At 42.5% G+C, this 67,580-nt stretch overlaps 1 protein-coding gene across 1 annotated transcript; it reads left to right on the plus strand.

Annotated features, from left to right (window-relative positions):
- The first annotated feature begins 31,383 nt into the window (after positions 1 to 31,383).
- On the plus strand, positions 31,384 to 59,924 carry Spart (spartin). Its single transcript, XM_051176964.1, has 10 exons — positions 31,384 to 31,462; positions 34,499 to 34,576; positions 35,947 to 36,767; positions 39,734 to 39,931; positions 45,374 to 45,541; positions 47,023 to 47,146; positions 50,378 to 50,572; positions 51,127 to 51,285; positions 51,437 to 51,527; positions 58,016 to 59,924. Exons 3-10 carry the CDS (start codon positions 35,949 to 35,951, stop codon positions 58,284 to 58,286), a joined length of 2,025 nt encoding a protein of 674 aa, XP_051032921.1. The 5' UTR covers positions 31,384 to 31,462; positions 34,499 to 34,576; positions 35,947 to 35,948; the 3' UTR covers positions 58,287 to 59,924.
- Positions 59,925 to 67,580: the final 7,656 nt, after the last annotated feature.

Here is a 67,580-nt window from a genome sequence, read left to right on the forward strand (position 1 = left end):
TTCCTTTGCCTGTGAGTCAAGCTATACGGACTCTCAGCTTCAACATCATGTCTGCCTGCATGCTGCCTTGCTTCCTGCCATGTCAGATGATAATGAACTAAACCTCTGAACTGTAAGCAAGCCATCTCAATTAAATGTTTGCTATATAAGAGTTGCTGTGGTCATGGTGCCTCTTCACAGCAATAGAAACCCTAAGGCAATTTATATATACCCAGCATAATGCAATCAAGGAAATGAAAATCTTTTACTTGAAAATGTAGTGTAGAGGTTTAAAGGAAATCTGTCTTTTGAGTCTTAGGAAGCAGATACAGGTAAGGACTCACCTGTGTTATACTCCATCTCTTATTGATCCACACTATTAACACATTATTACTCTGCTTTGTCATTCTGCACAGTGCCCAGTGTTGGAAAAGATGGGACCAGAGTCTTCTTGTAGACTGACAAAAGCAATTACTTCTAAAAACTACTGTGGCTAACTGTGTCTGTTGAGTTAGTTGATTTTCACTTGGGAAACTATATACAGTAGTCTGTGGTTCAAAATTAGTAGATAGCAGGATTGTCTTTGCGATAAGGAGTTAAATTGAAGTTGAACGCCCATCCTGAATGGGGTCCGTTGTTTTTAAAGGAGCAGATTAAGATCACCTCAAAATTGGTCTCTTGTCCCTGTGATCTAAGGGACATTAATTAGTATGACAGTTTGCTAATTGAATCTTTCAGAATTAATTAAATATGAAGCTTCATCTTCGCAACCGTTCCAAGCCATTGCTGCCCTCCTGGTACAGTTGATTGGGGTGTGCCACCCACTGCAACTCTGTGGGTCTCACTGATACATCCTGTTCTGACAGAGCTATTTAATTCTGTTAGTAACCAAACAATGTCTAAGACCAGCCAGACCTTTGTGAAGATGCTATATTTATGCTTCAAGCTCTAGGTGTCTGAACTTACGCCTCCTGGGAACATGAGCTCTTCAACAATGAAAAGGCTGGTTAAAGCTTAATAAAAACTGCCAACTTAATGAGATAGGTTCCTCTAGAGATAATTTCCCCCACTAGATTCTAGAAGTGCTATTAAACTCACTTTGAAATGTTTATCTGAAAAAGCTCTTCAGATCTGATTATAGCAGGGACATGTCATAGACACTCTGGGACAAATAGCTTAGAAAATGAGGAGGCTTCAGGTTCTGCTGGTGCTGTTGCTATCTGTTGCCAAAGAAAAGAGAAATATCTAGAACAAGTACCAACTCCAAAAAGCAACACGTCATCTAAATATTTTCTGAAAAAAAAAAGTTAAAAGAACATGTAGAGCTGTTTTGATATTATTTTTATTAATTGTGTGTTCTGCTTAAGAATTCTAAAGCCTTCATTTGGACAATTTAGTTGATAAAATACTTAGGTTTGAGATAAGCCACTATTCCAAACTGAAATGAAGGATGAAAACATCACAGTTATCCTTAAGAGACCAAGAATAATGGAAACAAGGTGGCTAAAAAAGTGAGCTCTGGGTGGCTGTGTAGGCAGGAATTTTTTTTAAACCTTCAACAACAGAACACTTGGATATCATTAACACACACACACACACACACACACACACACACACACACACACACACCATGTGAGCAGAAGCCCAAGGAAAGCAGATGGCTGTAAGCCTACACTGCCATGTGAGAGCTGGAAACCAAACCTGGGTCCTATGCAAGAGCAGCCAGTTGGTTTAACCACTGAACCATCTCTTCTGTCCTTAGGTGGGGATTTTTTAAAAAATGGTTTTCATGTTCTTGAGAATGCTTGCTGACATTTCTCCAGGGTCTTTGTGACCTTCTCTGGACTACAGAGTGGTGATGGATGTATCAGAAGCAAGAAGGCAGTTCAGTTCAACTTGGCTCAGTCGCTGGTGTTGACTCAAACTTTGAGAGTCTGATTGACCCTGAGTGGTTTATTTTAGGTATACTTAAGCACCACAAAATGTGTTGAAGACTTCCCTGGTGATAAGTAACTCAATCCCATTTGCACATACATAAACCTCCTTGAGGAACAAAGTAAGCTAACTAAAAGTCAGATGTGACTGCATTAGAAGTCTTTGAAAAGTCCATAAAGATGGGTTCTGTAGACTGACTGTGAAAAATAAGCTTTCAATAAGGGTCTGGGGAGGGTCCAGTGGTCTCTGGCCACACAGACAGCAGTCTAGAAGGTACATCTGCTCCCAGCCTTCCAGGCAGATAACAGACATTCTATTCCTTCCCTTGAAGGAACAACCCTGTGTGCTTAACGTTGCAGGTTCCTTTAGTGCTTACTTGTGAGCACAAGGACCTCCGTGTCACCTACAACATTTTATGGCATAATCATTGCAAACAGGATAATGTAGGGGACAAAAGAGGGTTTAATGTGACAGTCATCTGCCTTTATTCTCTGTTGGCAGGAAATAAACCTATGTGAAATGCTGCATATTAAACCTTAGGTTGCTCACATCAAATGTCCTTTACACAACAGCTCTTTGTCAAGGATGATGGAAGTTGGCCACACATGAATTAAGCCAATAGCTCCCCTGTGGGCAGCTTGCATTGCACCTATAGACATCCAGATGTCACAGATTGTTTTCCTTAACAGTAGCAAAAAGATACTTATGTTGTTTAAATTTAAGTAATGAAACACTATTGAGGTTCAAATTATACATTCAATCTTAACAACATAGAATTCCGTGACTTTTATCACACATCAAATAATTTTTAGTTGTTGAATAAAATGTTAAGAAAATCATAGGTAAACTTTTTGTTTTTAAATGATTAGTTTCTTTATATATTTAGTATGAAGTAGTCCAGGAGGAATGTCTGTTGTCAGAGACTCATTTTGGTGATATAACAACACAAAGAAAAAAAAAAAATCAGCTAACCCCACCCCACCCCCAACACACACAGAAATACATCTCAACAACATTTGACTATTATCTAGGAAGGAACGCATTAAGCCTGCAGAGTTATAATGGAAGACTTTAAAGGTTTAAAATTACTTGAAAGGTCATATCCTCACTAAAATAGTGGTTGTAAGCATTGCCTCTATTTTCCTCATGCCGACTCAATTCTAGAATGAAGGAATACTGGTGACTCCCACCTGAGAATCTTTGACCATGATAACTACTCCTACCCGCCCCCCCCACACACACACATACACACTTGGATTCATGATGCTCAAGGTTGCTGCAGCATCCAGGAAGCTCCAAACATTTCAAGGGCACCAGGTTTTCAGCACTTTCTACGAGAATACCTCTATCCAGGAATACCTCGCCGAAGCTCACTTAAACCTCTAGGAGAACTACAGTGTCTTTGTGTCAGTCAGATGAGCTACCTCCACAAAACAGAGCAACACAGTAGGAATGAGCCACTCCTGACCTCAAATGCAGTCCATTTTCTACAGCCTCCTGAGAAACTGGGTCTGGGAAGCATGCTCAGATTCTGACTGGCTTATGAAGACAATTTTTTAAAAAAATTTCTTCGAAAATACGCTCAAAGATTTTAACACTGGGGATTGAATCCAAGGCCTCCCAAATGCCAGGAAAGCATTCTCCCACTGAGTTACAAACCCAGCAAATCTCCTACCCCTACTGCCCATGTAATGGGAATACGGATGTGTACCACCACACACAGCTAACATTTACGTGTCTTCAGGTTTGTTGTATTATGTGGAGAGTTAAAGCAATTGAAAGTCTTCTGAACCTCATCAGTCCACCTTGTGAAAAAGCTGCCACTGCCTCATGCAATTACAAATGCTCACGTCACTCGTTGCCTAGTTATACTACAAAATCTATAAGAACCTATTGATGTAATGGGAGCTCGATGCTTTAAAAAGTTAACGAGCCTGAGGTCCTGTAAAAGCCAATGTTTAAGCAATTAATTATATTCCTAAGTTTTATATCTGAAAATAATCACTAGTAATTATTTTTCTTATCCCACAACTATGGTATTAATTAGCAGATACCAGCTGTTGGTTTGGCTTCTATCCCCCTCCAGCCCACCTCTTTACCTTCTTGCATGTCTCTGGGCTCCAGGCTGATAGAACCACCCTTTTATGGTAGAGCCACCATCATGTTTCCCAACTGGTTTAGTTGTTACTGGTTAACACCGCTGACATATTGTAATGGAAGTTTGGTATTGTAAGGATGGAAAAATTTAGCCTAATTTTCCCTAGACTCTGCCCCCTAGCAGTGAGTAGGTGAAAGGTCATTCTTGACTGTTTACAACAGGGCAATTTACCAACAGCACCTGTGAGTGAATGAGAACAGGAAATGAGCCATGCCACACTACCCAGAAGCCCTAGCAAAAGCAGACTTCCTGGGCAAAGCACGGGCTTGGATAGTTCAAATTGATTGGTCCACACTGGATGCTATGAGATGATTGGTTTATGATGCGCGGGCTTTGTTGTAACCTTTTAAAAGCTGTCTGAACCCTGTACCCAGGGTTCCCAGTCTCCTACTTCCATGTGGAGTGTGGCTGCGGACCCCAGTGCACTGGAATATAAAAGACCTCATGCTTTTGCATCAAGACCACTTCTCCTGAGTGATTTGAGGGGCTGCCTTTCCTGAGTCGGGGCGTGAGGGTCCACACCCTCCAAGGGTCTTTCAGTATCTGATATTATACTAGGACTTACGTAGAAATCAGGTGTTTTGTTTTGTTTTGTTTTGTTTTGTTTTCTTGCTGCAGTAATATACTCTGTTATTCTCACCTATGCCTGATATCTTTCCCCATGGCTGAACACAGCTGGAGTGTGAACAGGTGGCATGGGGTGAGCAATGTGTAATCCTTCTAAGCCTCAAGCATCTTTTGAAACCAGTTCACCCTGACATTGCAGGCAGTGGGATGCTGCCTGTCTTTTTAAGATCAAGTACAGATGTACCTCTTCTTTGGTTATAACCAGAAAGACTTCCAGGAAACTATCCAGCCAAAAGGGATTTCTACACAAGCATTACCTGCGGGTTTTCCTTCTCGGAATTCTTGAGAGCCACCATGAGGCCATAAAAACCATTTGAGCATAGAAGAAACTATTAGATCTGCTTTTGAGGAAGGTAAATTCCTCACCAGATCTGATAACAGCAGGAAGACTTAAGGAGGCTTTTAAAAGTCCTGAATCCCTGGTGAGCGAAAGGACTTTGGGAGCACATTCCCCATGGAGGGATACTCCCTTAGCCTACAGGCAGAAGGGAGGGCCTAGTCCCTACTCCAAATGACTTGACAGATTTTGATGCTCCCTCCTGGAAGGAGGCATCACCCTCCCTGTGCAGTTGCGGGGGGGATGGGATGGGGGAATGGGGGTGTGAGAGAGCATGGGAGGGAGGGAGAGGGAACTGGGATAGATATGTAAAATAAGAAAAAAAAAAGTCCTGAATAGGACTGAAGTGAAACAACTCACCACAAGAGGGCAACAGAGAGCTTCTGCCTCATAGGCATTCATTGTGTACTGTTGGCAGAGGTGTTCAGGTGCTCATCAAAAGAGATGGGTCTGGGGTAAAATTGTATTAAACTTTCTTTTCCAAACTCTTGACTTATATATGAGCCTCTCAAAGTTCTGAAGGCTCTAACTTCAGTTTCTCAAGCAACTTAACCATGTCTTCCATTGCTCTGTGAAATACTTTTCACAGTGACTTGAGTCTAATGTGGGAGTTTGTTTGTTCATTTATTTTTGTGGTATCAGAGATTGAACATGGAGCATCACACTTGTAGGTAACTGGTCTACCATTAAGCTACATCTAGACCCCCATGGACTATTCTTTAAGATGTTAAAGTGAACATGGTAGGCTTTGAGGCAAACATAGTTCTACCTTTGAGAAAAAATGTACTTAAGACATTATAATATATAAACAAGCAGGGTCTAATGATCAAGGAAATAAAAGATAATGAAGCCATGGGATTTCCAGATTGGTGAGGTGGGGAGCTCAAAAGATCCCTCCTCCAGAATGCAAAATATAAAACGATAAAATTTGCACAATAGCTGAAGGGGTCTCCCACACATTGGAGTGGGAGGCTCCCTTCAGACCCAGGATTAGGAGCAAATCACACCCAAACACTGTTTTCACAGAGAGATCCTTTATTAAGAAGAGAATAAAAGCTAAAGTGGCCGCTTTCTGACTCGGGCAGAAAACAGGAGCAAAAGTCCTGCCAGTTATAATTCTTAAGAGGAGAAGAAGGGAAGTCTGTGTTAGAATGGGCTAGGATGTGGTGGTAAAGGAGATGGGGGATGAGGGAAAAGGGGAAGGGGACAAAGGAAAGGAGGAATGGGCATCTGTCATGGAGGGACAAAGGACTGCCTCTGGACAGAGAGGAGACAGTTGTGGCACATGAGCAAATGGTGGGTTATAAAGGTAAAGGGGGCAATCCTGTGTTAGAATGGGATGTTTAATTTTAGTTGGGCATGGTAATTAGGTGATCCGAAGGGGGCTTCTGATAGCTGGACCTTGGTAGTCAGCCTTGGGAAGAAGAAGTGGCTAAATAATGGGAAAGACCTTGGTGGCTAGCTTTAGGAATGTAATCTAACCTAATGGATTTTAACAAGGCAGAGTGAATAGAGAAGGGCAAGGCCTGCCAGAGCCGAAAGCTCAAATGGGCTGGTGTCCTTCAATAAACATGTCAGCGAAAGTAATAATATTAGTAACAAATGAAGATTGGGAAAACGTATTTGATAATAGTTGCTGAGCAGTCAGTGAGTCTGTGGTATTTATGGTTGCCCTTATTCTGTCTAAGACTGTGCCACTTACCCTCAGGTCTCAGAAGCTCAAGCCAGTCACTTCCTGCTGCCTGTGGATCCAAACACAGAACCCTCAGCTCCTTCCCAAGCACCATGTCTGTCTGCATACTGCCATGCTTCCCACCATGAAGATAATGGACTAAATCTCTGAACTGTAAGCCACCCCAATTAAATGGTTTACTTTATAGGAGTTGCCATGATCATGGTGTCGCTTCAGTGATAGAAACCCTACCTGAGACAGTTGCTTTTGGCCATGGTAGTTTATCACAACAACAGAAAGGTAGCTGATAAACAAACTAATGCCAAAGTGAGCATAATAAATGAAATGATACAGAGTATATTCTAATACTGTAGGAGTTAAGGACACAGTATAGAATAAACATTGATGACTGAGGAACAGAGACTCAAGAATGAGCTGTTGCACTTATGTTCAGTATATTTTAATGGAAAAATATACTGAACATAAGTGCAATATTCCATGAAGAATGTATCACATTCAACAGTGAAAAGACTCTTCAGAAAATGATTCTGGGGAAATTGAATATCCACATGGAAAATCTATTAAACCTTGATTCACACCAATACTAAGCCCTAAAAATGGATCACAGATCCAAATATAGAAGCTAAAACTATAAAACTTCATGAATAAAATGTGAGAGAAAGTCTAAGGAGCAGGGTAGAGTTGTAGCTAGGCAACCTGAGACTGTCTATCTGACCTGGTGTAGGTTACCTGGAGACTGACAGAGGTGGAGATGAGGTGGGAGAGCTGTGTCGTATGCCCTCAGTGACAGCCACAGGCTACAATCATGCCTTCTGAGGGCATTGTGGTTTCTCAAGCAAAGAGAGATGCTAGGATATTCAAGGCAGAGTCTTCTGTGACAGTTTGAATTGGAAAAATCAGATGTATGATCCTACCAATGGGACAATTATAGTGGAATATTGCACCAAAGAATAAAGCAGAAATCTGTTTTATATGCATAGAGAATGACAACATAACAGTTACTGTCTCTGATGAACTTTACTCAACAAATATTTGCCAAATGCCCATCTGGTGAGCAGGATGCTTGCGTTCCTAGTTGATTTTCAGAAGGAATCAGACTGTCGAGTGAGGCCGAGTTTTCCAACTGTGGTGAGATTTCACAGATCTAGAGAGAGAATGCATTAACGCTAACATTTCTCCCATCCTCCGGGCTTGTAAAATGTCTTCTTTATTTCCTACTTTCCTCTGTTGGGGAAGTTTACAAAGGTAAGTCCCTGGCATGAGGTTGCCTGGTGTGGCAAGATGAATAACAGCGCCCTAGAACTCCCTATGTCCTCTCCCTGGGACCTGGGGCATGTTAGCTTATCAGGGAGGAGCTTTATAGTTGGGATTTAGCAAATAACCTTGACCTGGAGTCATCATAGTGTTTCAGCCATCATTTCCTTGATGAACACTTGCAAAGTCTGTCACATCAGACAGTAGATTTTCTAGCAAACCAAAGTCTTTCACCTAGAGGAGGCAAAAAGCTTCAATAAATTAGTTAGTTACGAAAGGTAATTTCTACTTTCTCAGCTACTCAAAGCTGCAGTATCACTGGCTTTAGAGAAGCAGTGATTTGACTGGTTTTCTTTTTAAGAAAAAGCCTTGAATTCCACTAAAAACTATTTCCCCCAAGTTCTTCATATGGGACAAAGTCAAAAGATCTTAAATTCTAAATTCCCTGCTCCTGGAAAATGCTGTGCCTTGCAGGGCTTGCCTTGCTCTGTGTACCTGCACTGAAGGGTTGACAGTGAAATGCAGACTATACCAATCATCTCATTCCTGCACCAACTTCCCCCAGTACATTCAAATGTGAGACTCAAATCTACCTTTTCCCCAAATCCCTACAGCCAATCTCCAATTCATGCAGCCAACACTGAAAGAAAATTGAATTTTTTTCTATAAGAAAGCTTACAAAACTGATTTCCCCAGTGCCTTCTGATTCACTAAGCCAAATTAATATGTACTTGACTTTAGGACTGTAGCCTTTGCTTGGGCTTCCCAACTCAGTTTCAGAAAGAGAAAAGATGAGCAGATGGTTATATTTTGGAAAGACACACTGTGTTATGACCCAAAGAGGGGATAGTTTTATCATTGTACCTGTGGACGGACCTCTTTGGGATCCACATGAGAAATTGTATCAGAGAGATTACTATGAAAGGAACAGACAGACTGTGAGTTCTTAAGGGCAGGTGATGGATCCCCTTGAGTCTTGCCTTCCTGCTTAATTTCAAATAACTTCATAAATTAGAGTTTTTCAAAGGGCCTGAGGTCAATGAATTTGTTTGTTGAGAATGGGTCTCTGGCTGTCCTGGAACTCACTGTATAAACCAGACTGGCCAAGAACTCACAGAGATCTGCCTGCCTCTGCCTCCCCAGTGCATGCTGGGATTAAAGGTATATGGCATCATGACCAGTAAGGTCAATGAAATCCTAAATACAGACCAAATATAAACTCTAAAAACAGAAAGGAAAGTAACCCCAAGACAACCTCCATTTACAAATCACTGTAACCAACTGTGTTCCTAGAAGATGGGGTAGGGTCAGCATTGGTGGAATGCAGACATCTGTGAAAAGGAAAAGGTCTGTCTCCCTGTCCCTGTTGTTCTCTAACTAGCATTTCCAAATGTAACTGGGCTCATTTACTAGCCAGTCACTAGTAAATTACTCTAAGCAAATATTTGAGATGTCAGGATTTGAGTGTCAGGGCACTTTGTCAAACAAAGAACATGTTCATTATTTACATATTTTCCTCAGAAGGCAATGCCTTCTCCAAGGGACTACATAACAGTTTGTTACTTATTAGTAATGAAAAATCCTATTACAGTCTGATTTGTCTCATAGCAACTGTTTATGAAGCCACTTTGAAGATTCCATTGTTTTGGGATGGAAATGACAGGAGGCATCAGGTCACTTGGGTCCAGGTGACATGTCACCAGGATAAAGTGTAGTTATCTCCAGTCAATAACCTCATGAGATGTTCACTAAAAATGACTTGAAAGTTTTTATTCATCTTTAATATGATAAAACATATGGTAAATGTCATAACCCGCCCCTTTGAATGTAAATAGTTTTCAAGCAGTGTCCCCAGCCTGTTTTCTTCAAGTGTGATAAATATGTGCAGGGCATCTTAAGGCTTGGGAGATGTACCATACACATATACCTTTGGTGCTGGTGATGGCAGGGTAGAAAAGCCCCTGTAGGATGAGACCCAAGCCAGATGTGCAGAGGTCAGTCAGTCAATAGGAGCAGAGGGAAAAAGCATACAAGAGGATTCTACAAGGGAGCTACAAGGGAGCCAGCAGAGAATTCAAAAGCTCTCTGCTGCTCAGGGTTCTGGACAGAGTTTCGGTGAGAGAAAACAGCCTTCCTTCTGGAAAGATGAGGTTGAAGGAATTTGTTTTTGTTTTTGTTATAAGTATGTATATGAACATCCTATGTGTTATTTGGGGAACGAATGTCAGAGAGAAATCAAGACTGCTTGAACCAATGTGACTGTGACAGACGTGGTCAAGGGTAGGAGGCCCTCCAAGGCTTCTTCCTGAAACAGCCAGCAGACCAAATTTCCACCCTCTCCTTTCTCATCATAGGGATTAAACTCCAACATTCTCCTCACAGGAGATAAACCATGATCATAGCATTTCAGATCTGAACAAAATGAGTGGGTCATGGTATCACAGTGTTTTATCTATAGGGAAGAGCACAGTCAACAAACCATTGGGTGTACTACCCAGACGCCATTTTATTCCCTTTTCATGTTTTAAGAAGAAATACTAATTAAAAGGAAATAGCATTCTTGGGACTTAAGGTGGATGGGGAATTCTGGCCCGTGGTGGCACATATCTGAAGTCCAGCTCTGGGGAGGAGGGTGCACAGGATTAGAGTTAAAGGCCAGCCTGAGCTAAGTTGCAAAGCTCTGCCAATAAATAAACATACAAATATCTCTAAAGCAGATCTTAGGTATCAAAACCACAGTTAAGGAATACAAGAGTCTTCTGAACATTTCATTGGAAAAAAATAATTAAAACCTTTTTTAAATGAGATAATAATGAATTTTATACACACAAGGTAGTGTAACAAGAAAGCTATTTTGATTCAGTAGTCAAGGGAGGTACTTAGAGGAATCTAATGTTCCCACTGAGTCCATGATGACAAGGAAGTTACTGCAATGCCCTAAGACAGGGACAAGGTGACAACCTGTTCAGGACAGTACGAGATGGCAAAGTGACTAAGAGTTGCCCACAGCCCTCATTCCATAGCTTACGATCCATGTTGTTATTCTCTTAATGATCAGCGTGTCTTTGTGAAGTGTCTATGTTGTTGTGAGCTGGTGAACAGCAATGGTTTGTCAGAAATTCAGTAAAGCAGCCAGAGGCTGTGTCATGGAGCCTTTGTCAGCCCAGAGGAAGGGTTTGGATATCACTCCAACTGTAAAGGCAATCTAGTGGGTACTTAAAGCAAGTAAGAAACTTGATATGTTTGGCACCACTGGAGCCATTTTGGAGAAGTTGAAGAGCAAATGTGGCCACAGAAACTCCAGTGTGAAGACTACAATAGTCTTCTGGGAAAGACAGGAGGGTGTCTTGAGCTAGCTCAGAGCAAGACTGAAAGCAGAGGAAGATTCCATACATGTTCATAGGCGGAAACAACAATACCTTTGATATACTAAATTTTATACATAGGAAAGAGGCAACAGGGTGTCCCTTGACATTGGCTTCAGCAACTGTGATGAGGATGAGTGAAGGCAAAGTGGGTCTCGGTGGTATGGTGTCTTGAAAGAAAATGCCATCCCCCCAAAAAAGAGTGGCACTATTAAAAGGTATGGACTTGTTGGAGGAAGTGTGTCTCTTTCTTGCAAGCTTCCCTTGTGTGACTGACAGTCAACTTCCTGTTACCTGCAAGATATAGGACTCTCAGCTCCAGCACCATGTCTGCCTGCAAGCCACCATACTTCCTGTCATGATGATAACGGGCTAAATCTCTGAAACTGGAAGTGAGCCACTCCAATTAAATGCTTTCTTGGTAAGAGTTGCTGTGGTCATGGTGTCTCTTCACAGCAAAAAAAAAAAAAAAAAAAAAAAAAACTAAAACAGGTGGAAACAGAGCCCCACTTGGTTATGTGACAGCATTGACTATTACATACACTTGCTGAAACTCAACCATCCAGTTATATATGTGAACACAGAAGCCCATGGAAATGTAGCTTTCACAGGCATCACTCCAGTGGTAAAGCTGAAGGCCTAAGAAAGGTGACTTCGAGACAGTGTGCTTCTATAGAAGTAATTGACATCTGAACAGAGCCTCAAACATTAGACACTGGGCAGAGAAGGGTGCCTTATCTAAAGACGCCCAGGAAAGCAGGGAAATGATACCTCATATGAGGGAAGGGAAGAAAATGTGTCCAGCAGAGGACCATGTTGTCAGTTGTAGACAATGAAGAAAGAATTCTATCAGTGAACAAGTCCACTACCTGAAGATTCTAGATCTAGCTCCAAAGGTTCAGTTTCCAATTTGTTGAACAATTCCTGCCAGTGGCCAGGCCATGGGATTGAGACAAATATTAGAATAGTTTAGACTTGACCAGAGAAAGATATGGAGGCCCAATATGGTCACTGACAGTCTGTTCAAGACTGCATGAAGATGGCAGAGTGACTAAAACAGATGCCTTCAGCCCTGTGCCATAAGCCACAGCTTATGATCCATGTGATCAGCTGTGTTATCCTCCGGAAGCAGACCTAGTAGCTCCATCTTAATACACTGAGCCACAGGAAGCATTTAATAGATGTTGTGGTAATTTGAATGTAATTGACCCCCCCCATAGGCTCATAGGGAGTGGCATTATTAGAAGGTGTGGCCTTGTTGAACTATGTATGACTTTGTTGGAGGAGGTGTGTCACTGTGGGTGTGGGCTTTGAGGTCTCCTTTGCTCAAGCTATGCCTAGTGTGGACTCAGTTTACTTCCTGTTGCCTGTGGATCAAGATGTAGAACTCTTAGCTTCTTGTCCAGCATCATGTCTGCCACCTGTCATAAAGATAATGGATTAAACCTCTGAAACTGTAAGCCGCCTCAATTAAATGTTTTTTCTTTATAAGAGTTGCCATGGTTTCTCAGAAAATTGGGAATCAACCTACCTCAAGACCCAGCTATACCAGTCTTAGTCATATACCCAAAGAATGTTCAATCATATCACAAGGACACTTGATTAACTATGCTCATAGCAGTGTTTTTCATAATAGCCAGAACTTGGAAACAACCTAGATGACCCTCAACTGAAGAATGAACAAAGAAAATGTGACATTTACACAATGGAGTATTACTCAGAAGTTAAAAAAAAACCAAAACCGAAACAAAAACAAACAAACAAAAAAAAAACAGTGACATCATGGAATTTGCAGGCAAATAGACAGAACTAGAAAAAAAAAATCATCCTAAGTGAGATAACCCAGACCCAGAAAGCCAAATATGGCAGGTGCTCACTCATAGGTGGATATTAACTGTAAAGAATAATCAGGCTACAATCCTCAGCCCCAGAACAGGTAACAGGTAACAAGGAGGATCCAAAGAGAGACACATGAATTTCCCTGGGAAGGGAAAATAGAAAAGATCTCCTGGGTAAACTGGGAGTGGGAGGTATGGGAACATGAGGGATTGATCTGGACAGGTTGGGGGCAGGAAAGATGAGGAGAATAAAGAAACAGAGATCTTGATGGGGACCATTTTGGGGTTAGAGAGAAACAGAGTACAGGGAAACTCCCAGGAATCCACAAGGATGACCCTAGCTAAGACTCATAGCAATAGTGAAGGGGATACCTTAACTGCTCTTCTGTAATCAGATTGGTGACTATCCTAATTGTCATAGAGAACATTTATCCAGTAACTGATGGAAACAGATGCAGAGATCCACAGCCAAGCACTGGGCTGAGCTCCAGGAGTCCTATTGAAAAGTGAAAGGAAGGATTGTTTGAGCTGGGGGTGGGAATGTGTCAAGGTCATGACAGGGGAACGCACAGAGACAGCTGGCCTGAGCTTGTGGGAACTCACAGACTCTGGACCAACAGCTAGGGAGCCTGCATAGGACCAATCTAGGCCCTTTGCATGTGTATGATAGTTATATAGGTTGGTCTGTTTGTGGGGCTTCTAGCAGTGGGACCAGGACCTGTCCCTTGGTACTTGAACTGACTTTTTGGGAACACAATCACCAAGCTGGGTTGCCTTGCTCAACCTTGATGCAAAGAGAGGATCTTGGTCCTGCCTCAACTCGATATACCATGATTTATTGACTCCCATGGAAAGCCTGCTCCTTTCTGAATGGAGACCAAGGAGGAGTGGATGTGAGGGATAGAAGGGAGATTGGGGGAGGGAACAGGAAGAGAGGAGAGATGGGAAACTGATCAGTATTAAAAAAACAAAAAAAAGAAGAAGAAGAAAGAGAAAAAAGAGTTGTCATGGTCATTGTGTCTCTTCACAGCAATAAACTAAGACAGATGCCAACCATGGAATGAATATAAACATTAAAGGGACAGGGGATGCCTGGAAGAGCTCAGAAAAATGTAGCAGAGAAGGAGATATTTCTTAGTCTGGGAAGGGCTGTTGAGCGTTGTGACTCAGGTATGAGGAGATATGCAGGAATTCCTGACAGGAGACAGAGAAGGCAAGAAGGAGCCAGGCCTTGAAATGTGGGACCTTGGAGAGGAATGTGTGGAGTAGTATGCCTATGCAGAGGCATTTGGCACAGGAAACGTGGAAGACAGGACCAAGGTTGGTTGGGACTAGATGTGAGGAGCCTCAGGTGTTGTGTTTGGGGCTCTTGATCTTTAGGCAATGAGAGATCAAGAAGATTCTTAAGCAAAGGCCTAAATGAGGCCTAGAGTCTACAAAAATGATACTGACAATTTAAAAAGAAGTGAAGCAAGTTAAGCCGCTGTGCCAGCAAGTTAGATGCTACAGGGATGTTTATCTATATGTGAGAAACACCTAGGATGAAAATATGAAACCAAGTTTGTTCTTGGTTTCATTTTTGGTGTGTGTATGGGGGTGTGCCTGTGTGTGTGCCTGTGTGCCTGTGTGTGTGTGTGTGGGGGGGTGTTGGTAGGATGTGTACATGTATCTTCCTCTAGAATGCTCCACCTTATTTTATTTTATTTTTGAGACTAGGTTCTTTGCTGAACCTGGAGCTTGTTTATGTCTTACCTTGAATGTGTGCTTTTATATATGTATGTGCATGTGTGTACATGTGTGTAAAGTGTATGTATGTGTACATGTAGATATAGGTAGGTAGGGGTGTGTGTGTGTGTGTGTGTGTGTGTGTGTGTGTGTGTGTGTGTGTGTGCATGAAAGAGGATGAAAAGTCAGTGTTGGTGCCTTCTTCTATTGCCTTTCCACCTTACTTTTTGAGAGAGGGTGTCTCACCGAACTTGGCCCATAATATAGAAAGAAGCTGGTCAACATTACAGAATCCAGGTGGGCCAGATGCATGAAATGAGGCAGAATGAGGCAGGACTGAGCAGCAATGGAATGGGAAGATAAAGCAATGAACAAGGAAGACGGCATGGGATAAAATGGTCCTGCATGTGAAACATCACCCATCAAACACCCCTCACCTGCCATGTAGGATATCTGACCTTCTGGAAGCTCAGAGTCTGATGTGTGTCTAAAGCACAAAGACAAAACAAATGGCCATAGCCAAGCTGCTGCACGCTGAACTCAGACACCAGCTTTTTTTTTCTGTAGGAAGGAGTACTCTCCAGAGAAAATGAAAAACCCAAGTTATGAGCAGGGAAAGCTATTTTATAGGACCCAGAAGTTCCTTCTCAGGTCCACTCTTTCATGAAAGCATAGCCCCAGAATCATCCTCCAGAAAATAAGTATACAGCCCCCTAGAAGAGAGTCTTATGCCAGCAAAGTAGGACCTTAAGCCCCAGAGAGAGGCTGGCACATGTCTTCTCTCCTCTCTCCTGAATAATGCTGCAATTCCCCACTAGCTTAGGGCAAGGGCTAGGGATTTGGCACAAATCTCCTCAACAGAAGCCTCAAATGAAGCCAGAACTTGGTGTTAGCATGGGTATTGGGAGGCAGGTAGAGAAGAGAGGAAGAGTAAGAAAGGCCCAGTGTTTGACTAGGGAGGAGGGAAGCTGAGTCGAGTCTGGGGGGCTCACTTTGCTTCATCACTGTCTTTCCCTGGGCTCATTCTGCCCTCTGCAGGCCAGGACAGCAGATGTTCTCCTTGGCTGTGTCAGTTGTTTCTGCTTACTGTTAACATGCCCGGCCCTACTTGACTCTCCATATCCATAGTCTATATCTATAACTCATCATACTGTGTTTCAAAAGATGTTCAAGGAATTATACTGAAAACATAAGGGACTTGTTTTCTTGTTGATAAATATAATATGCAAATCATCTGATCAATACAGTATGCAAAACATGTCCACACAGCTTTGGGGATTTTGTGTAGAGGCAATGAGACACTTTAGGGATAGGGCCCAAGTTTAAAGTGAATTTATTAATATTTTATGTGCAGCTTTAGATATAACAGACTGAAGGTATAGCAGATGTAGAGAGAAGATGGGAAGCAAGAGGTAAGTGGAGGGACTATGTTCATGGCGAGGGGGCACTTTTATCACCCACATGTGCAGATTGACAAAATGCCCACAGGAGAAGATGGGATGCAGTTCCCTAGTGGGGCAGAAATGACTTCCATAGTCTGCAAGGGAAGCTGGGAAGTGTAGTCCTTCAGCAGGAAGCTATCATTCCTAATGCTGAGAGGATATAAAAATTTCAGGGCAGGTGCAGTATAGCTGCTTTCTGTTGCTGATGGCCTTTGTCAGAGTGGGTAGGTAGTTCTGGGTCCATTGAAGAGGGGGTCTCCTGGTCATGGAGTTGGGGAGAGTCTCAATTTGATAGATCAGGCCATTGCTGTTCTGTATTCCTGAAAAGACTTAGAAAATTATTATTAGAGGGCTGTTAGCAATGATTTTGTTACAGTGTGAGGCTGAGAGATTTTTCTGGGAAGGTTGGGGGGGGGGCGGCAGACTGAGCCAGTGAGAGAAAATAGGCATAGGGTTGGGTTGACTTAGGGTGACAGTGACTGGTCCCATTGGCAGGACTGTTGTACTAAAATAAGCTAGTAGAAGTAGCAGGAAGCCTCAGAGCATCAAAGGGAGGGAACAGAAGGAAACAGAGGACATATGTGGTGGGGTGAAAGGGATGAAGGTCCCTATTAGCCAGAGTTTCTCCATGGCATCTAAAAGGTCTTTTTGCAGATGTATCAGATAAAAATGGAGCTGTTGTAGGGTGAGTACTATTGGGAAAGATTGCATGGAACATTGTGTTTGGGAATGGCATGAAGTCCAGCAGGTAAAACATTTAAAGGATGAGGTGAAAACAGGTTTGGGGATAACAAAGAGGAAAGAGTAATCAAGAAGAGGAGCCAGATTGGAAGGGAACCAAAAGGAATTTTTGTCTGGTTCCTGTGTCTTTAGTCTCCTTTAAACCAGTTAGGATTTATTCTTGTGGGGAGGGCATAGATCCCATCCTTGGTAGTTCTCAGATTTAGTCCTTTTTAGTTTTGGAGTGCTGCAGCCAACAAGGAGTCAAGATGGCCCTAGGGATATTAAGCTGATATGAGCTGGTGAGACAGAGGTTAAATGAGGAGAAGAAATCTAGCTATTTTAGTTTTGAGTCCCCAAAATAATTTCCAGAGTAGCAAGAGCAGAGATGAGTTAGATGGCCCATTAGTCCCCTTTCAGAGGCTTTAAGAGGTTTCAGGGCACCAATATCAGTAACTGCTTCACAGTTAACAGAAGGGTGGCAAAGGAAGGTTCAAAAGAGGTTTCATCCAATGTTGTGGAATATTAGTTTAATTACATAAAGATGTATTGCATTTATCTATTTTGGGGAATATTAGTTTATGTAAAGATGTGTTGTATTTATAACTATGTAAAAATGTGTTGCTTTATTATTTTTTTTATTTTTTTTACCTTGCCTTCCTTAAGGCACCCGATTGATCTAATAAAAAGCTAAATGGCCAATGGCTAGGCAGGAGATAATAGGCAGGACTGCCTGGAAGAGAGAATAAGTAGGAGGAGGAATCCAGGGTTGACAGAGTCAGATAGAGACAGAGGAAGAGAGAAATATGCCAGGGAAACACCAGGGAGATACCAGGGGCCAGACAGACAGACAGACATGGAGGAAGCAGGAAAGCAGTACATACAGAATGAAAGAAAGGTTAAAAAAAACCCAAGACAAAACATAGATGAATAGAAACATGTTAAATTGAGGTATAAGAGTAGGACAAGCATAAGTTTAAAGCTGAGCTTTCATAAGAAGTCTCTGTGTTATTGTTTGGGAGCTGGCTGGCAGCCTAAAGAAAATTCCAACTACAAACCAAGGGGCCATGATAAAGCTCAACAGTTGGCAAAGATCCAGAACACATGTCAGGAGGTAATAGCTATATGACATTAAGTTGCACAAGGACTTTCACATCAAGGTTAACATTAGTAAATTTACCATATGGTTAAATGTAATTGTACTGTACCAGAGTCCTGTAAAAGGATGAGGTAATTAGATGTTCATTGATACCATACTCTTGCACAAGGAACATGTACCTGGAATCTTTGTAAAAGGAAGTCATCTAAAGTCAGCATCCAAGGAAAGACTATTAACAGAAGGTGTTTCAAATATTCATAATGCCAGCTATTGCTTAATGAACAAAATGTATCTCAAGTAAAACACAATTTTTAGTTAGAAACATTTTGCCAGGGTAAAATGTTTAAAATTGGGACCATTACTTTAAATGACCACATCTAATAATTGGAAATATGACTTAATACATATTTAGATAGCCAAAATGCTTGCAGAAGATTAACCAGACCCTTATAGGGATGGAAATGACTTCTATAACCCAAAAGGGAAGCTGGGAAATGTGATCTTTCAGCAAGAAACTGTTACATTTATATAAAGTCTTTATTTAATTTGTAAAACTTGTAACAAAGTTTAGGTATGGAATTCGCTACTTTGAACAGCAGTGAGTGCTCAAAAAGTTTGTGATTTTTGGAATGATTTTAAATTTTCAGATGATGACTGTTTCACATGAATAAATACTTTAAAGATAACACGAAGTGCATGTATTGGGCCCAATGAAAATACCAAGCTGTTTCATGTGAGAGACTTGAGTAGCCACAGGGTTCTGTATCTTGTGAATGGCCTGGAGCTACAATCCTAGGTCTCAGAAGAAAGATTTCAATTTTAGGTTTAGATTGAGTAGATATTCTTGACTTTCTGTGTGGTTATTTAAACTGGCTCCCCTGTCCAAAGCCTGGGGTGGAGACCAGCCTCTACCATGCCCTCTTAAAAGGCCACCAGCTAGCAGGGTTATAATCAGAGCAGTGGGCCCCAGCTGCAAGGCTGCTTCTGCCAAGAATGAAAGGGCCTTTTCAGTCAGTTCCTTTGCTCCCTAAAGCCAGGTGCTGCATCTGCCCAGCCCTCTTCCCCTCGTGTCTAGTTCCTCAGGTCTGGAAGAAAGCTATATGTTAGTGGCTGTGGATGCTTCACCACTCTGGGTAATCTCACCATTACTATTGTTTTATTCAGGTCATCTGTCCCTTCCTTCAGGAGTCATTTAAGGAGGAGACTTCCTTAAATAACTACGAGGCTTCTGTCTTTAGATGGTGAAAGCACATGGTTAGACCTGGGTTTTCATATGCAATCTGAGTTCTCTAACTTGTACACAGTGAAGGCTGCATTCTGAATGAAGCTGAGAGAGTAATGACAATGGCAATATAATCACAGGGCATTTCATGGGTCCTAAGAATTCAGTCCTTTGCTTTTCTTTTACTTTTAACACACACACACACACACACACACACACACACACACACACACAGCACAATTGTTTGCTTGCATGTATGTATGTATATGTACCATGTGTATACCTGGTGCCAAAGGAGGCCAGAAGAGAGCTTCAGATCCCCTGGAACTGGAGTTACAGATGGCTGTGTGTTGTGGAGGTTCTTTTCCCACCAGGTCCCACCACTTCAGCCCCAAAAGAACACACAGAGTCACTATATAAATTATAAAACTGTTGGCTGATGACTAGGGCTTCTTATTGGCTAGTTCTGTCTTTATTAACCCATTTCTATAAATCTATGTATTTCCATGTGGTCTTGGCTTACTGGAGAATGCCTGTACCTGTTACTCTTTTGGCCAGCTACATGGTTTTGTGGTCTTCCTCCACCTACCTTTCCCAGAATTCTCCTTGTCTTCTAGTCCCGCCTATCTTCCTGCCTCATTGGTCCAACAGTGTTTTATTCATCAACAAATAAGAGAGACATATATACAGAAGGACATCCCCCATCAGTTGTGAGCCACCATGTGGGTATTGGGAACTGAACCTATACCCTCTACAGGAGCTGCCAGTGCTTTTAACTTCTGAATCACCTCTCCAGCCCCTTCTTTTGCACACCTATTTGGTGGACTTGGGAGCATGGTAAAGTTACCTGAAACAAAGGCTGGTGAGTCCCATTCTGATGCTTCTATGTCTGGGCAAAGGGATCTCCCCTGACTCCCTAGGGAAGTGCCTGGGTTTGGACATGCTGCAAAGCAGAATCCAAGCTTCATCATGGCTGAGCTACAGCAGTCATGGTCCCAAATGAAACCTAAACCTAGAGCTTCAAAACAAAAGAAAATAACATCTGTAAAAATCGCAGGAGGCTTTGGAGGAGTAGAATAAACTAGTACTAATAATTCTACTAATTTTCTGACTGCAGATTTTGCTATATTAGGGGACTATATGGGTTAATGCCTGCAATGGCTTTCATTTTGCCCAGGCCTCTTGCAGTTGAAAGTATCAGTGCAAAAATAAAGTAGACAAGAGGCTGGCACTTGAAGTAAAATAATAATGATGATGATGATGATGATGATAAAGATAGGAGGCAAATGACCTTGGAAGAAATCAGTAGATGATTTAATTTAGAGAAAAGTATAAGTGTGTAGAGAAAAAGACTGCAAAATAGTTTTTAGCGGTGAGCAGTAGTATATTAGTGTTTACTTTTGCATGACAGACATAGATGGGATTCAATATTGTACAGCACATAAGAATCAATTGATTACATTTCTAGTGTTTTAGGAAGGCATACAAAAGAAGTATTAAAAATAACCTTTCACAAGTATTTCTAGAGTAGGGAGATAGTAAAAATATCTGGACAGGAGCATCATAGGTATTACAGAAAGGAAAGAATTTTTCAGTGATTAATAAACATGGCTGAAAAATTACCTTTTTCTTAATCGATAGCTTTTCTGCCTCCCATCTGCTTAGTCTGCTCATCCTGCTGACAGCAGGGGACATGCCTATGTTGTTCATTCCTGCCTGCTCAGCAGCTGGAAGAGCTGCTAGTGTGTGTCAGCAAACAGAAGGGAGGGAAGGACAAAGTGAAGAATCTGATGTTGTCTATTTATTAAAAATATCCCCAACTCCCTGTCTTCTCCAAAGAAATGACATCACCTTGCAGAGTTAGAGCCACTGGCACCAGTTGATAGCAATGAATTATGAATCTTTCCAGTATTTTCCTTGTGTATAATGCTGAGACCTAGCTCAAGTGAGAATGAAAACAGGAAACCCAAATAATTCATACAGGTTACATTATAACAGACAAATGATCACTTTTTTGTTGATGGAGTTTCTGTCCAACCTGGTCCCTCTGCCCTTCAAGGAAAATGCTGAGAGATCAGAGAGAAGGAGCAAGCCACATCACACCTTACCTCCTCAGTGTCTCAGCAATTTTTAGTCTGAGAATATTTTGTTTTTGAAAGCTTACAGTAAACAAACCATACACTGACTAGAGATGTACTTAAATGTCATTGAACCCTGCACCAGATGTCTGTATTACTGACACCGAAGTCTTGCATCCCACCACAACCAAGAAAATGCTGCCATCTATCTATACACTCCATCTTTCCCCCAGAGATCCCTTTAAAAGGAGCTTATGGAATGGTTTTTCTTCCGGGTAAAGTATTTTTTTTTTTTAAGATTTAGTATTTTTGTTTATGTGTACTGGTGCTTTGCCTGTATGCGAGTCTGTGTAGCACATACATGCAGTACCCTCAGAGGCCAGCAGATCCCCTGAACTAGAGTACAGATATGTGTGAGTGCCACGTAGATGCTGGGACCTGAAGAACAGCCAGTGCTCTAAACCACCATCTACCTCTCCAGCCCCATGGGTATTACAAACAAATAAACAAACAAAGCATTGGTCTCTAGCCTTTTATAAGTAATATTTTTCAGAACTTGGCCATGCTTGAAACTTCAGCTGGGTTCTTCTCCTCATAGACAGAACCAGTGAATGTATACAGACACTGATGGAATCACTGTAATTATCCTTGAAGTACTGAAGAAAGTGGATGGTAGAGGGAGACACACCAGCTAAGTGTAGCATTGGAGCAGGGGTGTACTGAGGGGTATGTAGCAATTTTGATGGAGAGAGGATGGAGTTCCATGGAATGTGCAGCATTTGAGAGACTCAGGAAGCAAGCAGCTGGATCCCCAAGTCTGCTCCCAGCAGCTGCAGGGTGTGGCTCAATGGGAGAAAGAAAGAGTGGTGTGGTAGCTTGGGAAGCTGGCCAGGTCGGCTAAACTTCAGAAGCCTTTCTGATATAATCAGGTCTCTTCCCCTGGCAGCATAAACCACTAAAGCCTGTTCAGCTAGTGTTAGGGGGGAGCCTAAAGGGAACACATTGTATTTTAACAAATGTTGGTGACATGTGGAAAGAAAAAAAGATTTATTTAGAATTCAGAGAAGGAAGGAAAAAATCCAGATGATATGGGAACTGTGATAGAACAGTGAGGACACTAAGGACTCCTTGATGGTGGAAGTCATGGGGATTAAGGGTGGCTCTTTTCAGGATAAGAACACAGAGCGATCAACAGGAAGGTGAGCTTTTATCCTCAGACTGTGGTGTGTTTTACATGTATCCATTCACACACCTATGAATTTTCACAGTGATATGTACCTCTCCCTTCAAAAATATGACAGTATGTAAAGATAAATAAAAGTAAATTTGAGTTACTACACTGACCCTTGTGTAAATGTGTTGGTGTTGAGAATGTTCCATGGCTATGTTGAGTGTTCTTTTTGAAGCAAGCTGGGCAAAGCATATGCAGACCAATTATCACACATGATTTTTAAAGTTTTTATTGCAGAATAAAAAGTTAGACACCAGGCTTCAATGCTATCCTGTGGACATCCTGGGACATGTTCCGTGTTGACATGTCGACATGCTGCGACCGGACTGCCCTGAATCTGCTGGAGGGTGTGGAGTGAATTACTGTGTATGATGTTATTTCATAGCCACCTGCAGTGCTGATCCAGTTCCAAAAGAGCTGACTAACCACAGAAACCAACACAACAGAGACACGCCAATCATTTAATGCTTTCTATTTATTTGTTGGTCTGTCTGTCTATCTGTCTGTCTGTCTGTCTGTCTGTCTGTCTATCTATCTATCTATCATCTATCATTTTACAAAGATGAAAGGCAGAGACTAAAAATTGTGATGATAAAAGTCAAAGGAGAATGAGGTTAGAAGGACAGGCACCATCTCACTTTTGCTTTGTGCCTCTGGGGATGGAGTGAGAGATACAGTAATGGGATGGAGAGGGGAAGAGTCAGCGTCTGATCCCTGGACCACAGGAAAACAATTCAGTTCCATTCAGACACTTCCACAGCAAAAGTATTTTAATAAGGGAAGAAATAAAAACAACTGGAGATCTTAATGGCTCTTAGTTTTCAGAAGAAAGGGAAATTTCCATATTTTTCCATTCTTGTAGAGCGTCAAACATCTATAAGAAGAGCTTTCTGAGCTCCATGATACTTAAAGTTTATTCACCAGTCCCCTGGGATTCTTCAAAATGAACTTCCAGGCCCTTCTCTGCCTTGGTGAATCAGACTGCATTTTTTTTTCATTTTTAAAGATTTATATTTTTTATTTTGTAGGCATGGGCGTTTGCCTGCATGTATCTATGTGCCCCGCACCAGTGCTTGGTGCCTCGAGAAGCCAAAAGAGGGTGTTGGATCTCCCAGTTCTGGAATGACAGATGGCTGTGAGATGGAAATCAAACCTGGGTCCTCTGCAAAAGCAGAAAGTGCTGCTCCTGATGACTGGGCCATCTTTCTAACCCACGGGTAGTTTTAAAAAACAGTAAGTACAGCCATACCAACAAGGAACATCTCTGGCCCAGTCAGGCTTGTCTTTCCACCACACAAATCTTCCCAAACAAGAAGTTAAGTGACTGACTCAGAGGACAATTCCTACAGCTGGAAAATACTCTACTGGCCCAAAGCAACAGTGCAACAATAAATTAACTTTTCAATTTTCCTAGGAACAAAACTGTCTTTTTAGAAAGAGAATTCTCCCTCCCTGTTGACATCAGGCTGTGAGGCAGCGGGCTGGGGGACTGTGGACCATCTCAGATGCTAATACACCCCAAGGCTTGTGTCTTGAACCTTGCTGGATGGAGGCCTCCCAAGAAGAACTTCATGCACAGAGATCTCAGGAGAGAAGGGCAGCATGTAGTCTACATTCTGAGAGCCTCGTCTGTCTGATGGGAATGTCCTTCAGAACATGATGTCAGAACTCATTTCTTCAATCAATGAGTCACTAGTCTAACAAGTCTAGGGACAACATGTCTGTCAGTTCTGAGATCTGCATTTGTCCTACCCCATCACAGACACTGAGAGGCTCTGTCGGCACCTGAGGCTCTGTCTTCTATAATGCAAGGGTAAGATTGGTCCTATCTCCAGAGTGAGGCTACAGCCACAACACCTCCATAAAATCATCCTCCAGGGTAGTGTTAACAGATCCTGCTATCACAACATATCACAAAGGCAAAGATATGTTCATTATTTATATTTATAATCAAGAATTTTATTTAAAATCAAACTGTTTTAATCAGTACATATTGCTTACTGCATGGATTCTGTGTAACAGGGTCTAGAGCATAGTTAAGAGCACTAGTTGCCCTTGTAGAGGGCCAGGGGTCAGTTCTAAGCACCATGGGAGCTTATAACCATCTGTAACTCCAGTTCCAGGGTTTCAACGACCTCTTCTGGCCTCCACAGGCATGGCACATATGAGGTCCACAGACATACACATACACTCATACACATAAAATAAAAATAAATCTTAAAAAATATTGTAATAATCAGTTGCAATCCCAGCACCTCAGAGGTGGAGAAGGAGGGTAGTGATTGTGAGATCAGCCCGAGATACATAGTGAGTTTGAGGCCAGTCTATGCTACAGAGCAAAACCTCAAATCACCAAAACTAAACCAAATCAAGCAAAAATTATGAGATTACTTTAAAACAGTAGAGATATTTAGTAAGTTTAAAATGTCTTCTGCTTTCTATCAGAGTAAAGAGGGCTTTTGACAGATGCAAAGGGATTTTAAATATAACCACAGTTATTGCTCCTGAGAGCTGTGAACTGGTCTGTGGAGCTACAAGGGAGAACCACACATAAGTACAGAGTATGCAAGTCCACAGGGTTCTGTCTAATTTATATCTTAATGAAATTTGCACAGAACAGCAGTTTCTTCTGCTGGGGCTTTTAGGAACTGTCTGGGTTCTGTGATTCAGAATTTGTGTCTTGTAGCAAGCTTAGAAGTCACTTACATAGACAAGAATTTTTTTCCCACTAGTTTTGGTTCTGCTAAGCTTACGGTATATCATTCCCCCAGCATTTGAGTTGATGCAGCTTGTGCTCTCTCCTCAGAAGACAGGGACAGAAACTCTGTATCCTAGTTTGCCTTTGTGACGTGGCATGAGTGTTGAAACTGACATGGGTTACATAATGATCCCTGCTGTGTTCCAGATCCATGTCAGTATGTATGAAGGTTTTAACATCACCTTGCCAAAAGTCAGAATTGCATGCATATGGAGACTCACTGGAGCTCTTTTCCCATTTTCTCACATGCACAACCCTTTTGTTCCCATCAGAAAATACCTGGTGTCACACAGTCATAAATCTAAAAGACCTTCCTGACACCAAGTCTGCTCCAAGGAGTCAGCTAGGTTACCTGAGTAGGGGCATGAGAACTGAGAAAAGGCAGATAAAAGAAACAGAGACAGAAACACAGGAAAGATTCTGGAGGACTGCCTAGGCCATGCCTTTCAGCACACCAGAAAGCCCTGGGTTAAATTTAGACCCTGCTTATATACAGACTAGAGGCAACACAGAACAAAGAGCAACATAGTCAATTAACCAGCTCCCTGCACTGTCCTTGATTGAGGAGCAGCCAGGCCTGCTATCTATCACATGAGTCCTGCTAGCAGCAAGCAGTTTCATTCCCTATCTCTATGTGCCTTTCAGCTGGCATCAGAACCTTGTTAGTTAGGTAATATGCTCTTTCCCATGGGCTTCGTCTGAACTTTCTCACGGCTCTCAAGGAGATTGAAACTAGCAAGCTTGAACTCTAATGTCCTTGAAGTCAGAATAGACTCCAGGTGGAAACTGAGTCATTGCACTTCTGAGCTCCCTACTCCCTGACTCCCAGCCACCTTGCTCTAGTAGTCTTAAGACCCATCACTCTGAGTCTGCCAGTTTATCTATTTTCCTAAAGAAAGACAAAAAGAGAAAATCCAAAATTGTAGCACTGTGGGAAACCAGTTTTAACCTGTATAAGTGATCACCGTGTCAAGTGGCTTCCACTTATTTAGGGGTAATTTGTTTTAATTTTTGCATACAGATATTTTGTCTGCATGTATGTTCAGGCACCACGTGTGTGCATTGCCAGAAGAGGCCAGAAGAGGGTCCAGAACTGGAGTTACAGATGATTGTGAACTGCCATGTGGGTGCTAGAAGTTGAACCCAGATTCTCTTCAAGAACAGCCAGTGCTCTCAACTGCTGAACTATCTCAACCCCCCTCAAAGAGATTTGTTAAAACAAAACAAATCAAAACAAACAGCTTTGTGTATATACTATGCCAGACATTCCGATAGGCACTTCATGCACAATGACAGGAAGCAGTGTTTGGCTATCATTGCTGTGTTTTAGCAGCAAGAAAACGGAGGTTCAAGTGGTCACAGCAAACTGGCCCACAGTCCCAGAGATTAGCAGCCGCAGACTCAGAGTTTCAGGGTGGGTGCTGGGCTTCAGGGTCTGTGCTCTTGCACAGATTGCTCAGCAATCTGTTCCCTCCACCCAGAGTCAGAGCTTTGCATATATTATCATATTTAATCCAGAGCATAGGCCTTTGAAGAGATCACTGCTATCCAAATTATACACATCAGGAAATGAAGTTTTGAGGTTAGTAAATGGGACATCTAAGTTCAAGCAAGATGGAAAGATTCAAATACAAGTTCCTCTGATAGTCCATGCTTTTAAATATGTTTGTTTTTAGTGCCTACCTGAGGAGGCCGTCCCCTCTACCTTGGCAACATCACTTTCTTTATGAAGGTCTTTCTGGTTTTTGTAAAATATATCACCTCTTGGGATAAAGAACACCAGGCATGGCCAAGGTTTAAAATCACAAACTCCAGTTTAAACTGTAGTTCATACTAGCTACAAGACCTTGACCACATTTCCTGTCAACAAATTTCATTGCACAGTGTTTGGATAGGGATTCAAGGATGATGCATGCAAACCATTTGTGCTGTGTGCATGGTGGTTAGTGCAGAACAAATTCCAGCAGAGTTACAGGTCTGAAAGGGGTAGAAATCTGGCTCTGGCAGGCCCTTGCTGGGGTCTGGAACCCACTATAAAAACCTTTAGGGCTTTTATCTGTTTTGTCAGGGGGTAGTCATCTGATTGGTCCATGAGAAATTACATTAAAAAGGTGCTTATTTTTACTTCATGTGTATGTTTTTTTGTTTTGTTTTGTTTTTGCCTGAATATATGTACATGTACCCCATATGTGCAGTACCCATGGCCAGAAGAGGGTGACGGATCCCCTGGAACAGGAGTTAGAGATTGGTTGAGCTACCATGAGGGAGTTGGAAACTGAACCTAGGTCTTCTGCTCTTAGGCACTGCTGTCTTTCTAGCCCCAGAAGGATGAAATAAAACAGCCAGACACCTCTGCTTGGTTTGGGAAAACAGTATTGATCCAAATTTAGTTTTTTAGAAAGTTGGTCTTGCTGGGTTGCAAAAGGCCTGTAACTTATTAACTAATTGAGTTGTAACTGACTAGTTAAACTGTAACCAATTGACTGGTTGACTGAGCGGAACTCATTACATAGCTCTAAACTGCCTTTCGTTTTTTTCTGTAGGTGCCTTCCGATCATGTTGGATTTCCCAGAGACTGCTATAGCTCTGCTTCCCACAGCAGCTTGTTTTGCTCAAATGAACACTATTGAATTTAATTGATCTAAACAACCTTCCTTTTTGTAACCCTCATTAGGAACCTTTGTAAGGTTTCCAGAGAGAGTAAATGAATAGGTAAAATTCATCTCCTTTAGTGTTGTCAAGACTATTTACAGAATTTAGGCAAATCTATTTTAGCTTCATAATTTAATATTGCTAATTCTGAACTATTATCAGTGTGGGGGTGGCATGCGAATTGCAGAGACTGGAGGACACTTGGTGCCCTATTCTATGATTCTTCAACATTATTGAGACAGGGTTTCTCACTGAGTCTGGAGTGAGATAGTCCCAGCAAGTCCATGCAATCCTCCTGTTATTCATGTGGTCACATTGCTGTGGCATGGCCATTATTAGCCTATTATATGCTGGGAATTCAAACCCATGTCTTCATGTTTGTTCAGAACATGCCCTTAGCCACTGAGCCATCTCCTCACAAAATTTGAAGACCACTAACAGAGAGTTTGACAAGGTGTTGATGAAAAAAAGCAATGCCTTTAATTATATTTTTCTGAGTCTACCAATTGAACTAATTCTCCTTAGACTGCTTTTTGGTCCTGTGAAGTTCATTCTTGCCTCTGTTCCACTCACATGTTGCTGAACATTGTACAGGTTAGTCATCCCTAATCTAGGGACTGGAAAGGTCCAGGATTGGAAAGCATTTCGTACCATGGTGCAAAGGGTAAACTTCTTCATTTGATTTAATTTGTTAAGTGACAGGATGTAAACTCACTAAAACTGCATAAAATTACCTTCAGCCTATGTGTATAAGTTATACTTAAACATAGATAAATTTTATTTAAATGTAGGTCTCTTCATCTCCATAATACTTCACTGTATCTGTACAAATATTCTGAATTTTAAAATATGTGAAGCCTGAGGTATTTCTGCTCTTTTGCATTTTGGATGAGAGGTACTTGACTCGCAAGATGCAATTATGAAAGTGATGTGGCCTGTGGACAGTGTCTGTACACAAGCTCACACAGGTCAATTGAGCCTGCAGTTGGCAGTGAGGATAGTCCTGGAAGTCAGTATTTCACCACTATGGCAAGCAATAGCATAGTCATACACAGAAGCCATAGTGAGCACAAATTTATCTCAAAAAACAAAGACTGATCATATTCACCTAGAACTTAAGTTCTTGTCCAGATCCCCGAATACCCACAGCCTTTTTGACATTGAGGACAAAAGAAAGCTCAGATTCGAAGTCAGTGGTTTTAACTGGGAAGAGCCCCTGAATTTTACCAAAATACATATGACCACAGAGTTCATATCTGGAGCTGGCTTAGCAGGAGCCATGCATAGTAAGAACCCTCATGGGTAGACAAGTAATATGTATCATGCTGAGAGTTTAAAATAGAAAGGTGATATTGTTGGTGCAATCACATTGATCAAAGTTGATTAAGATAAAGCCTCTGATGAAATTTTTATACCAATTTTGGATTTACTACACATTTTTCATTGAAGCCATTCTTTTTGCTGCTCTGTAGACTCCCAGAGGAAAAAAAGTATGTGTGTGTGTGTGTGTGTGTGTGTGTGTGTGTGTGTGTGTGTATAATTTAAGTCTCTACAAATTTCTTAAGAGCATGCAGTGAATGAAGAAACATCCCTCTTAAAAAAAAATCTAAGACTTAATAAGTACAGCAGAGGTTTTTGAAATTTGAATCCAGTCTTCTCTCCCTTCTTCTCTCTGCCTCTCCTTCATTCTGCCATCTCCTTCTCTCATGCCAAGTCACTGAGATGGAAACCACCCAGACTGTTTCAGCCTAAAAAGGCTCCATGGCCAGCATTTGGTGAGCTATCCTCCCCAAAGAGGAAGGGTCCCAGCATCTCTCCTACCTCTTCTACCAGTTGCTGAAGGGAGGGTGTTAAGAGCATGGCTGCAAATGTGTAGGGTGCTTCCTCCTCTAGAGGATGAAGACATTAATTTGAACATGGCATTCTGAAATACCAGGTTACAAACACTCCAAACTGTCAATCTTTGTAAAGCCATTTTGAAGTAGTTCCTAGAAACTGAGTGAATAAATATAATTAGTTGGCAGCAAATAGTTTTGCAGTCAAGTGATTCAATTTTTTTTATTGCCTGAAGAAATGGATTTATTGCATTAACACAGTGTGGATATGACATTGTAAAGTGATTTGGAGCATATAATTTGGAAGCAGTTCAAAGAATTGAGGCAGGATGCTGTTATAAAATCTGTCTGATTAATTTAAATAAAATAAATAGGGGTGTGTCCTAGTTTCATTTGTTGCTGTGAGAAAATATTTCAACAAAAAAGCAACTTGTGGGGGAAAGGGGTTTGGTTTAGCTCACCATTCCAGGTTACAGGTTTGCTGATGTGAAGAAGTGAGCAGAAACTTCAAACATATAGACATACTCCATCCACAATCAAGAGCAGAGAGGAATGAATGAATGCATACATACAAGCATGCTCGCTTGGCCTCTTGCTTGAGCTCAGCACAATTTCTCCACTCTTTCAGGACTCCCTGCCTAGGGAATGGAGCTGCCCACAGTGGGATGTGTCATCCCACATCAGTTAACCTAAGACCCCACATATACACATTGACGTAACACAGACCATCCCCCACTGAGACTCTATGACAGGTGATGTCAAGAGAGTGAAAGGAATTTTATACTATCCATTTAATTATTGGAATCAAGGCAAATGAGTACTTGTCTGCACAATTCTAAGGGTAGACTTGCTGCGCTGTTTTTGGTTACTTAAAATTCCCACCAGTAATGCAGAAGGGCTCTGAAATCCATCTTGCCAATCCTGTTACTGCCTATGTTTTAATTACATTCAGTCTGAGGAGACAGAAGTCACACCTCATTCTGATGTAAGCCTGAAAACTTATGGTATTGACCATCTTTCGATGCTCTTTCTAGTGGTCTGTATAGCTTGTCTGAAGAAATATAAACCGTTTATTCACTTTTAATCGTTGCTTTTATAAATTATGCATTGTAGATCCAAGTAAGAAATAACGACCTCTTCTTCGCTGCTGAGCCACCTCTTCATTCCCAGGCCTAGTTTTTTTTTTTTTTTTTTTTTTTTTTTTTTTTCTTGTGTCACAACAGATTTAACACTTTGGATGACAGGTCAGGTAGGGTCCCAGGGTCCAGTCAACATTAGTTTTTCAGGTCCTTAGTGCTCGACCCAGGGCTCCCCCTGGCGGTCAGAGACTGTCATCGCCCGTGGCTCTGCGGGTCCCCTCAGCGGCCCCAGGGCGGCCGGTACGGAGTGCGCAGGCGCGGTCCGACGTGGCCGGGCCCTGGCTGGAGCGGGAGGGTGACGGCGGTGTGCGACGCCCTCTCAGTGGGCTCCCGGGTTCGTAGCGGACCGCTGGCCTCCGGTGCGCCTTCTGGAAGGTCAGAGTGGGCCAAAGCTCAGCTCGGCGCGGGTGTGGTGACGCGTGGGCGGGCCCGGACTCAGAGGGCGTCATTCGGGGCTTTGTGAGCCAGGACTAACCCGGGATACGCCGCGGGCTGTGGGGGGGCTGCGGCCCGCGCCACGCCGGCATCTTGCAGGGAGCTCGTCTGCCGCAGAAGTTTCCAGCAGTCCTGCAGAGGGTATTCCAGCTAGTACTGAAGGAGCCTTCGCTCTCCCTGCATCCTCCACAGGGCTGCCCCGGGAGTGGCGCTCAGGTCCTAGATCCTCCCGCCCCAGGACGCCGCGCATCCCGGTGCGGGTATGCCCAGCTTTGGTCCCAGTGTGAGTCCTTCCACAACTGGTCCCTCCGAATTCTTAACCTGAGTCCTCCCATCCCTGATCCCTACTCATCCCTAGGGTTCGTCCTCCACGGTTCTCTTTCCAAACCCCATTAGCTTTTTTCGCTCCCCAGGGCCTACAGCTTGCCCATGGGTGGGCAGCTGGCTCCAGAAGCCGCATCACTGGGGGTTTTGCTCATTGTAATACACTGGTTGCTGGCATCCAGCGTCTCCTGCGGCCTAACTTCATATCTGGAAAAAGTTTTCTCTGGGAATGCGCACGGTTTTGTGACGCTGCAACATTGCGTTAGTGTATGGCTGGCTCCGTTACTCCCATGGTTGTGTTGTTTCTTGATGATCCTCGAGGTTTGCTTTATTGTGTTACACACTTAACGATTTTGTCTTCTAGTTTTTTTTTTTTTTTAAGATAACTTTTTTTCTTTGTTTTGATAAAATGACCTTCGGTTATCTAAGAAGTTAGCAACTGTGTTAAAATTACAGAAGCAATTAGGCGAATAATAATAGGTCAGTAGAAGAGTGCTCCTAGTTCCTGGGGAACTGCTCTTGGTTCGTGCCCTGACGTCGTAATTGATGGCTGTGGAGGACTTGTTTGAAACAGGAAACTTCTGTACTAATGTGGAATGTGGTTTGCTACCCATGCGTGGTGCTTTCTGAAAAAAAAAAAAACAGTCCTCTAGCAAGCCAGAATTGGCTAGGATAATACAGGAGTCGAATAGAAACCCACCCCGTGTATCGGTCCCCCATGTTCCTTATTGGGATCGTAGTACAGACTGCTGACTGTAGCTAATCATGGAATATTATACACCGAGTCTCAACTGTTTTTATTTTTTAAAATGTCACATATCTGGGGTGATGAGTAAGTTAGCTTTGTTTCGTCATTCCATATTTCATTTTTTAAGAAACCAGAATAATGTAACAGAGGACCCAAGTTCAGTTCCCAGAGCCCATATCTGTGTGCCTCTTTCCAGCTTCAGGGGATCCAATGCCACTGGGTATCTACACTCAGGAGCACATACCTGCCCTTCCCCACATGTGCATAATTAAAAATAATAAAAACAAATCTTTAAAAGATCAGTATAGTTCAAAAGTCAGACTGCACTATCACGTGCCCTATAAATGTCTATATGTAATTTGTCAGTGTTTACTTTAAATAACAAATCCTTTCCATTCTCCCGTTTTTGTAACAGACCAGGCATGCTGGCATTAGAACTTCTGTTGCTGTTTCTATTGAGCACCATTGTTTGCTACCTTTTCTGTCATGGAATGGAACCCAGTTTCCAAGTCTTTTGAAACAGAATTTTACCTCTGCTAGTACAAAGTGAAACACACACACACACACACACTTACACGGCTATGTCTCAAGTAGGTGCCTCTTAAATTTTTATTAGAATGTTTAAACAAGCTGAAGAGATGGCTAAGTTTAAAGACCTATGCTCGAGGACCTGAGTTTAGATCCCCCCAAAACGGTGTAAAACTGTAATCTTAGCCCTCCTGCTAGGAGATGGAGGGCAGAGACAAGAGACTCCCCCAGAAGCTAGCCTTGTCTATGGAGCAAGGAAAACCAAATCAAACCAAAAACAAAAACCGGTCTTAGACAAAGTGAACGGCCAAGACACTCTGACTTCCCTCGGCCCTGGGGCACATGTCTGCCAACATTTCACATGGAGATTTGTTCACACAACGATAAGAAAAGAGAAATGTTTAAAAGTCCACCATTGTTATCTAGAAGCAGGTATTGGTTCATGATTTGATAATTTGAATATCAAGTTAATAATGCACTGTTTAATATTTGAGATTGACTTTCCAAACTATGCGGATTAAAGCATATGAAGTCACTAACAACTTTTCAATCTTTTCAAGACATACAGTAAACATTTTTCTCAGGAATATGCCTGGACATTGCTTGGTTCACTGTTGTTATATTGTAAGCACATGAGCCCAGCCTGCTGCCCTGAGACCACACCCAGCCCAGAATAGACAGCCATGAATGCAGGCCAGCACAACGCAGATGATGCTTTTAGAAGGTTGTACACGTCTGAGTCCATGCCTCCTTGTGTCCCAAGAAAAACGAACTGTGGAACATTTGTTGTGTGGCTCTTGGGAGGAGAAAGTGGTTGGGATCTATGGAACCCAGTGACATTATGATGTCATAGCAGGGTATAGTTACAGGGAGAGTGTGGGCTTAATTTCAGTAGTGATACAGGGATGGGGCATTATCACTTTGTATATGGCCACTGGTGTGTGATATTTCCTGAATTGGGAACTGAGTTCCACTACATGAAGTTGCTGTGATTGGGCCGGCTATAGGCCTGTCCGTTTTTCAGTTCTGAGAAGTCTGACTATTAAAGTCTGTGGCAACTTCATTGTGTAGACAGCTATGGAGATACTCTTATGTCCCTTGATTTTTTTTTTTTTTTTCTTTTTCTGGCCTGAGAAGCTGTAAGGAGTGCACAGTGCCCAGCACAGGCAAATGTGGGTGTTGAACGTTTGCTGTGAAGTATGTTGGACTTGACATACACTTTGATGTATGGCATAGGCTGTCTTTGGAAGATATAACACAAAGAAAAGTAGAATACTCCATAAATCATTTTTATACATGTCAGAATAATACTTTGGTTATATTAGGAAAATAAAAGCTATCATTGAAACTTCACCTGTTTTCTTTTACTTTGTTAGTGGTTCCTGGAAAACAAAAATTAATTTTGTAATCCTTCTGGACAAGGGCTGCTGCAAGGCTTGTACTTATTTTGTAAAGTAAGTAACTCACCTTTCACCATGTACATAAAGAATTAAATATCTTTGTAAGCCAGCCTCTCTCCTTCCAAAGGTAGCTGGGATTGGTTTTCTGACCCAATTCTTGGTGTGTCCGTATCTCTCAGCAGTATAATAACATCACTACCTTTTGTTTTTTAATCCTGGTCATTACAATTAAAGCCCCACTAAAGAGGTTTTGGCTCCTTCATCCTGTCACACAGACTTTCCATCCACGCATCTTCCTGTTCTCTCAGCCCGGTTTACTGTATCATTTTGTTAGCACCAAGATCCACTATTTTCAGTGTTATGACACCAAGCAAAACAGAATACGACCTGAGTACTTCATGGTTTTTCTTTGGCATGTTCTATTTGGAATTACTAATTATCTTGATTTTTTATTGCTGTGATTTTTTTCAATTTTACTAATTAAATCCTGAATTCTTCCAGGGTTGTATAAATCATTCCTAAAACCTAGAAACACAGCAGACATTGTCAGTTTTTATTTCCTGGGTGCTTACTGAAGTGTCTTCCCGTCTGGATGTCACTCTGGAACCACTCTAGGAATCCCATCTTCAGCCCTGGGATTCCACTCCCAGTGTGCAATAACTGTCCCCAGGTCTGCCTCTCACCCCATGCTTTAAGGTCCCCCGAACCTGCTTTCCAGCTCTGTCAGCTCTGTTCAAACCCAGGAACCTGTGCTTCCTCTTTTGGATTTATCCGCTCTCTTCCATACGTCATTTTCTCTATTACACATTTCAGAGCATTTTGGCATCCACATGGGGCCTTCTGGACAAAGTCCTAGTTTTATTTTCATTTCCTGTTGTTCATTCATTCTTTTATTTCATTGCTTTCCATTCTGGGCATTTTCTCTTAACTTTATAGACTCTTTCTCTCTTCACTGAGTTTACCTTCCAGCTATTTTATGTGTGATTTCTAAAAGCTCATTTTTTTTGAGGGGGGGTGTCATTTTGGCCACATGCATATCTTTTGTGTTATAGATTTTTTTTCCCCCCTTAGAGGTCAGCTGTAGGTGGTGGTGTTCCTCAGGAGCCATCACTTTGTTTCTTACTTTGTTTGAGATAGGATCTTTTGCTGACCAAGTAGACAACTAGCCTGCCAGTGAGCCCCAGGAACCCACCTCCCCTGCCCTGGGGTTAGTGTCTTCAGAAGAGGCCCCCTGGAGCTGAACTCTGACCCACATTCATTTACCAACTCTGAAGTTCTTACTGAATGCTCTCTCTGAAGGACTGGGAGCAGGACAAAGATCAGTGAGGCAGACCCTGACCTTGAAATATATTTGTGTAGGAAAGAAGGCTAAGCACACAAAACACTTTACTGGGTAATGGCTGGTGATGTTTCTTGTCTTGCAGAGATGGAGCGAGATTCAGAAAATGGAGAGCCCGCTGAGATTAAGATCATCAAGGAAGCATACGAGAAGGCCTTTTTGTTTGTTAATAAAGGACTGAACACGGATGAGTTGGGGCAAAAGGAGGAAGCAAAGAACTACTACAAGCAGGGAATAGGACACCTGCTTAGGGGCATCAGTATCACGGCAGCGGAGCCAGGGTGCACAGGCCCTGCGTGGGAATCAGCCAGACAGATGCAACAGAAAATGAGGGAAACACTTCAGAACGTCCGCACCAGGCTAGAGATTCTAGAGAAGGGCCTTGCCACATCTCTGCGGAATGATCTTCAGGATGTGCCCAAGTTATACCCAGAGTTCCCTCCTAAGGACACATGCAAGACGTCCCCAGAGCCAGATTCGGTTAGTTCAGCGCCCCAGCATGCTGAAGTAGATGGGAGTATCTCTGTTGCAGGTGCCACAGGTGCTGCGCCCGGTGCTGCACCCTCTGCTGGGCCCTTACCTTCGCCCAGCTATCCTGCCGAAGCACCCCCAGCCTACACGCCCCAAGCTGCCGAGGGTCACTACACTGTTTCCTATGGGACAGACTCTGGGGAGTTTTCCTCCGTGGGAGAAGACTTCTACAGGAGCCGTTCCCAGCCGCCCCCTCTCGAGACCTTGGGGCTTGATGCAGATGAGCTGATTTTGATACCAAGCGGAGTGCAGATCTTTTTTGTAAACCCTGCGGGAGAGGTTAGCGCTCCGTCATACCCGGGGTACCTGCGCATCGTGAGGTTCCTGGATAATTCTCTGGATACGGTTCTGAACCGCCCTCCTGGGTTTCTCCAGGTAAGCTTTTTGAAGCAAAGGTCGAGCGTAAGCCAAGAAATGAAGAATGTCTCGTTTACTTTTGTTGATGTTTGTAACACACAGGATAAGAGCAGACGGAAACAAGGTTCTACTGAGTTCTGAACACATCCATGATTGTGTTGGCTGGGTTTTCTTCTGTTTTTAATGTTAGAAAGTCTGGTTTGGGTTTTATTTGTGATTGATTTTAGGACCTAATAGAGCTATTTTTTTTTTTTTTAATCTGAAGAAGACATGCTGTTACTTGAATTTCAAAAGGAATTTAAGAGAATCATGAGGAGACTATGTACCTGTAAATATCAAGACCCGCCTGGGGGTGTGACCTGGCCTAAAACCACTCAGCCAGGGGCAGTGTTTGCCCCTTGAGGGACCATTTTTGACAGTATCTGAAAGTGTTTTCATTACAGCTGAAGGGTGGTGGTTACCTGGTGTATTAGAGCAATCAATGAAATGAGCAATCAATGACCACACAGTACAGCCCATCAGGAGAAAGTTATCCATCCCTAAACCTCAGTCAGGTGGAGGCTAAGAAGCCCTGGCCTCGAGGGCTAAGCTGCAAGTAGGGGGACCAGAATGGTTCAAAAGTGAATCAACATGTGTGTCAGGGCATTGCTCGGGCCCTGGTGAGGTCTGCTCCGGTTCAGTCCAGCAACAATCTGCCTGAGAAGGTTGCATGGCGGTGCCAGGAGATGGGCTCTTGAAAACGGGGGCACAGTGTACACTCAGTAGGTTTGTGTGGAAGAGAGGTCACTGTTTAAACAAAGCTGTTGCTTGTGTCCAGCCAGAGTCAGATAAGGAAATTTAGCTAGGCACTGGCTATCTACAGTCCTCATACTGCTTTGCCTTTGTTCTTACGGAAGTCAGATTAAAAGTCATTTAACAAGAGTTGGAAGCTAATCAGATGTGAAAACAAATTCTTGGGGCACAGTTGAAGGACTGATTACTGGACAAGAAGAAATGACTCAGTTTTCTCAAGGAGGAAGCCCTGGGGTTAAAAAAGAGCAGGCTCAGGACTGCATTTAGGGGAAGGGCTACAGACAGTTTCTGCTGGTCTGGTAACAGTGTTGCATAGTCGCTAGACCTAAGAGCTCTCTAGGTCTTTGGCTCAGGAGGTACAGGAAGAGAGCATCAGAAAGATGGCCCTTGGCTGCTGGATCTCAGATGGGAAGATGCTCTGACTCCACCAGCAGTTTGTCCCCTCTCATTTGATTTAATTTGGTTAACAGTTTACATACCTCGTGTTTGGGTACTAAATAAAAGTAGAGGTACACCCCACTTTTAATGAATCAGCTATCATTCACATATTAGCTATTTGTAGCAGTTTTCTGGAGTGTCTACTGAATGTATTTATCCTAAAACAAACACACAGGTAGTAACATATCTGTCTATTATAAATTAGGTAAAAAATCTCCTGAGCTCTAAAAATATTATTAATATATTTAGGACATGAGAGTAAGGTTATTTTCAATAAGCAGATTTTTTCTAATACATATTAATAAGAAACCACTTTTTTTTTTAAGGTTTCTGAGTTCCCTGGCATCACTTCATACTTTGGAAAATATTGCAGTTAGCTTTGTTCTAATCTACATGAATTTTACTGTACTAAATTGATGGCTTTTGAAACAGAGAAGAAAATCCATTTTAAAAACAGATTTTGAAAATCCTTTTCTAGGAGTCAGCCTTGAGCAGTGTGGTCTGTGCACATTATCTCCCTCTGCTGAACAGAAGGGGGCGATGTGTTCAGTTCCCTTTGTTTCAGTAGATTGGTCAGTCCCTTGGGTTTCTTCATGGTGGATGGTGGTGTAAGGATGGGGCAGCTATACTTCAGTTGCTAGAGAATGTAATACAGGAGAAAGGAATACATTTAGGAATTCCCTTTGGATAGCCAGGATAATATGAGCTTAAGTTTGTGTGTTAGGACAAATTGACTTCCCCAGGTGGTAATGCAGTTGTCATTTGGCTTTAATGTCACAATCTCCTGACATACAATGTTCTACTCTGTGTCTGAAACATCAGGCTCCCTGGGCAAAGCAAAACCTAAGTAATAACTCCGTGTTTCTGAAACAAAGTACATTCTCAGGTGCAAGCTGTACTTTCTAGTGGTCAGTGCTGAGAACCTGAGTGGCCTGGCTGTGCCTCAGCTTTTGTCATAAAAGGACTGTGACACACCATTTTCACAGTGGAAATGACCTAATCGTTCATGGGGATGAAGAGAATGCACAATGTGCATAGGCAAGGTACCATGCACCACAAATGCCATCGGAGGTCATTCTGTTAAGTGAAAATAGTCAGACACAGTGGGTCAAGTACCACATGATCTAAAGGCTGAGAGTGGAGTGATGGTTACTAGAAGCCATGGTATGTGGAGAGTAGATGGGGTGAGAGGAAAGGGTACTAAGTAAGGAATGACCAGCTGCGCTTTGAGAAGAGATTTAAGTTTTCACTATGAAGACCTGCTGGGTTTCTGAGGGTGTAATATGTTTAACTGCATCAGAGCGTTATTGGTTACCCTGTTAGAATGTACAGTGTTTTTATTTTATTTATCAGTTAACAGTGAAAGGGACTAGCTAGTTTGATAGAATGCTGTGAGGATTAAATGGGTATCATCAAATACTGTATTAGAAAATAATTTTGTGCTTTAAAGGGATCTAGTTAGAATAATCAGCCCTTGGTTTACACTAACCACCTTTTATCTAAAGCTACCATCATTATCTTTAGTCAAATTCAGGAGCCCTTAAGGCCACCAACTGTAAGACTATGTTAGTGGAGCATTTGCAGTCATTTTTAATGCAGGAAGGTCAAGGTAGAGGTTTATTTAAGTTGGGGTTGCTGATGGTGGGTCTATAAAACCATGGCATGCATCAAACTCTGACAGATTTGCTTTTACTGTAATACTTACTCTGTTGGAGACCCATTCACTGATGGAGATTTTGTCTTCATTCTTTCAGGTGTGTGACTGGTTGTACCCTCTGGTTCCTGATAGATCACCAGTTCTGAAGTGCACAGTGGGAGCCTACATGTTTCCAGACACCATGTTACAAGCCGCGGGGTGCTTTGTAGGGGTAGTTCTGTCATCTGAGCTCCCAGAAGATGACAGGGAGCTGTTTGAGGATCTGTTGAGGCAGATGTCTGACCTTCGGCTACAGGTAACCCAGATTCCTAGGTAAACTGACTTTAACTTGAGCACCAAAGATGTACTTTCAAAGACCTCTAACAAGCTTTGTAGAGGCTTTCTTCCTCCTCCTCTTCCTCTTCCTTCTCCTTCTCCTCTTCCTCCTCCTCTTGCTCTTTCTCTTCCTCCTCCTCCTCTTCCTCTTTCTCTTCCTCCTCCTCCTCTTCCTCTTTCTCTTCCTCCTCCTCTTCCTATTTCTCTTCCTCCTCTTCTTCTTTTTTATGACATAGAGATGAGAACAATCTGCCGTTGATTGTTCAGATAATAGGTGCTGGAGTTAAATTCACTGTATGGTAGCTGTTAGCCTCAGCTGTTACCAACCTGCTCTGCCTGTAGTTTTCTCACTGTAACACAGGGTCAGGGATAATGTCCACCTCCCTGAGCAGTGGTGGGAACTGAAGCTCTCATTGACAGCTAGCAGTGATCATGCCCAGTGAATGGTGCCTATTTTACTACTGTTTACAATGAGGATGGCATAAGATGTGAAATTCTGAGGATAGTTCTACATTAGTAGATTGGACATGTTAAGTGTATGTGTGGTATTTCAAGAGAGATTTTGGTGGACACAATGTTTTTTATTCTCATGGTGAATGAAGGCCAAATAAAAAGTGATATGATCATTGTGCATGTTATGTTTTTGGTCCCCAGAGGAGGAAACATTTATTCAGTTCATGCTTTCAAGGGGTTTTAGTCCATGGCTACTGGAACCATACTTTTTGATCTGTGACAAGGCACAGACATGACAGGAGGGCATGGCAAAGGAACACCGCTCACCTCATGTCAGCCATGAAGCAGAGACAGACAGACACACACACAGACAGACCGAGGAAGAAGCCAGGGACTGATTCATCCTTTAAATGCACATCCCCTAGAGGTCCTCTTCCTGGAGTTAGGCCTACCTTCCAGTTCCTACCAGATCTCTATAGTCTGTCAGTACATTACTCTATTGACTCAAATCAGCGCCCTCACAAGCCAATCCCTATTGAGTGACAAGGTCCGTCCCTGGAGACAAAGCCTTTAGTCTTAGCACTGGAGCCTTTTAGGGGACACCTCATATGCAAACTGTAAAAATCACCCTCCTTATTTAGTGTGTTTGCTCTGTCTGTGTGTTTGTCAGCCAAGGGCTTGAGTTAAATAAGTATGGTGAAGTTTCTTTTTTTAATTGAGTATTGATAGTTAACTTGCAGCTAAATTCAGTTGACAGCATGACAGTGTACTCTTTTGTTTTCCTTCAGTAATCAGGTATTTGGGTTCTTTTATTAACCAGTTAAAGTATGTTAATGTCAGAGTGCCATGAACAGGACCAGGAGAATGTAAAGATATAGTTGTGTAGGTGTGTGTGTGTGTGTGTGTGTGTGTGTGTGTGTGAACTTAGTCAGTGTCGCCATAGCACATAGCCTCTGTGTAGTACAGCACTGCCTGTGTGTCCATAGGAAGGCATTTGTGAAGGTTGGAACCTGTTTGAGTGATTCCGGCCACATCCCAGTTTTACTGCTTACTTTCTGTATTAGTTACTTGTTGCTGCAACAAAGCACCTGACAGAAGGGACTTAAAGAAGGGAAGGTTTGTTTTGGCTCACACTTGAAGGATGTAACCTATCACAGGGCTGTGCTTGGGAGCAGGAGCAGGAGGCAGCCGGTCCTGTTAGTTAGGAAACAGAGAGAGATGAGTCCTGGTGCTCAGACCCCTGTCCTTTTATTAGTCAGGACCCCAGCTCATAAGATGGTGCTGCCAACATTTAGAGTAAGTCTTCCTGCCTCAGTTAACATAGATCAATAATGTCTCACAGATGTGCCTAGAGATAGTTTTCCATGGTCATTTTAAATCCCACGAGAACCACCATGCTCTCTGCAATAACTTGTAGGTGCTCACAGACCTAGTATAGGACACTTTTTCCCTCACTTCTGTGGACCTTCCCTGCCTGGATTTAGGGAAAAAAACTAAGTAGACTCCAGGGTTGTAGGATACTGCTCTATTTAATTTTATTCTTTGGCTCTATTTTATTTTTAGTTTTTGTGATTTTGCAGAATGTCAGTTGTAAACTAGAAGTATTGGTTCTGATTTTTACATGTAAACATTTGGCTCATTCGGCAGACTGCAATGCCTGTGGCATTAAATGCAGAGTCTTGGCCCCTTCCAACAATATAATGCAGTTATAAATGAGCTTTGTTCATTCCTAGCCTTTGAACTCATTCTCATCTTGCTATATCTCCTCAGATTTATTATTGCATTAATTAAATCCAAAAGTAGCAGTGATGTATGGAGATCAGGATTCACTAGACCAGTATAATTAAGGTGGAGTTTATTCAGGGAAAGAACTTAAACAAAACAAGTGACTGTCATGGGGTCCTGCTCCAGTCATGCCAACTCTGCCACCCAGATGCTCTCTGTGTTCTGAAGAAGGGGCATCTTAGCCTCTTCCTTTTCCTTTTAACCAGTCATGTCCGCACCTGTGACCACACTCTTTGGGCATGTTCAGTGCCACAGGCACAGAGATGGATATCACTACAATTCCTCTTTTAGTCTAAAGAAGAAGATTTTGGCTTGACATAAAACTATATACAGTGATAGCAAATATCAAGTATGCTCTAGGAGAAGGAAAGGTAAAAATATACACAATTTAAGACCTACTACCAGTAAAACACCGTAGAGCAATTGTCAAGAACTACATATCCAGTCCTAGGGTAAAGGCACAACAGAGATTACTACAAAGTTGTCCTACACTGGAAAGTTTAAGTCTTGTATCTAATATTTCTATCTAGGAAGAGAGGACAATAATTGTGACAGTCTAAATTCAACCTCATCAAAGACCTGAGAAGGAAGATAACAATACTAGGGTAGGCAGGAAGTGCAAGTGAGTGTCTTCAAAAGGTACAAAAGAAACAGCAGGCTACCTGGACAGTCATCCAAAGTCTCACAGCAGCTTAGGGGCAGCCAGCTTTGGCTAAGATCTAGAGTATCTAACTGACCAACACAGATGCAGGGAGGTTAAAAGACTGTCTTACCCTGACTTGGCAGAGTTCAGCAGTCTATATGTATATCTCCTGAAAGCACAGGAGGACAATACGTCCAAAGTCAGTGGTCAAGGGGGCAGTTCTTTACCCAAAAGGCCAGTAGCCAAGGAGAGAATGGACTCCAGAAGGAGTGACATCAGTGCCCAACATTTTCTCTGGAATAGCTCAGTGATGTCAGTAGCAATTGTGTCTCATGTCTGTTGTTCTGTAGATCTTTGAAGTGTTTGAAGATCAAATATCTATGTCTGACTTACCTCATAGGTATAAGAAAGATGGGTAACTATCATTTTGAAACATAGTTGCTCAATAACTGAAACTTTCCAAAATAATTTAGCAAGGACAATGACTTTTAAAAACATGTAACTATAAACATATTTATAATTCTCAATAACAGAGGTAGAACTGAAATGTCTTGACTAGAGCTAGAACTGTAAAGTGCAATATGATAAAATATCCTGAGTTATATCAATATACAAAATGTATATACATCAAGATAGTTTTATATTTGTGTGCGAAACATCATAAACAGAAAGGACCAACATACAAGAATCTAACAGTTTTAGTTATTGATAGCTATAGTTGCTAAAATTAGTTCACAATAAGCTATGTTTATCTACCTATATCCCATCCTAACCATACCCTTCCCATACATGCCCTTAAACTTATCTAAAAGAGATACCCAAATCTGAGCATCACCTTCCATACACAGCTTAAAGCCAATCCTAATCAGGTGATAATTATTTTTTTTTCATCAATAAGAGAAAAACAAACAAAACAAAAAAGGGGCATTGCTTTTCTTGGAGTTACTTCCTGCTGAAATGGGATCCCTGATTCCTGTAAGGAAAAATAAATAAATAAATAAATAAATAAAGCAAGCAAGCAATAGAAAGTCTGGAGAGGACTAGCTGTAACATTTGTAACTAGTGTCTGCCTGGCAGGAGTTGCTTGACTGAAGTTGTAATCAGAAGCTCTGGCCAGGGTGCAATAAGGTGCATGCTTCAGCTAGCTGGTTTGGAATTGTCTAGAGCAGTATAGTCCCAAACTGGCCTTAGGCGGTGTTTGCTAGTTCAAAGACATCAAGTTAAGTCAAGTGGAATTGATGAAGTGGGGCCCCATCTTCTTTCCGGAGAGTTTAAATATTATTGTTAGGAAAAAAAATTTCATTGTGGAAGACTTAAACATTAGTATCAGCACAAAAAGTTTAACTTTAGTAGGTAAGCCTACAGGGAAAGGTAACAATAAGGATGAAAATACATGTGAGGGAATAGGATTTTTGAGAGAAAACATAGTTAAGACAATAGTGGCCTTTTGATATGAGGCGGAAACTGAATTTTATTCAGCCAGCTTTGATTTTTATGTGATTGGGACTACAACTGTACTGGGAAGTAAGGAGATATAAATTTAGTATAAAATTTTTTACCAATAGTACATACTGGTACCATAAGTCAGAAGTTGCCCCTTGGCTGGTCCATCGAGAATTCCCACATGGACACCAGATGGATGTGTGGAGGTCAGGATTCACTAGACAAATATAATTATGATGGAGTTTATTTAGGGAAAGACACAAAACAAGTGACTGTCTTGGGGTCCTGCTCCAGTGATGCCGACCCTGCCACCTGGATGCTCTCCGTGACCTGAAGAAAGGGCTTCTCAGCCCCTTCCTTTTTCCTTTTAACCAGTCAGGTCCACACCTGTGACCACACCCTTTTGGGTGTGGTCAATGCTACAGGTGCAGAGACAGATATCACTACATAGCAATATCAATCTAAAGGTAACCTACATGAACAACTGCTAATGGTTTTCTTTTATGTCTTTTCTTTTGAACTTCACTGTCAGCCACATTGCATAACTCAAAGAACTGGAGAGTTTTAAGGTTTGGTAAGGAAGTGAAGCAGAAGTTTAGATAGAAGAAAACAAGGTCTGGGACTATGATGACTCAGAGGGCAAAGCACCTGCCCTACAAGGAGGGAGAGTGGATCCTAGAACCTGCTAAAAGCTGCATACAGTAGCACTAGTGTCTGTAATCCCAACACAGCCCTGTCAAGGTAGCAGGGTAGAGGCCACAAGATCTCCAGGAATCCAAGATGGTCCTGGCCAAATAGCATTCAAGAGACCCTCTCAAAACAACAGTGGTTTGAAGATGAGGGCTGGTACCAAAGACTGTCCTGAGACTGTCACATGTGCTTCATGGCATGGATACCCATGGATACACACATGGATAAGTATACATGAGTACATATATACACACACGCATACACACAAAGGAAAACATAGCAACAGTTGTTATCTATGTAGTCAGACACTGTTATTTGAACGTGTGTGTTATGAGCACATGGCGAGGTGTACCTGGAGGAATGTCCTGCACAGGTCAGCTGAGGTAAACCTAGTCCTTTATGCTCCAGGCAAATTGGAACAGAGCAGAAGGAGAAGATGAATTCCAAATCCCCGGGAGAGCAAGAGACCCCTCTGAGCCACGGAAGGAAGCTTCTGGTGCCGATGTCAGGCAGGCCGGTTCTTCAACAGACCAAGGCAGCAAGGATGCTCGGCATAAAGGAAAGCGTGGGAAAAAGGCAAGTTGATATGAGGTAGTGGCAAGTGTGTCCACAATCTGATGGCTACACCCCACAACAGCATGACACAAACTGGTCACAGCCCCAAACCCAGTTACCAAATGCTTCAAGAGAGACCTTATATTTGGGATGGATTCTTCTTCAGTTTTTCAAAAGATTTTTGTTGCTACACTAAGGACCACATACATTTTTAATGTTCCCTCTGCTGGTTGGCTGGGAGCTTGCTTTGGATTTGCACTCCTTCCCCCAGTAAATAATAAACAGGAGTGGATTGTCGGTGAAGAAGAAAAGCTTGTTCTGCTTTTGCTCTTGTAAGGCTTTGTCTTAATTATTCTATCTACTATTCCTTGTTGATAATTTCTAATTAAATTTTATCATATACACTATATATCATATGCATGGCAAAACTTAGTTCTGGTATTTCCTAACATTCGCAGAGCTGAGCACTGCTTGTGACTGCAGGCATCCACCCATGCAGATAGGGGAACAGCATAGTCATTCCTCATGGCCTGGGCCAGAGTGGGTGATTACGGTTTTGTTTTGTTTTTTTTTTTATATATCTTGGCAATGTGATAGTCAAGAAATTGAATTTTAGAATATTCTAGTTTACATTCATTTTGTTTTGGATGATGTTGGATACTCTGTGTACTATCTATTCCTCTCCACCCATTTTTACTATTGGGTTGTTAATCTTTTCCTTCTCTGTCTCCAGGAGTTTTTATATGTTGGAGACATTGACCCTAGTGATACAACAGATTGTCTTTGCATTTTAATGGCAGGTAGAGCTCTTCTCCAGTAAATTTTTTTGTTTTGTTTTGTTTTGTTTTCTCTCTCTTTCTCTCTCTCTCTCTCTCTCTCTCTCTCTCTCTCTCTCTCTGTGTGTGTGTGTGTCTGTCTGTCTGTCTGTCTGTGTGTGTGTGTGTGTGTGTAAATTCCACAATCCATTTATTTGTACATTTTACATCAAGTCCTTTTTAATCTGTTGGGCATAGAAAACCTTTGTTTTTTTTTTTTTTTTTTTTTTCAAGTTATTTTATGACAGTTTGAGGCCTATGGCTATCCTGTCCATGGGTTCTTAGAATGGGTGAACTTGGCTCTGAGTTTGGGTGTTGGCCAATATCTTTGTAGCTATCTATGAAGTGCTGGTGTTCCCAGTATCTTTGAAGCTCTCTGTGAAGTGCTGGTGTTCCCAATTCTAAGTGGAATGGCAGGCCATTGTGTATCTAGATATTCAGGTTTCAAATAGAACTTTTTCTTCTATCAAAACCAGTTTACTAAGGTGCATCTTTCTCACTAGAGGGAGCGTGTTTAAGACCAGATCCTTTTCAGTTTTGTAATAATTCTGGTTTTCTTTTTTTTATTAGCAAGGTAGATGTTTTCACTAACCTCAGCTAGTGTTTGTTGATAGTTTAGTATATAATGCTTTCAGTTTCCCTTGTACTTCACTAACCTTTACATTTTGAAACATTTTTACTGTTTAGACTAAAGATTCTTCAGCTGAAGAAGTTAATTTGAGTCAGATTGTACCCTGTGAGCCAACTGCAGAAACAAAATCGAAAGAACTACCAGAATGGAGTGAGAAAGTGGCCCACAACATTCTGTCAGGTATCACAGGGCTGTTCATTATCCCCAATAGTGTCACACCTTAAACCAGTAACAGTGTTACTTATAGATTTGTGTATGTTAAATAACTGATAAGAAATACTGACAGATGGGCGGGGCTTCTTAGAAGGGCTCCATTTCTGTGTAAGTGTATGCTCTTCCCAGATCCCTCAGCTAACAAAGAGATGTGAGTATAAATTATAGTCCTGTCTTTTGAGTGCTCATCCTTTTTCCCCTTTACTCAGTACCATGTTCTGAGGTTTGTTTCCTCTATGACCCCCATATTGAAGTGTCAACCCCCAAAGTCACAAAATAGATGGTGAGATCTTTGAGCAGCACCTGGGTTGTAAGGGAGGAGCCTTTGCAAGTGAAGGAGCCTGGGGGACTGCCTTGCTTCAGGTGTCCTCAGGGATGCCTCACCAGCACCTCTGTCATGGGCTTTCCAATCTCAGGCCACAAGAAGCCAACCTCTTCTGCTTATGAACCACAGTTCTGCAGTGTTTGTTACAGCAACAAAGTCTAAAGTACCTTCCAAGAGAATGAAAAATTGCTTGTGCGTATTTAGAAGTGTAGTAGCTTTCTGCTGCTGCAGCAGAACACCAGAGGATGCCTGCCTCATGGTTCAGGAGGTGACAGTCCATGGGTGGGTGCCTCTGGTAAGACTGACAGACAGGAGGAGATGAGAAGCCAGCCAAGGAGCAGCAGCAGGGGCGGAGGTCCCATACTTCCCTCTGAGGTAATAAGGCTTGACCTAAGTTCCCGTCTGTTAGGTCCACAGTACTTCTCAGCAGCACCCTGACCTCACGCAGCCTTCAGGCACAGAGAACTCCGCTGCATTCACACAACTAATAATTTGATGGACTTCAGGGTGATGGGGTACTAACACAGGCCACGTACAGGCTTGGTAGGTCACATAAAACAGGAGAAACTCATGACATGTGACTGGGAGCTCGGTAGCCCCTCATATGCCATTGCATCCCTTTATCTAGTTATTGACTATCAAAGCCCAAATGTAGTGACATCAGTATTCTAAAAGTATTTCTTATGATAAAATAATTGAAAGCCTATCAGGGTGTCAGATGTGTTTCCCCGTCAGGTCTCAGCTCCCTTCTGCCAGAGGAGGAAGCCATGATTTGAGTTTTCTATTTCAGTACAAGTACAAATGGTTGATTTTTCTTAGTCAATGAAAGTCAATGATGGCCCAGAAACTGTAGTGTTTGGCTTTGGCTCAGATAAAGTCAGTCACCACCAGCCTTTCGTTCACTCAGCAATTGTTTGTTGTTTTCTGTCTGTCATGTCAACACTGCTGAGGGCCCCCCATGCAGCTGTGACTAGAAATAATGGATATTTATCTCCATATATATGTGCATAAAGGATCCAAGGCGCTGCCATGAAACCATGTTTACCATTGGTAATGGTGTCTCTGGCTTCACACTGTCTCTCTGTATCGTGCTCTTGCTTAGTATCCAAGTCTGGCTTCCCTTAGAGCAATGACTTTTCATACATCTTATTTCCATTTATTTTTCATAGTCACAAAGGAATATTCCTTTTGGTTTCTTATAGTTTCATATAATCCCAATTATAGACTCATTTGTTCTATTGCTTCTTATTTTGTGATTTTTGTCAGTCTTGGTTCTTCAAATTCTGGTTAAAAAAAAAAAAAAAAAACTTTATTTCCCAACTTTTCCACCTCTAAGTCAGGAATTCTAGACACACACATTTTTTAAAAAAAGGAATTGTTTTTATTTATGTATATGCTGTGTGTGTGTGCACGCATGTGGATGCAATATCCTTGGAGGTGCAAGAGGGCATCAGATGTCCTGGAGCAAGAGTTAGAGGTGGTTTCAAGTTGCCAGGCATGGGTACTAGGTACCAAATTCAGGTCTTTTAGAAGAGTAGCATTCTCTTAACTGCTAGTTGTGCCCCCCCCCCATTTTAGGATGGACATCCTCAGGCCTTTGTTCTCATGGGAGTCTCCTCACCTGGGTGGTAGCTGGTCCGCTGCCAACACTGCTCCCTGTGTGGCCTTTGAGTAAGAGACTGAGAGGGGATTGAGTGAGATAAGAAAAAGAAAGTCTTCTAATTAGTTACTATAACTTTGAACTGTTGATACTTTGAATAAATAGCTGTGATTTTCATGTGACCTTGCAGTGTTTTCTGCTGCAGATCTAGAGAGAATGAACTTAGAGTTTAGGAGCCTTTTGTTCTGGAGCTGTTTTTAAGGGAGATTGAACTGCACGGCCTCTGGAAAGTAGGAGGTGCTCCCCTTGCTCCTCTGTGCTCCTCCAGCTCCTTTTCCACGTTGTCCTTCCCTCCCACACAAGGCTCCGCTATCTTGATGTCTCTGTGGCAACAGCTTCTCTGGTTCAGGCTGTGGGAAGCATTAGTAAAGCTAAGGATGAGCTGGTGCCACAAGACAGCTGTAGGCCAGGCTCTCCCATCTCTTCCAGTGTGCTCATAATTCTGTCATTGGATGCAGCATGCCGAAAGGAATTGAGTCCCACGGAGTGGAGCATAGGATTGAGAGAACAGGATCTCCCCAATGAATGCTTGAGCCTAAAGCAAGCAAGAGTCTTCACAACAGGTTCTTTGGTTTCTGGCTTGAGTAGTCTTTCTCAGGATTTCACAAGGGCAATGTTGCCTTAAACTAAGGTAGAAAGGACAAGAGTGCTTCATTCCTCCTGCCAGATACTGCCTCAATGACCTCAATTCAGAATTCAACATCAGGATCTGATCATAGAAAAGTGTGATCAGTAGCAGATTCCTGCACATTGTGATACAGTCCAGAGGAATGCAGGGTTCTGGTCCAGAAAGATGTGTGACCTAAGTAAAAAGCATAGTTAGAAAGGGCTGCAGTCAGACCACATAGATGACTGAGGGGTTAAGAGCCCTGGCAACCTTGCAGAGGACCTGGGTTTAGTTCCCAGCATCCTCATAGTGGCTCACAACCACCTATAACTTCAGTTCCAGGGGATCTTCCACCCTCTTGTGGCCACTTTGGGTACTGCATGCACATGGTGTACACACATTGGTGCAAAGCACACATAAAATACAAATAAATCTTGTTTTCCCTAGAGAAAGATTTATTTCAGGAAGAAGCTGTAGGTATACAGTTGGCATATTCATGGCCCTTTTGGGATCAACTACTGAGCTTTGTTTTCTGTTCATGTTATTAAAGAACTTAAAGGTATAACTGGCCCTAATTTCTGCAATTTGAAATTTCCACTGTAAAAGGTGCGTCCTGGGTGAGCTGGGGCTTAGTCAAAGGTGCTGAATTTACTGGAAAAGCAATCCAAAAAGGTGCTTCTAAACTCCGAGAGCGCATTCAACCTGAAGAAAAACCAGTGGAAGTGAGTCCAGCTGTCACCAAGGGCCTCTACATAGCAAAGCAGGCAACTGGAGGAGCAGCAAAAGTCAGCCAGTTCCTAGGTAAGTGCCAGTGCTTCCTCCAGGCTAACTAACTCAGAACTGTGCCATTGAGCTTCCTCCAGGCTAACTAACTCAGAACTGTGCCATTGTGCTTTGTCCAGGCTAACTAACTCAAAACTGTGCCATTGCTCCACACCAGGCTACCAGGCTGCATGCTGGCGCACAGCTCAGTCTCACAAGGGAAGAGAATGAAGCAGTTCCTCCTCCCCCACAGTTAAACCTGTAACCCTGCAAGGCAGCAGTCTGTGTCTGAATCCCCAGGACACTTGAGAATCTTGAGAATCACAGCCCAAGACTTCCATTTAATTCACTAAGATTATCTTTGTTTGTTTGTTTGTTTGTTTGTTTTTGTTTTGACAAGTCTTTGAATCAGAAAAGTAAAAGTGGAAGTCTGTCCAAGGGGCAGGGTTTCCGTAGACACAACAAACACAGTTAACAGAGGCAGTAACCGCCATACAGAAAAGCAATTGTGGATAGCCGCTTGGGGACTGGCTTGATGTGGGTGGTGAAATCAGGAGAGCAATTTCTCTGCATCTTTTCTCTATGGTTGCTAGTTGATGGCGTCTGCACAGTAGCAAATTGCGTTGGCAAAGAGCTTGCTCCACATGTCAAGAAGCATGGAAGCAAACTCGTTCCAGAGTCTCTCAAGAGAGACAAAGATGGGAGATCCACTCTCGATGGTGCCATGGTTGTAGCAGCAAGTAGTGTTCAAGGTAACCGAAGGCCCTGGGTTTGTTTTTGTTGTTGTTGTTGTTTTGGTTTTTTTGTTCTTTTGTTTTTATTTCTCAGAGGGCACTGACCTACCTGAGGAACTCAGGCAGGCTATGTACTTTGAATGATACTGACTTTTAAATACATTCACAGGATTTTCAACTGTCTGGCAGGGATTGGAGTGTGCGGCTAAATGCATCGTCAACAATGTGTCTGCAGAAACTGTACAAACCGTCAGATACAAGTAAGTGTAGCTTCATTTTAGAGAATCAGTAAATGTCCTGTATCACCAACTCATTCCATCATGGCTAAGATTTATGTACTTACTTTTTGTTAAATTTCTGATGAGCATAGTTTTTTCACTCACTGTTTCCTAAATAGGGAAAAATGTTAAGCAAGCTGATAGAACTCCTGCAGCTTTGGCTTATGTTACTAATTATTACAAACGTTCATTAGTGCAAAGAATGCTTAATTTTTAACTACATAATTTTGACAGTAGTGTTTGCTTGAAGGAAAAAACCAAGACTTGATTGGATTGGAGGCTGTGTATTAGTTCGCTCATGCATGCACCATGACTGCTAAGTTATGATTACCACTTCACATTTATGTTAGACTAGAGGCCTCATCTGTTTCATGCGTTGAGTGGACAGGACAGAAGTGGATTGGTACAGCTTATCTGATAGTTGGTGGTGCGTTCTCTGTCTGCTTTGGCTCTGATATCTCTGGAGAGCACTGACTTCAGGGTGCCCTGCTGGCTGCTGTCAGACGTACTCACCCCTTCACCCTGGCAGATGACCTAAAGCCCGTGTCCAGCTCATAGCCTGTTGTCTTTGTCACAGGAAGCCCCTTGGATCTGTGTCTCGTTTCTTGACTGGTGTACTGGTGAGACACAGTGGGACTGGCACAGTGAAATATGGGCAGTTAGAAGCCTGACTCTCCAGATACGCAGTGTGCTGGCACAGGGTCACAGCCAGAGCGCAGGCACAGTGTGCGGGCAGCGAGGGCCTCAGTCAGAAGGCGGGCACCAGGAGGAGAAGGAAGAGGGCCTGTGACCTTACTGAGACCCATGGGCCTTTGGCTTTGGGTGGAGGCGAGAGATGGCTGAGGAGAGAAACTGAAAGGAGAAGTCACTCACAGGACGCTGGTGTCAGCCCTTAGGGTTTGTTATGGTCAGCAGTTGTGGAGTGGAGCTTGTGGAGCCGAGTCAGTGAGCAGAACAAATCAACTACATTACCACAAGCTAAAAAGACTAAAAGTTTAAACTAGGCCAAAGGTGGCAGGGTATACCTGGTTCCAAACACTTTGAGGAGCCAATACTTTGGCAGTGTTATTAAAGGACAGATTTAATTAAAACGCTGGCTTTTGGGTATCTTCTTTGCTTGAACTTAGGGTTTTTATGTATGTATTATACAGAGCTGAGTTTCAGTGTGACATTTCACAAGTGCATGGAGTGTGACATTTCACAAGTGCATGGTCATGTTCTGTTTTCCTTCTGTCTGAATCAGAGAAATCATGGTCTAAAAACTAAATCTAGTAGGACCCGAGTTGTTTGCTTAGCTTAAAATTAGTTCAGATCTTACTATGTATTTGTGAAGTAAGGAGCAGTAGGGCTTGAGAGATGGCTCAGTGGCTAAAGTTCTTGCCTTATAAGCCTGAGAACTGGAGTTCACATCCCCAAACTAACATAAAAACAGACAGGCATGGCAGCCCCCTGCAAGGGGAACAGCAGAGATGGATTTCCTGGACAAGCAGTCCAGCAAGATGGAATTGGAGATCTCTGGGTTCAGTGAGAGACCCTGCCTCAATTAATAAAGTGGAGAGTGATCAAAGAACAGATCAGCTTCAGGCCTCCACACACATGCATATGCAGACATGCATGCAATATGCATATGCAAAATGTAATATTAATAGTGATACTAGTTGAGTTTTTACTTAATGTATTTGGACTGTGTTGAGGGTTTCTCATATGTTATTTCATTTTAACATTTTTATCACAGTTTTATAAGGAAACTGTGGAAGGAAATCAAAACATTAGAAGTTAAAGAGTTTACATTCTTAGTCCAGTGGTGGAGCTGTGGTATACACCAAGTCTCTGTCACCATGTCCCGTGCTCTGCATACACTCAGGGAAGAGTGCCAAGCCACCTGTGCATCTGGTGGGCCACTCGTACATTTCCTGTGCTCTGGACTGATTTCTGGACCCATCAGTCTGCTGTTATTTAGATTGCTTTCAGATTAGGTAGTACTAAATTTAATTTCAGTCCTAAATTGTTTTGTTCTTTCATTGTGGGGTATGCCTTTGATTCAAAGCAACATAACAAATCAGCTTGGGTGTCAGGTTTATTCAGACAGCTGAAAACAAATACAGAGTAAATTATGATTGCCATTTCTTAGCACAGATACTGGAAAGTGAAAGTGTTTGTTAGATTTTTTTCTAAACCATGTGGATCATTAGTGAGGAGATTGGTGTGATGAACAAGGTACTTATCTTAGGGTTTTATTTCTGTGAGGAGGCACCATAACCACAGCAACTCTTAAATTGGGGCTTGCTTAGAGTTTTAGAGGTTTAGACTATTATCGTCATGGTGAGAAGCATGGCAGCATGCAGGCAGACAGGATGCTGGAGAAAGATCTGAGAGTTCTACATTTGGATCAGCAGGCAGCAGGAAGAAACAGTGACCCTGGGCCTGGCTTGGGTTTCTGAAACCCCTAAGCCCATGCCCAGTGACATACTTCTTCAGTAAGACCACACCTCTCAATAGTGCCACTCCCTATGAGCCTATAGGAACCCTTTTTATTCAAACCCACAGTATTTTAACAATGGTCTTGAGTGAATTCAGGCCTGTGATGCTGTGTATTAGTGTCATATTATTTTCTACAGAGATACAATGTGTGAATAAGTAAAGCAGGGTTGCCCAGCATTGAACTTGTGACTATAAGAGCGATTTAATTTATGCTGTTAGAATCTTGGGAAGAAGGGAGAGGCCATGGGAGATTAGGGACTTGGATCCAGTGTTTCAGATTTTGCACCTGAGAAGGCAAAGCATATCAATTGAGCCAGCAACAGCTCAGTGACAGAATGGGAGACTAAAAGAGCTATTTCTAAATTTCTTCATTTAATTTAGTTATTTAAATCTGCACCAACAATGTCAATTCTACTTTTTGTCCTATTCTCTAGGCTCAGTCACATACCATTATAGACCCCGCTCCTGTGTGTTCCCTCCTCACAAGCACCCGTCTTGTCTGGCACACAGCTTGTTTCCTGCCTTGTATTCCCACTGTACTCAGAGGGATTTGTGGAAAGATGCATTAGACCATTTCATTCCTTGGCTTATTTTTTTCGTCCATTGCTCTCATGAGAAACTTAAAATCCTTAGCTTCACCTACATGGCCTTCCTAAACTAGCCACAGCCTGCCTCCTTTTAATAAATAGGTGAATAAGATCTGTTTCTCCTGTAAATATTTCAAGTCACTATTTCTAAGCATAGTATTGATGGCTGCGTATGGCTTGATTGATGTGACCATTGTCATACTGAAGCACTAATCCCAAGATGTTGACTCACTGCAGTGTTCTGTCCCTGTTGACATAAGTGAACACATTGGGTGTATCTGAACAATTCTGATTCAAATCACACATTAGGCCCTCTGACGTAGGACATCTTCACAGTCACTTTGTTTTCCTCCAGTTGTGGTGTTTGTCCATGAGGTGTAACTGAAGCTCTCATTTACTAAGAAGTCAAAAAGCAAGACTAAGCTTTAGGTTCTTAACCATAGACATGCTCTTGAGGAGTTTTGAGCAATGCATGCATCAAATTTTGAGTTGAAATGCAGTAAAGTGCTGAGTGATTATCTAGGAAGAGAAAAATAGATGTCTTTAAAAGGAGACTTGTGTGTAAGAAATATTAAAGCTGATAAATGAGGACATATTAAAAAATAAACAGTAACTGAAAGCCATGTACTTTGGAATTTCCTAAGTGTACACACACACACACACACACACACACACACACACACACACACACACACACATACAGAAGGAGAGAGGGCAGGGAGAGATTGAAGTACAAAGACAGGGAGAGTTGGCTATGGTCTTATGGCCAGTTGCTTGCATAGTAGTGTTTGATGTCATTTCCTGACTCCCAGCTTGGTATGAGTTTTCCACACTGTAGCAGTTGTCACAGCTTGAAGAACAAGCAGTCAAGAGACACAGACACTGATTTAACTCATCAGTAGCTTTTACAAGTGCATTCCACACAGAAATATCACATTCCATGAGAGGCATCAAACTGCTGAGCAAGGGCATTCCAGCAATTCAGGGTTGAACATTTATACATCTGGTCGACTTCCTGTTCATAGCTAAACTCAGCATCATTTCTGTGTGACCCCACAGTGCTGCAAAGTATCCTCCAGGATATGCTCTGCTGAATCTTATCAGACTTGACTTTAAAGATTTCCTGGTTATCCTTGTCCGAGGGTTATGATAATTTTTCCATGCTGAAGCTCACATTTCATTCTTTCATTGAGTCATAGTTGGTGGATCTACTGAGAGTTCCCTTGGCTGCAGTGTCTCTTTACAGGGCAGCCAATCCTTCACAATGCTGAGGGGTTGCAGAAAGCAGTTACAGGAAGTGTTTCTGTCTTGTGCCTAATGAGTAAGTCCCCATTCCAAGATGGTTCTGAGATAGGTTTTGGCTGGTTATGGGTCTAGTGGTTGTAATTATTAATTCCATGCTAAGGAAAGACCTGGGGGGAAGCCATCCAGGCCACAGTAAGATGACCGTAGACTTACAGCACTGGGTTGGAAAAGCCAGGGGGTCGCAAGCCTATTCTGGTCAGGCAGGCTGGCAGTAGATTTCCTTAAAGCAAAAAGCAGAGCAGTGTTCTTATCAAATGTCCAGGGCTGACCCTCAGTGCCTGGCCTGGCCACTTGAACTCCATACTGCAGGAGGATGGAAAAAGAGAACTGACTGCTGACTTCTCAAACCCTGTCATCAGGGCAGGGTAAGGAAGGGGTATTGTGGTACCCTCCTCATATAGTTCAGATTTACTTTCTCAGAGACACAGTGTTCAAGACTTTACTAGCATTGTCAATATTAAGTACTTGTGTAGACTTGTTTTGGCTCCTCATGTATTTTACTGTGCATTTTCATTACTGTATATTAATTGGCATAGCAGTAAATTTCATTATGACATTTCCATGCATCCATATAATAGACCCCTGTATTGACCTTCCTGTCCCCGTTTTCTTCCATATCCCTAACAGACTCTACTTTTCACTCTTGAATTCTTCACCCACTTCAGGATCCATGTGTAAGAGAAACCATTCAACAGCCGTCTTTGTGCGACTGGCTTCCCTCACTGAATATGGCTCTCCTCACTTCCCTTCTAACAGCAGTTCGTTCCCTTGTTGCTAGACTAAGCTAGATTGTGTTTATAGCTCATTAGTTTTCTTTATCTTTTCACTTTTGTTTCTCCATTCATCCAATAATGGGCACCTGACTACTACAAAAAGCAGTGATAAACATGGGTGTGCCATTGTCTGTCAGTGACCTGCTCCGTGCTGGGTGAAGAATCTGAGACAGGTCAGATTTACCTGCATGTAATCTCAGCAATAGAAGGCAGAGGCTAGAGGGTTGAGCTTGCAATCAACCTGGGCCATGCAGGAAGGAGGGCTGTGGAGGAGGAGGAGTAAAGAAAGAGAGGAACGAGATGCCACAACTGATCATATCATATCATTCATTCATTAAACACTTACTGGATGCCAGACACCCAGAAGTATAGGGTACATTTGTGAACAAAGCAGAATTCCTTCTGCAGTGGGGTTTATATGATAGCGAAATAAACAAAGATGTAAACAGTTGTCATTAATACATTCAAGGCTGTATAGACAATGGTGAGCTATGGAGGAAGAAAGGTCAGTCGATAGACTTGTTTGTCATTGAAGTGGGGTGCATGGACCAATGCCATCTAAGCAGGTTAGAACTAAGAAGGCAGCATTGAGTACAAGGCAGGTGAGGCCTTGAGCCGTGACGTGTCTAGACAGAGAGCAAACAGAACAGAGGTCCTGAGCTTCTGTGATTTAGTGGGTTTTAAAGATAGCAAAACAGCCAGTGAGTTGGCAGTGGAATGGGGTGCCAGGAGAATGTCTCAGGGTCTCTGCTTAAAGGCAGACCAAATGCTTGTGGGTTAAGGAGCATTTGTGATGCTGGAGTTTCCATGTCCTATAGATAGATGCTCATGGTTTAAGGGTATTTGTGATGCTGGAGGTTCTGTGTCCCTCGGGTGCTCATGGTTTAAGGGTATTTGTGATGCCGGAGGTTAGGTAGTAGATGCTTGTTGGTTAAGGAGCATCTACATTTATTACTTTATTACTTTCGGAAGAGAAGTGGAAATTTAAATAAATGGTTAACAATGGTTACATTTAGGGTTTTTTTCACCATTTTTATTACTAGTCTAGCTAGTCTTTTATCTTCACACACTTTATTTATTTATTTATTTATTTATTTATTGCTAAAAGGAGAGGTACAGCTTTGTAACTGGTTTTTATTCTCTCCCATGTCTTCTTTTACTAAATTGAAACCTAAGCTTCAGTTTTGCTTTCAAGAATGGCACAGAAGTCATATAATAAATCACTATTGATTTCAGAATGTTTTCAGAAATATGGTGTGTGTCATTGTTACATTCTTGCCTTATTTATTTATTTATTTATTTATTTATTTATTTATTTATTTAGGTATGGGCACAATGCAGGAGAAGCTGCACATGACGCAGTGGACTCTGCTATCAACGTTGGCCTCACTGCCTACAATATTGACAACATTGGCATCAAAGCCATGGTGAAGAAAACTGCAAAGCAGACGGGGCACACCCTCCTTGAGGACTATCAGATCATTGACGGCTCTCAGAAGGAAGGCCAAGGAGGAGCAGCAAGCACAGATGTGAGCAGAAACACAGAAGAACAGACGGAGGAAGAGAAGAAAGGGGCAAAGAGGAAAGATAAATAACAGGCATTCTGGGAGTAATCTACACCAAAGCCTTACCAGATGGAAGAGTGTGGAGCAGCAGATGTGGACTTTCTACACTGGAGCAGTGTTTTCTGTGTATTCATCCCTGCAAAATGACTGTCAGAAGTTTGGGGCATGTGTCCACTTACAAGAAAAATAATCAGTATTCTTACATCTGGCCTCTAGAAGTATGCAGTTTATAGTCTCAGTAAGTTTATTTTCCCTTAAGTGTGGCTTAAATATTTTTGCAGTTAAAATAAAGCTTATAATATATGTGACTAAAACCTAATGTCAATCTATTTTTGTATGTGCTAGCTTTCAGAAAGCAAGGCAGGAAACTATACACACAATTTCACAGCCACATGAATTCTGTTTATGCTGGGAAAGAATGGCTTCATGTCATCTCCTCTTTTTTTTTGCACTAATTGTGGATCTTTGAATAGATGCCCAACAGAATTTTCAGCATATAAGCTAAATAAACCATGATCTTAAAGCATGTTCTCAGATAACATTTTAGAAGTCTTTCTTATACAGGAAAGAGCCTGGCCATGGAAGCGCCATGCATTTCTGTAATGTTATCTCTTATTTGCTAGATCTCGTGCCTACTAGGAACCAAAATGGCCTTTTGATTTAAACTGAAGAAAATGTTTCTTAGAATGATTTTTATTAATTCTTTGAGAATTTTGTACATGGATGAAATGTGTTTTGATTACATTCTCCCCCTAACTCCTCCTGGGTCCACCTCTATCCCTCCTCCCAACTTCATGTTCTTAAGTTTTAAATAACCCACTGAATAATCTAATTTGTGCTGCCCATATGCTCAAGGGTGGGGGCCATCCACTGGAGCATGGTTCATCTGCCAGGAACCATACCCCTAAAGAAAACTGGCTGTCCCTCACCAGAAGCCATTAACTGTCAATAGCTCCTTAGTGAGGGCTGGGGGATGAGACCAGGCCCATGCTGGGATGTTGACTGGTTTATTTTGGGGAGGCAGTCTCCCTCTGCTGCTGTGAATTTGCAAGTGCTGGGGTCCTGTCATATCCAGAAGATGTCGGTTCATCCAGTCTTCTGGACTTCTGACTTTTACAGTCTCTTCAGCTCCTCCCCCCCCCCATGTACCCCAAGCCTGGAAGAGTGTGGTATAGACTAGGAGATTTTGAAGTATGATTGGCATTCTATTAAAATTTGAAATAATTGTTATTGGCTTTAAGAAATCACTTTTCCATTTCTGCTTCTGTAAGTTTTTTTCTAAACTTATAGAAAGTAAAACATAAACATTGCATTTAGTGGTAGTAATATATTTTTACTCAGTCATTGGAGTTTATGCTAAAAGCCAGTAGGTGATTTAAAAGGGAGGAACCTATACCTATCAAGGTAAAGAATATGGAATCCTTTGGTGGATAGCCCCCACTTCAGCAGAAGACAGGATGGACATTTTATGATTTTTTTTAAAGCTACAAATATGCAATTAAGTACTCAATGGCTATTTTAATTTTTTGTTGATTTTTTTTAAAGGTTGACATTGGTTTTTATAGCTACAGTTTATTGTAATCATTTCTGAACCTGTAATTGGCTAGTTTATAGATTTCATTTGAAATTGGGTAATGAATGTGCTTTGAGAATAAAATGGTGTCTGAATTGCTGGACCTCACATTATTCATTGGGCTTCTATTTCAGGAATTCATAACAAGTGGGGATTTTTTTTCTCACAGGGTATTGTGGTTTAATAAGGATCAGGAAAAACAAATAGGCTGAATAGATATTTATTCAGGGAGAAATAACTCACAACACAGACAGATGAACACCAGCAGGTTCCTGATCCCAAGGATGCCTCCAAATGTTCTTCTGTCCCCATGCTGCAAGCAACAGTGTGCTCTGGGGTCCCTTTCCCAGACCTAGGTCCCCCAGGTAACATCAACCCCTGTCCCCACCCCCAATGGGCGTGGTCAGTGCCACAGGTGCAGACAAAGTGAATATCTCACTACAATAGGCTAAGGACATGTAGCAGTTGTTGAAATGTATTGGTAAATACTGTCCAGCCAGTCTCTGCTTTTGTTTCAGAAACAGAATGACAAGTAGTAGGGCCTTGGTTGAAAGCTACCTTAGGCCAAAGATAGGCAAGCACATTCCACTGACCAGATCCCTAGCCACTTGCTTCTGTTGTGCCCAAATTCTGAACCCCAAAATCACCAAAAACCCATTCTGATGCAAAAGCAAAGAGTCTTTTATTGTTAAATAAGTTAACTATATTAATTAGGTTTCTCCATCCATCAGACCAACACAGTGGGTAGGGTGAGAAGGACCTGGAGGGGCTGAGGGGCAGAGGCTATATTGGGGAATATCAAGGGGGGTCCCAACAGTCTCAGGATTGGTGCACTTCTGGGCTTAAACAACCTGTCCTGTGTTGATTGGTTAACAGGTTGGTATGGTCTATAGGCTCTCCCAAAGCGGTTGCTATGCTCTGCACCTCACTGTTGCTATAAAGAAAATGCAGAGCCAGCCAACTGACTTCTGATTGGTCCTTTCCCACATGAAAGGGTATCTGGCTTCCTTGTGAGGGGGAAGGTTGGAGAAGGTTGGAAGTTCAGCACACGTGTTGCTGAGTCCTGTTGGAAGCCCTTCAGCTTCCAAAATCACTTTTTATTGGGGCAGTTACACTCATTTGTGTTACACTATGGCTACTTTTGTCAATGCATCAACTGTTGTAAGAATATAGGACCCCAAACTGAAAGTGCTGACCTCTTTACAGAAAGTGTGCCAAGTTCCTGACTTAAACTGAAGAAGACGACTCTTCATCTCCAGGGAGTTGGAGCAAACCACACCAGATTTGTGAATTTGCTCTCCAAACCTTACCATTCAAGGTCTTTAAGGAGACCAGTTACACAGGCGTAATTAAATAATTGGCTATTGGAGATTAATTCAGTTCCAGTCTTGTATTTATTCCCATTGAGGTCAAGCATCAAAGGACAGAGCCAAAAGTCCCAACTTACTCACTACGTGATTGATTAGTTATGGCAACCAGCCCCATCATCTATATGATATTAAACTTCTCATGTGTGCTTAAAGGGGAATTATGAACAATCAAAGATGTTCTATGACTCCCCAGGGGTTTCAGAGCTTTGTCAGGAGCCAGGTACTTAGATTGCGTATCCGTTATTAATATTATTTTATTTATGTGTGTGTACATGTCTTTATGTGTACCATGTTTTTTACAATATCTGTGAAGACCAGAAGAGAACATCACATCCCTTGGAGCTGGAATTGCAAGCAGTTGTGACCTGCTCTGTGTGCTGAGAATTAAATCCCAGACCTCTGCAAGAGCATCCAGTGCTCTAAGCCACTAAGTGGCCCTCCAGCCCACAAATATCCATCCTATCTCACAGAACACCAAATATCAGTGTTCACCATAGTTCACAAAATTAATCACATCTCCCTTGCCTAGTTTTCATTGTCTAGAGGCCTACTATGGTTTGTGTACTTGCATTCCCAGATTTCACTTTGAAACTTGATATAGTACAAATGTATCAAGAGGGTGGACCTTTAGAGGGTGGTTAGGCCACAGAGCCTTTGTGCTTACAGCTGGGATTAGGGCCTTATGAAAGAGCTGGAGGAAGTTAGTAAGGCCCCTTTTCTGGCCTTGTGCTTATTTTCCATGTTGGAAGAAGCCTTGTACTATGTATCGACAAAGCAACAGTACACCATCTTGGAAGTCAAGACCAGGCCCTCTAGGAACAGAACTAATGGAGAACCTACCTTTATCTTAAGCTTGTGCTTCCAGAGGGCCAGCCAGATTGGTGACGAGACATTAGTCTTTATACATTGCACAGCCTGAGGAGCTATGTCACTATAGCATGTCATGCAGCTGCTTTCCTCCTAGAGTGAGGGTGGTTAAGAAGACACTGGAAGTAAAGGAAAGACACAGAGCCCAGGGAGCTACCGACAGTTACAAGAGCCACAGGCTGTCCTTTGCCCAAGACTATATCAGCAAGTGCAATTGCTGAGGAGTAGAGCCTCTCTAATTGGCCAAGCGGCCTGCAGGTTCTTCATTTCTTCATGGAGTTCCAGGAATGCAGCTGTCATTACAGAGGAGAAAAAACACAGATGTAGCCAGGCAATAGTGGCACATACCTTTAATCCAATGTCCAAGATGGGTGCAGAGCACCCAAAAGGGTAAGCCAGGGAGAAGAGATACCCCAGACAAACTGGAGTTTAGATAATGCACAAACCCATAAACCTACAGGATTACTCATGAGGATGAAGATCCAGTGTTGATCTGTGTTGGTCAATTGAAATGTGTTGATATATTTTGCCCTCATGCAGTGCCTGCAGAGACCAGAAAAGGAAGTTGGATGGTCCAGTATCCACTGTGAGTGAAGGGAACCAAGTGCCCAGAGTCCTCAAGAGCTATGTGAGAAAGACAAATAAAATGTACTCTTTTCTGTCAAAGAATTAAATCAGACAAAACTCTTATTTTAAAAAGTGGTAAAGAAGTCACTTGGCAGAAATCTGAATCCTCTAGGGTCAATACTTCTTGAAGTCAAAATACATGCCGACAGGTTGCCTTCTGTTCTCAGTTACAGTTTATCACTTGTGCCCTAACCCACAGCATGGGAGTATGAGGCCCAGGTCTGACCGCTCAAAATGCTGCACATGACCCCTTGAGGTTTTGTGGTGGAAATAAACCCAATGGTCCCATTACTGAGTGTGCTTTTCTGATGATATGACCATTCTGCCTTACTGGGTTACTTTTGTCATTTTCTTGGGACCCTGGATCCATTTCTAACAGCTCGGGTGCTCATATCGGCTGCACCATCTCTCCAGCCCCTCCCATCGCTTCTTGACTGGACCCAGCCCTTAATATCGTCTGAGAGATTATATTTCAAGATGATTTTTTATGGGCACAATCCATGGCAAAAACCTATCATCTTCCTGATAAAAGATAAGGGAGAAGGCAGAATATGTTAAAACCAAGATGTTTCAAGAGTGGAATGTGAATGTGATTAACATGTCAGTGCCTAACTGCCTAAACTCCAAGGCAGAATTTCTTGGCCTGAAAGCTCACAATCATCAAAGTTAAAACTATCTCTGCAAAGCTGAACCCACTGCCCTGAAGCAAAGGAAGGTGCAGGCACTCTTAATCCATCATCATCCCTAGCAAGGCACAGGGCAGTGTCCAGGAAAGCAAAATCAGAAGCGGGACAGAAAAAGTTGGATGTTCTGGACATCTGTATCCCAGACACAGCCCACTGGACCAGGCCCAGACTGTTTTACACCTAGCTCACACCAGGACCTGCAGACATGAGCGGCACCCTATGACGTCATGCTATGGCTCCTGGCAACGCATTTTTCTTCTGGGATTCTGAGGCCTCCGCACATCTTAAGCTCTAGGTGGTGCGCAGGGGAAGGGCGCGGGAGGTCTCTAAACTGCGGCGATGGGAGAGGGCCGCGGAGACACTTTCGAGGGGGTGAGCACAGACCGGCTGAAGCTGGAGCTGCTGGAGGAGATCCACATGAAGTGAGTGGGTCTTGTGGGCTCCATCTCTACGCTATGCTTCTCGTGACCTGCAGTGCAGGAGCTCCAATGTGTACGAGGAGGCTCCTGTGTGTGGATGGGGTTAATGCAGGGCTCACAATGTTTATGGAGATGTTCATTGTATGTGCATGCTTTCGTGTGTGTGTGTGTGTGTGTGTCTGTGTGTGTGTGTGTGTGTGTGTGTGTGTGTGTGTGTGTGTAACAGATATGTGCAGCTCCCAGGGTACCCAATAGAGGGCACCAGATCTGAGGGTTCCCAATAGAGGGCACCGGATCCCCTAAAACTAGAGTTACAGGCGCTTTTGAGCTTCTGTGTTGGTGCTGAGAGCCAAACCCAGTTCTTAGCAGGAGTAGCCAAAGCTCTTAACCGCTGAGCCATCTGTACGGTCCCCATTTACCTTTTTGTTTAGTGGAAGCCAAGAAAATACGAGTTGTCCTGCTTTTGTAGGTCAAGTGCAAAGAAATTATAATGCTGAAGAAAGTAAATGACTGGTTTTAATGGTTCCACTAAGTTCATATTTTCTGTTCCTTTTGAAGATTTCCTTCAGAAATCTGGGCACTAATTCAGGCAGTGGTAGCACACTCCTTTAATCCCTGCACTCAGGAGGCAGAGACAAGTGGATCTTTGTGAGTTTGAGGCCAGAGTGGTCTACAAAGCTACACAGAGAAACCCTGTCTCAAACAAACAAACAAACAACATAGAAATCTGGACACTTTTGTAGAAATAGGCTCTGGGACCCTCCATGCTGTTGAACATGGTGGAGGTGAGGAGGTTGGGGGCTTGTAGCTAAGTCTGAGTTCTACCATGGGGCTGTATCCTGTCTCTTAAATGCAAAGGGGGGAGAGAGACACGAGAGAGACATAGACACAGACATACACACACATACAGAGAGACAGACACAAACACACACACAGAGCGGGGGGGGGGGGGACTCAGCATAGTAGAAGAGGGTTGGAGGGCAGTTAGGGCACACTGCACATACTGTTTCAGGATAAAACCTGGGCTGAGGATGTAGCTCTGTAGAAGAGCTCTTGAGTAGCATACACAGGCTCTGGATTCAGTCCTTAGTATGGAGGAAAATAATGCAGCATTTCATCTTAGGACCTCGAGTATTCTGAGTATTTTTCAAACTCTATATATTTTTAATTAATTTATTAATTTTACATCCCGGCTGCAGTCCCCCCTCCCTCCTCTCCTCCCAGTCCCTTATTCTGAGTATAAGGGCTTCAGCCTGATCACAGTGCTAGTCACCTGTTTCTTGGTCTTATACCAAACTGAGAGCATTCTGGGTACAGGCTCCGTGTGTTTCTGAGGCGGTCAGGACACAGCAAGTCTGCAAGGAATCACATCTCAGCTCTGACACCCAGTAACTACAGACCCAGCATAGCTTCTTAGCCCAGCTAGTTCCATCAGCATCCAGGACATCAGCTGCCATCCCTGTGCACATGCTCACTCAACTGTGCCTTTTTTGTTTTGTTTTACATTCATTATGTGTATTTGGCATTAGTATGTCACAGTACACAGGTCTGAGGACAACTTGGTTTCCCTTCCATCGTATGGATTCCAGGGATCAAACTCGGGTTCTCAGACTTTGTGGCAAGCACCGTCAGCTACTGAGCATTCAGCCCTGTGTTGTCTTTGGAGTGGAGCCCATTCAGCACAATGGGCATTCAGAAATAGTCACTGAACAAACAATTCTCTCATCATATTGCATTGTGCTAACATGCGGCTCGCTCATGTCTTAAACAACCTCTGAGGTGCTTTCAACTTTTGAAATTGTTCTCTGTGTGTATTATTAGTGCCTCCCACATCTGTGTTTGGGGTTATCTGCTGTCACCTATACCATAGCCATTCTTCATGCTAATATTTAGTTGGATTCTGAGAAGCATGTTACAGCATCATTGGAATCATATTTGAGTGTAGACAAATACTGGTTACTGGGGGATTCTGGACTTTGGTGCATCTTAACTCCTAGAACTGACTAATAATCAGCTTTCATTTTCACCACAGTGCCTCCAGTAAATGGTCTTTCAGAATAATTTGGTCCTGAAGTTGGGTGGGTGGCTATACATTCATTCACTTTCTTACATATTTTTTTTATTGATTATTACTAACAAAAATCTATGTATTAGTTTTCTCACTTCTCTTATTGAATTATTGTTAACAAAAATCTTTCCACTAACAGGGATGTTGTGCAGCTCTCGATGCTTGAAATACGGCATAAGATAGTAGAGCTGGAGGCCAGCCTCAACAGCGACCATGCAGGTACACAGTAAATGTTTACATGTGGGACTCATATGCCTAGTGGCTATTGTGGTGAATGAAGTGGCACATACTGGGTAATAGTATCAAGCTTTCAATGTGACCTGTGTGGTGGCATGTAGTATTTCAGCCATTTGCAAAATATACTTCACTGGCCTGGAGAGACAGTTCAGCAGCTAAGGTACTTCCTGCTCTTTAGGAGGACCTGAGTTTAGCTCACAGCACCCACATGGGGCAGCTCCAACCACCTGTAACAATACTTTCAAGGGACTGAACTCTTCTAGCCTCTTGTACCTTCATGCACATGAAATATACTCACACAAAGCACATACATACATATATACATACATACATACATACATACATACATACATACTGCATAAAGTGCATATAGTTTGCCATGGGTGTCCTAAACACAAAGCCATTTAGGGAGAATGTTGAGTAATCAGGAGTAGGACACAGCCCGTGGCGAGAAACTGAGAGGGTCATGAAGGAGACACATTGTGAAGAAGGCTACTTCATGAATGAATCCACATTTATAGTGACTGTGGCATTCAAGCTTTGGATTTTATTACTGTGTCAACCTTCTGAGGTTATGACAGCTGTGGTTACACTCACCGTGGGAGTAATGTCCACATGCTAAACTGTCTCCCCTGCTTCTTTTCAACTGCTGCCTTTACCCTCTTCTTCCAGAGAGAAAGAACAATGACCCAAAGACACTTCCACCAAGGAAGCTTCCCACTTCACTGCCTCTGGCTCCCTATCTCCTATCCTGCTGCTGGATGGCCTGGCCTAACCCTGTTAGCTCTTCACGAACGTGTAATTCCATCTGCTCCCAATGGTTAACTCCAGATGTTACTTCAGAGCCAGGCCCCACCCTTCCTCTTTTCCCTTTCTGCTCTAGACACCCCCAGTCTGTGATAAGTTGCTGAATTCCCTTCATCTGAGGGACAGCACAGACTTCTTTTAATCCATTTTTTTTCCTTCAGCTGACTTCCCCTACAGTGCGCCCATGAAGCAACATACTACAAAAAACCAGTGCTTTTCTGTGTGACCTACTTTCTTATCTTTCTCTTATTTAATCTAATCTGTCTTGTTAATGGGTTAATTTACCGGTGAGAGAGCAATCAAACATAACCTGTTTCAAAACAGGCCCCTTGAAGCCCCTTGGCATTGGCACATATATGAAGAAAATGAGGTTTCCGGTAGTAGCTGAATCTGAATGTCATCTCAGGCCCCAGGAACAAGCCAATAGGAAAGACATTTGCTCCTCAGGTTTTTGTTTTGGTTTGGTTTTCATCTGGAGACAGGAACATTGGCTTACTGAGGCTTGCAAACATTTCCCCTGTAACAAGGGGTGGAGGTGGAAAATGAACTAGGTTTACGGCAGTGAGTTCCTGATTGCCTCATTCACAATTGTGTTCACTAGTCAGGAAATCAGCCTCCAGTCACGAGGAACTCCTAATCAGGGTCACTAGCGATGCTGTGCACAAGCTAA

This window comes from Phodopus roborovskii, unplaced genomic scaffold (assembly GCF_943737965.1).
Source record: "Phodopus roborovskii unplaced genomic scaffold, PHOROB, whole genome shotgun sequence".
NCBI lineage: Eukaryota > Metazoa > Chordata > Mammalia > Rodentia > Cricetidae > Phodopus > Phodopus roborovskii.

Bases quoted from the DNA above. Each gene is read 5' to 3' on its own strand.
- Spart (XM_051176964.1), top strand. From the start codon at position 35,949: ATGGAGCGAGATTCAGAAAATGGAGAGCCCGCTGAGATTAAGATCATC. The intron at 36,768-39,733 runs GTAAGCTTTTTG...TCATTCTTTCAG, and splicing joins GCCCTCCTGGGTTTCTCCAG to GTGTGTGACTGGTTGTACCC. The intron at 47,147-50,377 runs GTATCACAGGGC...CCACTGTAAAAG, and splicing joins GGCCCACAACATTCTGTCAG to GTGCGTCCTGGGTGAGCTGG.